Raw genomic sequence first — 72,089 nt, 5'->3', positions numbered from 1 at the left:
ATGCTCAATAGATCATTTGATGAAATTAAGTTAATGTAATTAAAATGAAGATTGAGGAATTATTGACTTTACCAGTTGGCACATGGGTATATAATGTGAATACAAAGGTTTAGAGATAATAAGATTGGAAAAATAGATCTGTTCCCTCTATAAAGGTAAGCCAAAAGCTAATAGTAGAGAAAGATCCATTAATGGCATAGATTAGACAAGACTTGGCACAAAAACATGAAAGGAGGAAGACCTTTGTAAAGAGAAAAATGAAGGTTAGTTTCATCTAATTAAAAAGATTCATAACGTGTAGGTAGGAGGAAAATGGAATTGCCAAAACACTGGGACACATGATCTTATTATCTCACTTGAAAAATATTAATTCATTTTTGGTTATTGTTACATAATAAACAGACCAGCTGAGTCATGATAACTGGAAACAAAAAGTACTCAGAGTTGAGAGAGAGTGAGAGAGAAAGAGAGAGAGAGAGAATACCCCCATGAATGGATGTCATGAAGGATAAATATTTCAAGACAGGCCTCAAAATATAAGTAAGTATTAGAGGTGGTGATATGAAGACGACTTTTCTAGTGTAAGGTATAGTAGGAGCAAAGGCAAACAGGAAGGCAAGCCCAGCATGTTTTAAGCACATAGTAAGTACTCTAGTTTCACTGGTACATTGGAAAGTGGAGTGGTGGAATAAGAAAAACCAGTTATGTAGTATGGGAATTGAAAGATTTTACAGATTATTAAGCCCAACCTTCTCATTTTATTGTACCTGAGCAAACTATTGTTCAGGTTGTTGACAAGTCCTCAATTTACCTCCTGTCTCCACACAGGGCAGTCTTTGTCATCCTTAAAAGCTGTAAGGGGCCGTGAGAGAAGTACCTTACAATCTCTACCATCCCAATTCAATTAACAACACTGCCCAAGGAGTGTCTTCCCCAGTATTTTGTGGTCAAGGTGAAGTAGTGGAGGTGAAGCAAAATGCAGCCACCAACACTGATTGATTTATATGACCAAGGACTGGGTCTGGGGGAAAGAAAACCAGGTTATTTTAGAATATTCCAAATACTCAGGCTTATATATTGGCACAAAAGCAACCCCCCTCTTTTCTTTGCTTCCCCCTTTGGATTCCATTTACATTTCCACTTATTATCTATTAGTGCTTCTCTGGATATAGGCAGAGTCACCCCCTATAAAGTCTTACAATGCCGCCTCTTCCAGGACTCACACCAGGCTTGACCATACTGGCTACCTGCTTTGTTATCAGTATTATCCCTCATTATATCATAACATGAGTCTCTTCTATGTGTGCATAAACTTTATGTTTTTGTGATCCATATTTTGAAAAAAATCAAACATTTACTTTTTATTTTAACCTTGTAATTGGTGTTAAATTGACCTATCACTTTCTTCACTATCATTGTATTTGCCATTTTAAGGGAAAACTAATCTGCACCAAAAACTGAAGCAAACAATGCTTGTTTCTAAAATGCTATTTGATTTTGAAACATACTAATATATTTTCTGGTCAGTTTTATATCATTTATTTTTTAAAATTTTGATAGATTTAGGGGGCGCAGGTGTTTTTTGTTACATGGATAAATTGTATAGTGGTGAAGTAAGGGCTTTTAGTGTACCTGTCACCTAAATAGTGTACATTATACCTGATAGGTAATTTTTGATCCCTCACCCTTCCCATTCTTAGTTTCCTATGTACATTATTCCACTTTATATGACCATATTAATACCTCTCATCTAGCTCCCACTTATAAACGAAAACATGCGGTCTTTGCTTTTCCATTCCTGAGATAGTTCACTTAGGGTAATGGTCTTTAGTTCCATCCACGTTGCAGCAAAAGACATTATGTCATTCCTTTTAATGGCTGAGTAGTACTCCATTATGTATATATACCACATTTTCTGTATCCACTCATCGGTTTATGGGCACTTAGGTTGGTTCCATATCTTTGCTACTGCAAATTGTGCTGTGATAAACATTCCAGTGCAGGTGTCTTATTAATAGAATGACTTCTTTTCTTTTGGGGAGATACTCATAGTGGGGCAGAGCCAGGTAGGGCTAGGTCAGGCAAGTCTTCATCCAGGCTCCCCAGAGGCTGGTGTGAATGCTGTCCCAATGAGGGTCAAAGGTCCCAGGCCACTGTGGGAAGCCTAGGGGGTACAGGGTGCCCCCATGCCAAAGAACATGCTTGTGGAAGTGGGACAGTCCAGAATCCACAATCTAGCAAACAGAAGTAGGGTTTAGGTTGCTCCTCTTCTCTGACTTCTTGCCAAACCATCTAGGTCAGTCAGTAGGCACTTGGAGTCAGGCAGCACAATGGGACCAGACTGCAAGCTTCTACAGCAAAGACAGAAAGGACAGTTGCCATTCCCAAGGTTGGAAGGGTTCCCCGTATACGCACCATAGCAAAAATGCACTCTGCACCCTCCTTTCAGTTCTATCCATGTAGCTTCCTCCCCACTTGAGATCAGTTCACAAATCTCCCCTCCATGATCCCAAATGATGCAATTGAGTTTTCGAAGTATGAGAAAAGGTCCACAGATCCATTCCTGGACTCCCCAAATCTAAGTGTTACTCTGACTAAGAGAAGCAGGCTGGTCCCAAGCTGCCTGGGGGAAAATTAAGCCAGCCTCTTAGAGTTTCACTGAAGTTCAGGGTGGAAGAAAAGGGAAGGAATGATGCCATTCTCCATGGAAGCATCCAGGCAGGTAGCTCCAGGAAAATGCTGCCAGGCATGGAACTCTTGTTCCAAAAAACCCTCAGTTCTACCCCAGCTCACAGCCACGGTGGGGAAACTACATCCTGGGAAACAGAAGATTACTCAATTTCCTGTCTCCCTCTGGTTTCTGGCCAAACCATCCAAGCCAATCAGAGTATCCCATATCATTTATTCCTCAACACAATAGTAAATAATTTTGTCAGTTAGGTACAGGCTTGTGATGTAATATTTTTAAAGTGGAGGCCATTGCCATTTGGGCTCTGAATCAGGCTGCCCCTACAGCACTGCTTTCATTTCTACCAGAAACCAAAAATGATGCTATTTCTCAGGATGGCTTTTCCATGTTAGCATGTCCCAGAAGCCAGAGAAAGGTGAGCTTTCACTAAACCAACAGAGAAAAGTTCTTATTTTTTATGAGCATAGTGAAAATAATGTTGTGTATAAATATATGCTTGTCAAATATTTTAAGTCAGAATATGAACAAATTAAGGGCATGTAACATCAAGAATATTTTAATTTTGGATGTTGATATCAAATAATTAAAATAAAAGAAAATGCTAAGTCTTAAAATTTAGATATCTAGTCTTATATACGTGGGATTAACCCATCAGTTAAGACTGACTTAGGTTCTTTTTGCCATTTTCCAGCACGTTCTTGGGCTATTTCATTATGTGTTGGAAACTCTTTTGATATCAGTTTGAAATTTTATAACACATTTTACAGACAAATATAAATAACAATTGGGTTATTTTATATGGCAAAATATTGACAAAAAATAAATGTCTAGCATAATGAGATAAGTAAGTTAGGGTATATACACCCACACAACTAAACTGGATACAGATATTAAAAATAAATCAGCTAGCTGAACTTCTAGCAGTGTTCTACTCTTTCATTCATTCAAGAAATAATTACTGATGACCCATTTTGTGCCAAAAACTGTGCTTCATACTAGAAATCACTGGTGAGCATAACATAGTCCCTGTTCTTATGCAGCTTCCTCTTAATTGACCAATAAATCTTATAAATATAAAAACAAAATTTATGAATAAATAAATAAATATCATGCAAGGAAACTATAGAATTATTTGGGAGAATATACCATAGGTACCTGATATCAATAGAGATAAAGAAGGGCTCCCTAAAGCAACTTTTAGCTTAGATTAATGCCAATAATAAAGCATTTTTAATTTTTTTACATTTTTAATTGCAAAATATTTCATGCTAGTCATTACTATTTTTGTTTTGTTTTGCTTTCACCATGTTATCTAAAATGCTCTGCGGAAAAGAATGATTTAATACAGTCATGTGCTGCTTAACAATGGGGAGACAATTTTGTCATTTGCAAACATCATAGAATGTACTTATATAAACCTAGATGGTAGAGCCTACTACACAACTAGGCTATCTGGTGTAGCCTGTTGCTCCTAGGCTACAAACCTGTACAGCTTGTTACTACACTAAATACTGTAGGCAGTCGTAACGCACTGGCAAGTATTTATGTATCTAAACATATCTAAATATAGAAAATGTATAGTAAAAAATCAGTATAAAAGATTAAAAGTGGTACACATATATAGGGCACATGCCATGAAGGGAACTTGCAGGACTAAAATTTGCTCTGGGTGAGTCAGTGAGTGAGTGGTGAGTAAATGTGAAGGCCTAAGAAATTACTGTACAGCACTCCAGATTTTATAAATACTGTACACTTAGATCACACTAAATTTATAATTTTTTTACTTAATAATAAATTAACCTTAGCTTAACTTTTTTACTTTATAAATTTTTAATTTTCTTTAAAATTTTTGACTCCTTTGTAATAACACTTAGCTTAAAACACATTGTTGTCTGTACACAAATATTTTCTTTATATCCTTATTTGGTAATTTTTTTCTACTTTTAATTTTTCTTTTTTACTTTTTAAACTTTCTTGTTAAAAACTAAGACACAAGCACACACATTGGCCTATGCTTACACAGGGTCAAGATCATCAATATCACTGTCTTCCACCTCCACATTTTGTCCCACTGGAAGGTCTTCAGGGGCAGTAACAAGTATGGAGCTGTCATCTCTTATGATAACAATGTCTTCTGGAATACCTCCTGAAGGAGCTGCCTGAGGCTACTTTATAGTTAGCTGTTTTATATAAGTAGGAGGAATATACTCCAAAATAACAATTAAAAATATAGTATAGTAAATACATAAACCAGCAGTATAATAGTTTATTATCATTTTCAAGTATTATGTACTATACATAATTATATGTGCTATACTTTTATGTGATTGGCAGCACAGTAGTTTTGTTTACACCAGCATCACTACAAATACATGAGTAATGTATTGTATTATGATGTTATGACAGCTATGACATCATTAGGTCATAGGAATTTTTCAATTTCATTATGTACTGACGAGACCACCTTCATATATACAGTCCATCATTGACTGAAACATCATTATGCAGTGCATGACTGAATGTAAACCAGAAAACTAGAGAAAATATATTTTTAACTTTTAGCTTAAATATTGCAAAACTGAGCCTTAAAGTTTATAAAATTGATGTTATAATCTATCCAGTTTGTATCCAAATAATTACAGAATTTCTTCTGAACACTAAAGCCCAATAAAAGGAAGTTTTCAGTATACCTTTAATGTTCAAAATTAGCACTTTAATATATGATACAGTGCTTGATCTAGAATAATCTGAATAATTTCTTCGAGATATTATGGTATTTATCAATAGTATGTATATATTTAGTATTACACACATCTGTAAAACAGTAACACTTTACTATAGAGGAAGGACATCAGCACAAGTTGAGAGCATTTAGAAAATCTACTGATTTACAACCATTGCATTTTAAAAGCAACTTGCTAAAACATAAAAACTGCAAAACTACCTTTCTTTTTAATTAAAATGAAACCTGGAGAAGTTAATTGACCATTCATTCATTCAGTGAGTATTTATGGAGTGGGTATACAAGGGCACTGTTCTAAATCTTCAATGACCAACGTCTATCTCAACTTTTTTGAAGAAGGACATTGTGTGTTTTAGGGGCATATTGGGAAGCCATTGACATAGTCTACCCTTCATACTCAGTGGTCTATTTTAGTGTTTTGTATTGTTATAGACATCAATAAACACAGGCATCTGGGATGTTCAGGGTTGGGCTGGGAACTTTCAGGTGAAGTGGGAAGTTATTACTCTGAAACATTGTGAATTTAGAGGAAGCCATTGACAAACTATTTTGCTACTTCATGTGCTTATAGATGAGGTATCATTAGGAAAAGCCACATAAAGCTGTTGCAGCTGTGTTATATAAAAAGTGGAGTTAATTTAATAGAAAATGTCATCCTTTGCAAAATGTTGATTGCCTATTTTTTTTTCCATAAAGACTTCTCATCAGAGGGGCTCCAGCAGCTGTTAGAAGGCATCCTGTCACCGATGTTCCAAGACGTCCCGACGTACAAAGCTCTCCATGTGCTGTTTGGCATCCAAAACATTCTACATCTTTTTCCTTTTTTTTCTTTCATACTTCCATATGGAATATGGAATATTTTATTTTTGTGAGGATGGAGTAAGGACTGGCTTCTTGACACTGAAATTTGAGTATAAACAAGAAAAACATCTGCTGAAGTAATGAGGTGCTATTTTTCCATATTCTGGATCAAGGAACCCTAAAGCTATAACAATTCTGTAATTCTATAATGTTAAAGATCTCTCCTTAACAGATGGCAGTCATTACAAGTTACTGCAGGGCATAACTCTTCAGAGGCTAAGATGAAAATTTGTCCCATGCAAAAAAGAAAAGAGATTTGATGGAGAAAAGGCAGGGTCAAGTGCTTTTATAATCATGTTAGAATTCTCCGACTTGAAAGTTCTATTTTCTCATAATTAGTTTTAAAAAGGTGACTTGGTCATAAATTTTACATCATAAAAATCACTGGGCTTCAAAAATGTAATAGCTACATGTCTTCACTAAGTTCAAAATAATCCCATAACTCTTGTCAAATGCTTTACATTCAACAATTTAGAGTTTATTATCACTAAGAGAATAATGGTTTATGCTATTTCTGCGTACAAAATGCTGCAAACTAAATACATTATGCAGTGCCATGGTCCAAAACAGTTGTCAGTGTCATGCACACAGTGGATGTTCATTTATTCATTAATTTATTCCTTCCACAAATATCTATTGAGCATCTCCTATTTCCGAGGTACTGTGCTAGATGCTGAAGATGTAATTATAAACAAGAGAGACAAAAATATCTTTTCTCATAGAGCATACCACCCCCCTGGAAACACATATACACAGACACAATGCTAGTGTTAAATGAAGGAATGAAATAGCTTAAGGGATGTACAGTGTGATGCATAGACTTTAAGGTAGCTCCAATGATCTCCACCTCCTGGTATTCATGCCTTTGTGTAATCTTCTCCCCTTGAGTGTGGGCGGGATCTGTGGCTTGCTTTTAAAACAATCCGGTGTAACAATGGTTATGGGATGTAGGTGATCATGTGTACTTACTAGATCTGTGTCTCTCTCTCTCTCTCTCTCTCTCAGTACCTCCTCCTGCCCCCAGCTTTGAAGAGGCAAGCTGCCATGAATTCTATAACCTCAAGGAAAAGAATCCTGTCAACAACCTTCAGGGAGGAGCTTGGAAGCAGATCCCTCCCAAGTTGGGCCTCTAATGAGAACCCAGTCCTAGTAAATGTCTTAACTGCAACTTTTGTGAGACACTAAGCAGAGGACCCAACTAATCCATGTCTGGACTCCTGATCCACCAAAACTGTGAGATAATAAATGTGTGTTGTTTTAAGTTGCTAAGGTTGTACTTTTTTATATGGCAGAGAAAAACCATACAAACAGAATTGTCATCATGCTTCTGGGACATAGAGTTAACTATCACTCTAAAATAAAATACCTTCAAGTCATTTTTGGATAATTAGGTTATGTCTTCTGTAAAGGAATGTTTCTAAGAGTATCGCATTATTTGGTCAAATAATTGTTTTGTATTAATATATTTGACACACAGACTTTATGGCCTACACTAATCTGATGGACTGAGCCAACCACATAGGACCAGCCTTATCTTTACTGAATGAACTAATTTATAAACAAACCTATGAGGGTCTCATTTATGCTCCCACCTAATGAGCCAGGAAAATGGGCTCATTTAAATGACTTCAGTATAATTGAGCTTAATGTGTGTAGACCAATTTACCAAGCACTTTTACTAACCTCATCTCTTGTAATCCTCATTCACACTAAGTCAATGAGCGAAAAGAATTTTCTTCAGGTTTGCAACAAGGAAACTGTGGCTGAGAGAAGTAGCAAACTAAAGTTATGTAGTCAGTAAGTGACAGAGGTGGGACTCAAGCCACCAAATGCCATCAGAAAGATAATGCCTTGCTCATTTCAGTCGACCACAGATACCTATATAAGAAATTGACTGCTCTGCCCTTGCAATCTGCTCTGGGCCAACAGAGTCCTTCAGAGCATACTCTGAACTGAGGCAGCTCTCCCCACTCCTTTACAGGAAAGGTAAGCCAGCATCAATGCTCTCCTTTCTATCAGAAACAGGTATAAGCAGCATGTGAACAAAAGGGAATGAACAAAAAAGCATATATTCTCCTTAGAGTAAGTGATTTAGTCAAAACCATTAGCTATATTCCAGGCACTGTGCTAGATACTGAAAATAGAAAAATCAGTAAAAACTCCCCTCCTCCACCTCCCCCACCATCACCAGGAGCTTTTAGTCTGGGAGACAAAATTTACATCATTTCAACTTGATCTGTTGAGTCCTAAGAGAGGGGTCTGACTGCAAGGGTACTGTAAGAACCACAGTGGACCAATAACTCTACCCATGGCTTTAAATAATGTCTTCTGAGAAGAGAAAGACCCTTAGTGGAGGTCTTCAAAGCCAAGTAAAGTTTTAATTATATGTTCCAGGCAAAGGAAATCAGTAGGCAACTGACGGAAGCAGGAACCAACTTGCAGTATACAGGAACTCTCAGCAGTTGAGTATTAATAATAAATGAAGCATGGGGCATGAAGTAGCCAGAGAGTCAGCAATAAAAATCATAGGTTAAATTGCATATGTGTCTGATACATGGCAGGCTGCATCATAAGAATCTTACTTAAAGACAATAATTTAATTCTAATAAAAACTGAAGTAAGCACCATTATGATCTCCATTTTCCAGATGAAAAAACTGAGGCTCAGAAAGGCTAAGTAATTTGTACAAGTTCTCACAGACAATATTTGGCTGAGTTGAAATTTGAACTGTGGGTCTCAGAAAATAATTCCCCAAAATGAAGGCCTCAGAAGTAGCTCTCTCTGACCTTCTCTGGCCTTTATTTTGCCTTCATTCTCCCCCTAGGCTAGCCACAGACATTAGAACCCCTCTTCCTTAAGACAGATCAGAGAAACCAGAACTCATTTTCCCCAAAGACAGCCATAAAAACTAAAAATATTCCTCTAACTTTCCCCCCTACCTTTCTGTGTAAAAACTGGCCAGAAAGAAATTATCTGACCTACCTAGTTTGATTGTAAGTCATACGAGTCCCATTCCAGAGAGGGTCCTGCCCCACACTCAGAAGAAAGGAATACATGCTCAGAAAGGCCAAGAACAGACAGCCCCTTCTGGGTTTCCCCATTAAGTCTATTGGCATTAGATCATACCCTTTTTGTTCAACCACATTTCTACACAGCTGTCTCTACTTTGTTGAGCCTAAGCATAAAAATGGACAGTTTCCTCTGTATCTTTGGGTCTTCACTCTGAAGTTTCCCATGTCATGTAAAACTCTGATAAATAAAATTCCATACTTTTTCTCCTATTGATCTTCCTTTTGTCATTGATTTTCCGTAATCCTTCAGAGGGTGATGGGGAAGTTTTCTCTAGGCCCCTACATAACGTATGCAATTCCAAACTCTTAGCTAAATCCCACATTGCTCTTCTAGGTAGGAGACAGGTCTGAAGAACCTTGTACTTAATTTGCCAATAGTAGGGGTTAGAAAACTTTTCTATGAAGAGCAGGATCAGAAATATTTTAGGCTTTGTGGGCCATATGGTCTGTGTTGCAACTACTCAATTGTGTTGTGGTAGCAAAAAAGCAACCATAGATGATACATAAATGAATGAGCATGGCTGGGATCCAATAAAACTTTATTTACAAAAATAGGCATAAGAATAGATTTAGCCCATAGGCCATAGTTTACTAACTCCTGATCAATAGGAAACTATTAAAAAGTTTTAAGCAAGGAAATGGCATGATCAATTTTGGATAGAAGTGTTCTAAACAGTCTGATTCATGCCAGAAACATCCACAGGGCATTGAAGTCTGGATGAGATGACTTCTTCTAGCAAGTGTCTACTATGTCTCCTCATACTTTCATTTGTCATTCATTTTATCCCTTTGTTCATCAAATATTTATTAATGTCCCACCATGCTTTAGGCAGTGTTAGACACTAAGAGATATAACAGCAAACAAAAATAAAGTCACTTCTCTAATGATGCTTACATTCTACTGGGAGGAAGACAGACACATACATACAAATATCTATTTAATATAATACGTTAGGCTGTAATAAATGCTATAGAGAAAACCAAAGTAGGGATAAATGGTACTTGAAAGGTTAATTCTATATGAAGTAATTAGGAAAATTACTCTGATAATGTGACATTTGAACAGAGACTTACACGTAATGAGGAAATGAATCATGTGGATGCCTGGAGGGACTGGCAACTTTAAAACCCAGTGTAGGAGTATGCCTGGAGCATTTCAAAAGCAATAGGGGGTGTTGGTCTGGCTGGAGTCCACTTAGCAAGTAGGGTGTAATAAGAGATGAGGTCAGACAAGTAGCCAGGGGTCAGATCAGAATCAGAAGATCAAAAGAGGATATTTAAAGGGCCTGGGGTCTGGTTTAAGGTGTGGCTTTCAATGTTGTGGCCTCACTGGGATTGGGCAAAGTTTGTATCATAATGGATTAGGATTGGTAGACACAAGATATTGAAGCAAATTTTGGTAGGTAAACTATTTAATAAATGAATTATTTCTCAGGAGAGCAGACTGTTAGATAAATTGACTTACAGGAATTTTCTGAAACAAAGACTGAAGCTATTTATTGGTTTACAGTCTTATCTTTCCTGGGCACAGTTTTCTTGGAACAAATAACTAAGTCATGTTGACGCAGGTGATCTCAGTTCTTAGTCCTAATTGCTGTGTCATGTTGATGTAGGTGGACACATTTCTCCCATGCTTAAAAACATATTGCATCATGAGAAGTATGTCACTGTCTTAGTTGGTTTGTGTTGTTATAACAGAATACCACAGATTGAGTGATTTATAATGAATGGAAATTTATTGGCTCATAGTTCTAGAGGCTAGGGAGTCTAATATCAAAGTGCCAGCATTTGGTGAGGGTCTTCTTGCTGCATCATCACATGGCAGAAGGGTAAAGAGAGAGAGGGGGGAACCAAACTTGCCCTTTTATAAAAGGCATTAATCCCATCCATGAGGGAAAGAGCTCTCATAGCCTAATCACCTCTTTAAAATTCCACCTGTTAACACTGTTACAATGGCAATTAAATTTCAACATGAGTTTTGGAGGCTGTGCAATGAGTGTTTTCGTGTCCTCTGCTTCACCTTTTGACATCAGAGAGCCAAAAACTCCACCCTCAGATCACGCTAATGCTGCCATTTTCTGGACATGGATCCCATGAAGTAGCATGAAGCTCAATTGCACATGCTCATGTTTCTCCTTTCATAAATATTCATGGCTCCTCCTATAGCTTGTTAGATATGTCACCTTGCTCAGCATAAATTTCTGTTCCCCTTGCCTTTCCCTCAAAGCACATGCTCTTGGCTTCTGGCTGGAGGCTATGCTTCCTAGCCTGTCAGAATGGCTGCCCTGCATGCTGCAGCCCTTTATGAAAAATAAACCTCTCCTTTCCAAATTTATGAACCTCGTCATTTTTCAGTTGACACTTGGTTTTCTCTGCATGGCCCAATTTAACAAGAATCCTGATAAACTGATTTAGCCAAAACCCCCTCACCCTTGATATCTGATAACGCTCAATATCTGATAAAGTTCTTCATCCCTCACCAGTGCCCAGGTGATGTCTGGTCACCCTGGCCTTCCTTCAGCAAGAATCCTGTTGGATTGGTTTAACCAGAATCTCCCTTAATCCTGATATGTTCTCTCAGTAATTTTCCATCCACTGACCCTCACCCTGCTCCTTGGCTATAAATCCCCAATTTTCTTTGTGGTATGTGAAGTTGAGCCCAATCTCTCTCCCCCCACTGCAAAACTCCATTGCCATGGTCCCTACACCTCTTGCAATAGTCCTGACTATAGTCTGCCTTACTGCTCTTTAACAAGTGTCATGAATAATTTTTTCTTTAACAATAATAAAATAATCCAACATAAATAATATACTGTATCTTTACAATGTACTAAAAATTTCATATATATATCTTGTTTAATCTTCACCTTCACCCAGTGGGGTAGGCATTATTGTTATCCCCACTTCTCAGATAAGGAAGCTGAGGCACTGAGCTTTTAAGTACATCACCCAGGTCACATGGATACCATATAAAACCTTTAAATGGAAGCCTACCTAGGCTCAATGCTATGCCTTCCAAACATTAAGCCAGGTGTGTCCTGACTCTAGACATGAGATCTGAGTAAAATCATCAGAAATGGGGGCTTCTTGCCACAGACAGTCAGCAAATGAAAACATGCGGCTGCACCAATGCATTTTAACCTCTAAAAGCATGGACCACAGGGCCAGTCTGAACCCTGCATGTCAAGTACAATTTGAAAGTGATTTCATGGAACATTTTTTATTCTGAATAAAGGAAGACAAAGAAGCCAGGATGAGCCACAAAACTTAAATTTAGTAAAAGGGCCACAAAAGGAGTCTTTTGCATCCCCCTGGGGTTTCTTTGTGTGTGTCTGAAAATAGGAAAGAGAGAGAAGGTAGGAGAGAGCTCTGTATGTGATGTACATGACCACAGCTTAATGCTTAGGAAGGCATCCTAAAGGGAGAAATTTCCTCCTAAGGGAGTAGAGCATAACAATAATACCAAATATTAATTGAGTGTTTACTGCATGCCAAGCACCAGGCATGACGCTGTTATTTTTTTAAATGATTATGTGATTTGATCCCCACAATAACCCTATGAGGCATGTGTTTAGAAATTAGCCTTGTCTTGTATGGAGAAATATAATGTAACTTCAAAGGGAAATCATACTGGAAGGATAACTGTTGTATTTAGATGAAATAAAATTAGGAAAATAAAGATAAATATCTCTTGCCTATAGATTTCTGTATGTTTGTTTAATTGCTGGAGAAAGGGATTTTGAAATTTACCCAAATAGAACTGTACCTATTATTTTTCAGTTATTTATTGAAAATGAAAGGCAATTGTGTCATACCCTCTCCCTACCCCTCAAATTGGGTAGCATTTATATCAGATAAATATTTAGGAACTTCTAAAAAAATAAAATAAGAGGAACAAGGAAAAAAAAACACCTCAAAGTATCTGAATTGTTTCTGGATAAATGAGTGTTCTTTAAAATATCCAAGCAAATATCGAATATAATTTAAGCAGCAAGAGAAAGAGAGAGACTATATATTTTCTTATTTATTATAACTATAGATATGTTACATATGTACAGTGTAGGAGACCAGAATATGCCACTCCAAAATATCCCTCTTTGGCATAAGAGTTATTTTGAGCTGATTATTCTGAGAAACTGCAGACACAGAAGAAGCTCTAAAAACAGAAAAGTTACCCTTTCATAAGGGAAATTTACATCTATAAAGGAAATCTCCATTTGTAAGGGTATCTCCCTCTCTGTACCAGAAAGAGAAGGCTGACTCTAAATCACTAGAAACTCTTATCAATGGAGAAGGCAACTGCTTAAATCTGTATAACAAACATTACCCTAGTTTACCGTGTTTTTTCCTGGTCACATCCCCATAACTGCCCCCACACACATACCTGTCTTTCTTTGTTTCAATTTAAGATGATATTTAAGCCTGAATTCAAAGCCACCTTGAGAGATTTACTCATTACTCTGAGTATCTCCCATGTATACATGGGGTGTACATGTTAATAAGATTCCGTTTGTTTTTCTGTTGTTAATATGTCTTTTGTTACAGGGGTCTGTCCTAAGAACTCTGAAGGGTAGAGGAAAATTTGTTTTTTCCTCCCCTGCAATAAAATGATCTCTTTAGTTCACATTGAAAAATGGAAGTAAAGAGATATTTCTTCCCATGTGAAATTAATCCCTAGCCACACCCAAAAGAAACAAACTGTAAAATGAAAGAAACTTCCATTTTTAATGAAATGAAGAAAAAGCCACACCAACAAACTGTAACCTAAAACAATATCCACCAAATGCAGTGTAACTTGAACCTAAAGAAGGATAGATACCAAGATAGGCCCAAAATTCTTCACATAGTCAAGAATATATTATATGCCAAGAAATATTCTAAGTATTAACTAATTTAATCCTGATAACCCTCTGAGGGAGATACTATTATTATCACCATTTATAAGCAATGAAACAGAAGCACTTCTAGCTATCAGAACCAGAGTTTGAACTCCAGAATTTGAGCAGAGCACAAAGCTCTCCAAAAATAAGTGGCACAAGAGTCCCTTGCTAACAAAGCAAGCTCTGGTATATGGCTGGGCTGGGCAAAGGGAGCCTCCTTGAAGCTATTTGATGACAGAGTGGTAGGGGAGGCAGTCCTGAACAAAGAAATCTCTCAGAAAGAAACAGGTGATCAGCCAGCATGGCAGCAAGAGGGGGATGGTGGTGGGGAAGATAACCAATTTGTAGCTGTTAATCTTTGTCAGAAGAAGAAGAACAAGTGTCAAGTCATCACTCAAGAAGCCTATGGCACATGGGGCTTTACTGCAAGACTGTCGGGCCAATCTTGTCAGACTGCGCTATGAAATCCATGTAAACCTGTTCTGAGACTTTTGATTTAAATCCAAGCAAGCTGAAGCCTTATGTGCCCTTCACCACACAATTCTTCAGCAAGCAAATGGTCTATAACAAATGTCTCACAGAATATTTCGAAGATAGCTTTTATATCATTAGACCAAGGATGGATTACTGACAATGCATGGCATTGGTATGTCCTTAGAAAATAAGGTGGTGGGAAGGAAGGAGGGGGGAGGCAACAGTAGAGGGAGCCCTCCTTCACTCCTGTAGCCAAAATAAATTCCAAGGATATGATATGTTTAAATATAACAAAACGGAACTTTTAAAATCCTAGAAGAAACTATGAGATATTTTAAGCAATAAATTTAGGATGCTTGATCAAAAAAATTGGGAGACCATTACTATGTCAGTTAAAAAAAAAAGCATATATCCCTCTCCCCAATATATCTGTTTCTTTAGTGTATATATTATACACTATATATACACATATATGTTATATATAAAACATAAATTTATGCCTAAAATTATAAATAGTCATTCACTATGCCCTAACTTTATATATATATATATATATATATATCTACATACATCTATATAGATACAGAGATCTAGATAGATATAAATTTAATCCTAACAACTCTAAGAGGCATATGTCTAGAAATCAGCTCCTCTATATTTAGAGTCAATGTATAATAATGCTAAGCTATAAATAATGCTTCACCCTATGTAACATATATACAGTCATGCATTACTTAACAATGGAGATGCATTTTGAGAAATGTATTGTTAAGCAATTTCATTGTCATATATCATAGAGTGTACTTACACCAACCTAGATGGTATGATATGCTGTGCACCTATAGCCTGTTACCTCTAGGCTACAAACCTGTATAGCACATTACCACATTATAGGCAATTATAGCACAGTGGTAAGTATGTGTGTATATAAACATAGAAAAGGTACAGTAAAAATATAATATTATAATCTTATGGGATGACCATCATATATGTGGGTCTGTGGTGGACCAAAATGTTGTTATGTGGTGCATAACTGTATATAAGTATATGTATAGTCCTCCTCAGTATCCATGGGGGATTAATTTCAGGACCTCCCTTGAATACCAAAATCCAAGGATGCTCAAGTCCCTGATATAAAATGGCATAGTATTTGAATGTAACCTACACACATCCTCCTCAAATTATCTCTAGATTACTTATAATACCTAATACAATGTACGTGCTATGTAAATAGTTATTATACTGTATTGTTTAGGGAACAATGACAAAGAAAAAAGTCTGTACATGTTTAATACAGATACAGTTTTTTTCAAACATTTTCAATCTGTGGTTGGTTGAATCCATGAATTCAAAACCCACAGATATGGAGGGCCAACTATATATACAAAATGAATATATAATATATAATCTTAGGGAGAGGTGAACCACCGTTTACGATTGTAGGCATAAATCCATGTTTCAAATAGTCTTGATAAGCACCACATGTACTCACCAGCAAATTGGTTTCCCTGAGCATCACCTAAGTGCACATTTGGGAATAACACCAATTGGGTATTGGACTGAGATGGGGGGTGGGGGGAGGGGATGGGTGTATACCTACATGATAAGTGCATTACGCACTCTCTGGGGGATGGTCACACTTGAATGTTCTGACTCGGGGAATGGGGGGTGGGGGGAGGGGATAGGGGTATTAACTACATGATGAGTGCAATGCACACTGTCTGGGGAATGGACACGCTTGAAGCTCTGACTCAGGGGGATAGGCGGGACATGGGCAATATATATAACCTGAACTTTTGTACCCCATAATAAGCTGAAATAAAAAAAATAGTCTTGATAATTTTAAATATTTTGGGCCAACTTCTTATCACATCTTATGAGACTGTCAGTATTTTTCACCCCACAATACAGCTAATGAAGAACAGAAACAAAGAGAGCATCAGAGGGCCAAGAACAGGAGGGCAAGTCATCTGCTTATAAGACACTCCGGCCAGCATGCTGCTTGCTACCCATGTAGTGGATGGCACTGATGCTTTACACCGTTGCTGACATGGCCTCAGTGATTGTGAGGATGCCCTAACATTTCTTGCATTGCCGAGTCACTCTCTCCAGTTTCAAAGTACACACCCACATGATGGAATCTGGGTTACTGGTCTATGGCTGGCTACCCTGGGGCTGAGAGAGGGAGAAAATTTTCAACTTCCAGAGTGCAAGACAGGCCTCTACATGAAATGGGAGTTCCCCAACAATAGGAAGGGATTGGGTGCTGAATAGCTGTGACAATGAAAACTGTCCGCTACTGCATGCTTTAGCAATCCATAGTGGCTGAGAGCATGGGCACAGAGTCAATAGATTGGGATCAAAACTGGATTAGGATTTGTCGGTCCTATGACCTGCCTGCTCTTCTAATGGAGTTCTACCAGAGAATTAAGCACTGATGTCCTGAAGCAATTGTTCTATACATATACAATCCATTAATTTCTCTCCTATGTCCCTAGAATGGCACTGGCTATGTGTCCTCCTTGGAAGAACAGAGAAAATAGTCACTCAAATCTTTTTCTCTAGAGCTTTTTTTTTTTTCACTAAACTCCTTATGAGAGAAGCTGCCGGCTTAAATAAATCATTTATCTTTTCTATGCCTCTTTTTAGATAAAAATTGTGCCTTGTTTATAATTTTTAAAGAGAAATTAATGAGCTAAAACATGTAAAGCACTTAGAACAATGCAAGGCACAATAATAAATGTCATTGCTATCAATATTATATTCATATCTGTATTTCCCACTTCTATCTATAGCATAGGTGTTCAGTAAATAGTTGAGAAATAAATGGATATATGCATGGGTGACAATGAACAGCAGTGGTGTCCAGAATAAATTAGGAGAGACAGGAGGCAGAAAGACTGTTTGGAACCAGCTAGAATAACAACACAAAGAGGTAAGTAAAGAGATTTTGAAACAGGGAGACAGTAGTGAAAATGGAGAGATTAAAGAGACAGGACTTAGAATCTGATAGGGTGTGGGGAGTGGAAATTAACTCAGACATGTGAGCTTGAATAACTGAGTGAATAGATGGTGGAGTCATTCATAAAAAGGAAAAAATTTCCAGAGACAAATGATGAGCTAAGTTTGGGACATTCAGGTAATTCATCTTATAAGTAATATTAAAAAGGGGATATTTATCCAAAAAGATTTTATTATCTTTTTACTTTTTTTTTTTTTTTACTTTTTTACTTTGTTTAAATCCAAAGTATCTTCCAACCAGGATTGCATCCAAACCATTCCAAAAAGAGTGCCATGTTTGATGGCTTGGTCATATGATTGTAAGTCACAGAGACAATTATTATTACCTTTGGGAGAAGAAGTAGGAGGAGGGTACAGTAATTTATTATTAATATAGAGGAATACTGTGGAATTAATGGGAAAAATATAGCAAAGTTTCAGAAAGAGAATTGTTGGGGAAGAAAGCCATCAGGTACCCAGAAAGGACTCTGTATCAAGGTCTTCTTTCTTGGGTTGGCTTCCTTATTCTCTCTCTGTAGATCAGCCATTCTGCTACTCAGTCCACATGCCAGGAGGTGGCCATCTACCTGTAGCAGATATCAGTGTTCTGTCTAGATCCCCTCCAATCCCTTTTTGCCCTTTTTGTGGATTCCCTAGCTTCGCTATGCTTTCCTTCCAATTAGTTTACACCTATGACTCTGTTTAGGCAGGATTGCCAAGAGGTCCTGGAGTCTTATTTGCCTGAATGTAGCAAATATGAAATTTACATTGCCTCCACCCTTAAGGTGGTCCTTAGCCAATGATAATGGCTGAAGGTACATGAATGTCCTGCTTCCTTGTTTCTGATCAGGAAAACTCCAAGGCTTACCATATACTCCAGAATACCACTTTGAGGTAAGATTGAGTTCCCCTACCCTCTGCAGAACTTTTGCTTCCTCCTTTATCCTGCCTTGTTTCTTTCAATGCCTTAATAATTTTTCCTGTGAGCATTTACTTAATGATTCAGTTACAGTTGTATCCTCATCTCAGGGTCTGCTTCAGGGGAACCCAACTGTTATGGGTTGAATTTTGTCCCCCAAAAAAGATATATTGGAAATAAGATCATTGCAGAGGTAATTTGTTAAATGAGGCAATTAGGGTAAACCCTAATCCAATATGACTGGTGTCCTTATAAAAAGGAGAAATTTGAATATAGAGGCAGATAGATACAAACAAGGAGAAAATGGCCCTGTAACTAGAGTGATGCATCTAAAAGTCAAAAAATGCTAAAGATTGTGGGCAAACACCAGAAGCTAAGAGAAGCAAGGAAAGATGAGAGACAAAGCTCAGATACAGCAGGGCCTTGATTTTGGACTTTTGGCCTCCAAAACTGAGAGAATAAATTTCTGTTTTTTAGGCCACCAAGTTTGGGTGCTTTATTATGGCAGCCCTAGGAAGCTAATGCACTAATCAACAACAGCCGTGCTCCAAAGTTTTTAGATCTCTTCTCTTTGAAAGATGGTAGATTGACACTAGATTCTCTTAGCTCCTGTTCCAAATTCTCACGGTACAGATTTTGATTGGATCACCCTGGTCCTTCAACTACATCTAGGAGGTAGAGTAACATTGTATAAACACCCATGTTGTGATTAAGAGAAAACAGTTTGTATAAAAAAGAGAGGGCACTGTTTGTCCTAAGGGCTGGAGAGATATCCACAAAATGGCCAGTACAAAAAGATTTCTCAGAATGGAATTTTCTGAGAAAACTGTACAGTCCTAATGCCAAACTAGCATGTATCCAGCAAGAACTGATAAGGGAGTTTGGTTACTTTTTCAAATTCAGAAGAGGTTCCAAATTTATAGGGTTTCCAAAACATGTGATTTGAGAAAGCTTCAAAGTTGATTAGTGTTGCCATTTTTACTTCCTGATTTGGCTTCTCAATAGCAACAATGCATGCTACAGAATAACGTTAATTCAGAATGAACAACAAATCTTGCTGTGCACTGAAACATGAAGTCAATTTATGTCAAATGTTGTTGCACAGGAATTGAAACTTAATGAACAGAAATCTTAACCAGTATATCTATGAATTTACTTAGCAGAACAGTATTTTATCTTTTAAGCCAACTCTAAAAGGGAGAAGAAAAAGATGAAGTTAGGGTAAGGTTCCTTTGGTTTTTTTCTTATGGTTCAAACTGGAAGCAGAACATTTTGTACACTGGCTCGAAGGATGAATTTCATTTCCACTATCTCAGCAGCAGCCAATTTGAACCTCATTCAAAGTTGATTGTTTTCAAGCAGTTACTAGTATACATGCATTTATTAATGGACAGGCACTGAATCTCATTTTTCTTCTACTTCCTTTACTAATCTAGTTATGAAATGTGATTTTCAGCAACTCTGAACATATGTGCAATGAGATGAAATGTAATTTGTTTATTGCAATATCCATCCAACTTTTCTTTTTAAATAATATTTATTTTTTCCTTTAGTGCATAGGAATTTCAAAGAAGGGAACCTGGGTACTTGAAGTTTCTTCTTGAGTAGAGAGAGAGTGTTACCAGCCTCTGAGTGGAGGCTTTTCCAAGTTCTTGGTGATCACTGGGAAATAAATTTCAGGATGCACCACATAAGCTAAGCAAGTGACAGCTTTTAATTAAAAGTGAAAGTACACTCTCAGGAGAGAGAGTGAGCAGGCTCAAAAAAAGCAGCTGCACTGGCAGGAAGTGGTTTCAGAGTTTTTGTAGTTTTACTAATTGAGGGGAGGAATATTCAGGACCAAGGGGTTGGTTTTTATTAAGAATTTAGGTAGTAATTTCTAGAATTGGTTTCCCTCCCATTTTCATACTTTATATGGTTGTCTCAAAACTCTCATGGTGATTTCAAAGGCAGAGAAATTTTTAAACCATATGTAAATAATATTGTAATCAGCCAGAATTCATGTAAGGTGACAGAAATAGCTTACAAGCCAGGTGAAGCCAGTTCTTGCCTATGGTTATCAGCCCCTCTAGTTAGTTCTGCTTGAGGGTTGTTTATTTTAATACCTGCACCCAATCTGCAAGTCCTTACATCCAGTCTCCGCCCTGTCTCCTACTCTAACAGTAGTGGCTTTGTAATTACATTGTCTAAATACTTGACTAACACTGTGAAATATTTTTAAAAAAAAACAGAAGCAGACCCTCTGATGAGGATTCAAATGCAAGTGATTTATGAAGGAAGTTCTCCCAGAAGAACCTGGCAAAAGAGTGAGGAAAACAGGAAAGGGAAGGGGAAGAAAGGGTATGATTTTAGGCCATGTCTGTACCTTGGCCTGATACTGAATAAATCACAGCTCGGAATTTATGCTATTTCAGGGCAAATAGCTGGGATTTCTCACTCATACACCAGCCAGTCATTGAATAAATGTGACTAGAGCAAAGGTTGGAGGAGAGGGGAATGTCAACTCCCAGGCACTTCAAACTTTTGCTGTGGTGGCAAAGCAAACCCAGTAGCCCAAAGGCAATCTTCCAAAGAGAATCACAGATATGTGCTGTAAGAAGCAAAACACACAAAAACTGGAAGAACAGTGCTCAGAATTGGTAAAAGAGATCCAGTAGTATACCTTTTTTTTTATTTCAGCATGGCATGGGGGTATAAATGTTTAGATTACATATATTGCCTTTGTCCCACCCAAATCAGAGCTTCAAGCAGTATGCTTGATGACTTCTTTATGCCAGGTATCTTCCAACTGACTTCATTAGGATAGAAAATACAGCCTTTTAGATCAGCTTCTCCCTAAGCTTAGATGGTCTGCTTTAGCCTTCTGCACTGTAGCCCCCATGGCTAGCCCAGACTCCTGGATCACCATATCTCAGCCTGAACGTCAATGTCCTGGCTCCCCACTAATCTGACACAGTGGATTCAACATAGTCTAATTCTTTTTTGTTCTTTAATTTGAAATCTGATTGACTTGTGACATGAGCTTAATTGAAGGCAAAACTAAATCTTTAATAATACTGTAAAATTGAAGTTGCCAACATCATTATTTTAGACAATATAATGTTTAAACATCATGAAAATCTTAAAAGTCTATTTATTAAATCTATCACTATCTATTCAAAAATTTCAATTAGTAATACAATATTTCTGCATGTCTCTCTGCCATGACCCTCATATATTTATTCATTCATGATAAAATCTGAAAAGCAAATATAGAATTCTTCTTCCACAGCATACTTCCCTATGGGCTGCTGCAATCAGGAATAATAATCCAGATGGGCTGCAAATACCGTAAATGGTCATAGCAGTGTCCAAGTAGAATTGCTATAACTTGGCGAGATGAGCCCAAGCTTTGTCTTAAGCTTCTCCTTTCTTTGTAGGATTTATACATGTGTGGGTATGTCTAGAATTCTGAGGATGCAGTCAAAGGAATATCTACTTATTGAGAGGTTGATTTGCCTCCTGGGAAAGACTTTCCATGAGGAAGAGTCATATGGGCAGAGTATAGTCAAGGGCAGTATACGGTATCTGAGGGAAAAGGGCAATGGTAAAAACCAAAAAAACAGTTATTCCAGCCCTGATTCAGTCCTCCAGTCCAGCTCCAAAGAACTCATGCCTAAGTCCCAGTGTGAGGAGCCATTGTTAACAGGAGAAGAGTTCACATGTAAAGACATTATTATAATAAGACATCAAACATAGTAGTTCCTACATCTTTGTTGGTGATGGCAGACAGCATGGCATTACTGGCTCATTCCTTCCGGGCATTTTAGGTGCTCTTTCTGTCTCAATTTATACTCTGATTATCTAAAGCCATCCTTTCAATGTAGGAGATAAAATATATTGTGTTCAGAAAATATCCTCCAAATTGCAATCCAAGATAGAGGGCCCTGAGACAGCATGACCTCAGAAGGATACTATTACAGGTGGCCTCAGTGGTTTTGCAGAAGAGGGCTGGGCATAGCCACCTCTGCTCAGACTCTGTGGGTACACAAGCAGTAGGCCTGTTGGTGGGTATGCACTGCTAGTTACCACCTTAGGAATAGGCAGTGAAGGGAGTAATCATTGCTTCATTTAACTGTTTGAAAGAAAAAGGAAAGAGATAGAATTAAGGGTACATAAGAGAAATACACAGAGTTTAAAGAATAATTATATATGAAACACTTGTGTAAAACTAATAGCCCATCTGAGTTCTATTATTATTACCACCTGTGTTAAATATAATCGACAGTTGCCTGAATCTGAGAGTCCTACTATAGCCCCCCTTGCCATCACATTCTTCTCCCTTTCCCCCAAGGGAGTAACCATAGTTCTGCCATTTGAGATAATTATTTCCTTCATTTTCTTCATAATTTTTCAACTTAAGTATGGATTCCTATAAAATATAATTTTTTACCTTGTTTTTGAACTTTTACATGAATAAACTCATATTGTTAGTATTTTTTGTGACTGTTTTCTTTAGCTCAACATTGTTTCTGATAGTTGGATATAGCCATTTCCCCCTCATTTTTATTTTTGGATATAAATTTATTTTCTGGATACTGCACAATTTGCATATTCATTCTACTGTTGAGGTACATGTAGATTGTTTCCAGCTGTTCGTTTCATAAACAATACTGCTCAAATACTCTTGTTTTCAGAAACACACATGAAGGAATTCCTCTTGAGTATATCACCAGTTGTAGGATACAGCTTCAATTTTACTAGAGAATGCTAAATTGCTTCAAAGGCAGTTAGACCAATTTAACCTCCCACTAGTAATACTTGGGAATTCCTGTTGCTCCATGTCATCACCAGTCTGAATTATCGGATATTCGGTGTTTGTTAATCTGCTGAATATTGTGATATTTAAATTTCATTTCCCTGATTACTAATTAGGCCATCAAATATATTTCTGACTGCTTTGATTTTTATGCTATTGTAAGTGGTATCTTTATTTGGCTTCCATTTTCCATTTTTTAAAAATAAACTTTTTGAGATAAAATTTACACAAATAAGGTGCAAACATTTTAAATGTACAATTCAATGAGTTTTGACAAATGTATGCGCCCATGTAACCACCACCCCATCAAGATGTAGAAAATTGGTCTCACCCCAAGGAACTTCCCTTATGCCCCATTTGCAAATATTTACCCCTAATTCCCATCACTGAGCAACCACTGATCTTTCTTTCACTAGATTCAGATTAGTTTTGCTTGTTTTGTAATTTCATATAAATATAATCATATGATAAACACTTGTGATAGCCAGTATCCAAGATGATCCACAGTGATCGCTGCTTTCTGGTATTCATACCGTGTGTAGCCCCTTCCCACATTGTACCAGCATTGGTCTGTGTGACCAACAGCATATAGCAGAAGTAACTGTATGCCATTTCTGAAGTTAGGTTATGAAAAACACAGAAGCTTCCATCTTGGTCTCTTTCACTCTCACTCTTTTGGATCACTTGTTCTAGGTAAAGCTATGTCCTGAGCAGCCCAATGGAGAGACATATGTGGCATGCCATGTATGTGATTGAACCTGAAAGCAGATCCTCCACCCCTAGTCATATCTCAGATGACTACAGCTGTAGCTGAATTTTAACTGCAACTTCTGAGAGACACTGAGCCAGAACAATCTAGCTAAGCCACTGCTGAACTCCTGACCCAGAGAAATTAGGATAATAAATTTTATTTTAAATCACTGAGTTTTGGGGAAATATTATGCAATAGATAACTAATATGGCACTCTTTTATGTTTAGCTTCTTTTACTCAGTATAACATTTTCAAGATTCATCAATGTTATTGCATGTATTAGTTTTTCCTTTTTATTCCTGAGTGATATTCCATTATATGACTATAATAATATTTATTTAAATATCATTGCTGATGAATGTGGTTCAGGGCATGTTACTCCAACATATGGCAAATTAAGAATTTGAGAAATGGCACATACAGAAAGGACTTTCTGATCATCCCCTGAAGCAGGTCATAAAATCCTCATGGAAGAGGAACCCTCTGTGGGAGAAGAGAATATGCTGTCCCAGATTATGAAGGATCGTTGAACTGAAGACAACTTAGAAGGAGCAGATTCAGGATAGCTCTCTGCCCTCCATTTGCTTAAAAGAACATAGATTTACAAAGACTAAAGGTATCCTGTTCTGTCTTCTACCAGGGATATCAAATGTTAACCACTGAAGATAGTTTTAGACCCTCATTAGTCTGGAAATGGTAACAGAGACATCTGCATGAACAAGCTTTTCTAACTAGCCTTTTTCCACCATTTATTTACCTTCCCCCAAGTTGCTGACCCTGAATACTCCAAGTACTTTTCCTTTGCCTTGTCACTTCTCTAAAAATTTGCTGTTCTTTGTTGAAGATGCTATCTATATAAACTGGAATTCAAAGCCACCTCTTTGAAAACTAGTCAATTCCTGGGTGCTCCCATGTATATATGAATATACAGGTTAATAAACATCTGTTTGTTTTTCTCTTGTTAATCTGTCTTTTATAACAAGGTTCTATTCCAATAAGAACCTATGGGGTTATTTTTTCCCCTTCACCTCCCTATATTTCTAGGAAAGGAGTATCTTAACTTATGAAGACAGAGGGACATAGAGAAAAATCTGAACAAAGGGCCTTGCTAAGTGTTCCCCAGTTTGGTACCCTTAGCTCACACCCTTCTGTCCTATCATGTTTTTCCACGACTCTCCACTCTTCGACAAACCTAGTATAAAAACACTAAGGTTTCGGCCGGGCGCGGTGGCTCACGCCTGTAATCCTAGCACTCTGGGAGGCCGAGGCGGGTGGATCGCTCGAGGTCAGGAGTTCGAGACCAGCCTGAGCAAGAGTGAGACCCCGTCTCTACTAAAAATAGAAAGAAATTATATGGACAACTAAAATATATATATATATACAAAAAATTAGCCGGGCATGGTGGCGCATGCCTGTAGTCCCAGCTACTCGGGAGGCTGAGGCAGTAGGATCGCTTAAGTCCAGGAGTTTGAGGTTGCTGTGAGCTAGGCTGACGCCATGGCACTCACTCTAGCCCGGGCAACAAAGCGAGACTCTGTCTCAAAAAAAAAAAAAAAAAAAAAAAAAAAAAAAAAAAAAAACCACTAAGGTTTAATTGCTTTTTTTGGACTTCATTTCCTTATTAAAGCTCCCGTGTCACATAACACTTAAATAAATGTGTATGTTTTTCTCTTGTCAATCTGTCTTTTGTTACAGGGACCCCAGCCAAGAACTCAAAAAGGTAGAGGGAAAAGTTACTTTTCTTCCTCTACACTGATATATAGAAATGTAATTCTTTTTGTATGACATTGTATCCTACAAAATTTATAAACTCTCACTTGATTCTAATAATTTAGCTGTAGCTTCTTCTTGATTTTCTGAATGTACATTGTGTCATCTGTGAAAAACGATAGTATGTGTCTTCCTTTCCTAGACTAATAACCTTTATTTCTTTTTCTTGCTCTACTTCACTGACCAGGGCATCTGCTACAATAAAGAATGGATGTAATGATAACAGATATCCGTGTCTTATTGCTGATCCCAAGGAGAAGATTGGAACTGAATTCACCATTAAGTATGATTGCTTTAGATTTGCTCTTGCTCAATATAAGTGTTTTTAAAAATAATAAATGGATGTTGAATTTCACTGTTTTTTTCCTCAATCTATTAAGGTGATTATATATATAATGTATATATGTGTGTGTCATTCATATATATATATCTTCTTTAATCTGCTAATGTGTTGGATTATATAAATTGATTTTCTAATGTTTTGCCATACTTGGATTCCTGGGATACTGACAATATAGCATGATATATCATCTTTTTCAAATATTGCTAAATTAGGTTTAATATTTTGTCTAGCATGGTTGTTCTATACTCATGAATGAGATTTACTTTTAATTATTATTTCTTGTATTGCTTTTGAATGATTTTGGACATCACGTTTATACTAGCCCCATAAAATAGTTTGAAGTGTGTTCTCCCATTTGTTTTATTGAGAAGAATTTGTATCAAATTAAAATTATTTCTTCCTTATTTTCTAGAACTCCCCATCAAAGACTCCTGGACCTGAATTTTTTAAATTTTTGATCACTGATATTACTTTAATAATTTCAGGTTTTCTAGCTTTTCTGAAATGTTTTGGAAAGTGTGGTAGTAATTAGGTCTGCTAACAAGTAGTCCAGTTCTCCTACTTCCAGGCATCTGATAGAATTGCATTGTCCCATTGTCTTTGAAATTAGATGTGGTCCTCTACCTGCCTAGACCAATGAAATGGGAACAGAAGCAACAAGTGTCATTCAATCAGCAGCATTTAATAGCCAATGCAAGACTCTGTAGTGCTGTTCTTCCCTTTGCTGAGCACCTGGCAAAATGGAATCTTGGTCAGCCTGAGTCTCTGAGTAAATATGATGAACAGAGGACACTGGCAACTGCATAGTCATGTATTATGGATGAGAAAAAAACTTCTGTTATGTGAAGCCTCTGAGATCACAGCGTTGTTTATAACTTCAACATATAACAATCATAACCTATCCAAACCAGCTGATTTTATATTTTCCTAGGAATTTGTATATTTATTTAGATTTCCTAATTTTGCTTGTAAAATTATTCATGAGGTCGTCTTACATTTTAGTGCCCATATGCTAAGTAGTAATACTTTTTCATTCTTGATGTTATTTATGCCTTTTCCTATTTTTCCCATTTTTTCTTGTCTAATTCAAAGTTTCTAAAATTTATTAGTCTTTTCAAAGAACCAACTTCTTTCATTGATCATCTTTATTTCATGGTTGTTTTCGATATTATTTAATTTTTATTCTTTATCACTTCACTCCTACTTTCTTTAGGTTTATTTTGCTCCTCCTTTATTAACTTCCTGAGATTATCATTTACGTCTTTAATTTTCTGCTTTGCTTCTTTTCTATTGTAAGACTACAATTTTTTCCTAAGTGCTGCTTTAGGTGCATCACAGAAGGTTTTATATGTCAGGGTTTCATCATCATTTAGTTCAAAATATTTTCTTATTTCCATGATAATTGCTGCTTTATTTCAAATGTGCCTCCAATAAATTGTATGTGTTTGCATTATTTTTATCTTGTTTTATAATCTTTTAATTGGAGCATTAATTCATTTACATTTATTGTAATTACTGATATACTTGAATTTTCCTATTTTGTGCTGTTTATTCCACCATTCTAGCTTTCTTTAAATTGATTAATTTTTATGAATTCATTTTTAAAATCTTGATTAGTTTATAATCAACATGCAGTATGTTGGTGGTTCGAGATGTTCTGTTCTGGTGTTTTTAATCTTGAAAATGAGCCACATGGGTAACCTGAGACCAAGATGGATAACGATGAGCTGTAAGCTGTAGTGAAAGAAAATCCATCTCAACCTATACGTGAATTAGCAGTAAGGTTTGACGTTCCAACAATATTAGAATAATAAGAGACTTCTATCTTATAAACTGATGGCCTCAAAAAGTGACATTATCACACAATAAATAACAGCTAAAACAGAAGTAAATCTGCCCTAGTACCTTTCCCCAGGGAACTGACACTGAAAAAATAAATGTGAAAAGCATCCTTAAAATGTTGTAACCACAAGTCAGATCTTCTGTGACTTGCAACCTAAATCATCAGAGTAGTCAAAAAAGCTTTATGCCATGAATATAGATTAAAGTGTTTGAGGACTGATAATATCCCCCAATATATTTTCCCCGTTTCTTGCTTGCAAGTGTCTGCTCTTAAAAAATCACTAACAGACCAATTATCATTCCTTTGAAGATAGTCTAGCTCATTCCCATCAACTTCCCTTCCCACTCCGGCTGCTTTTAAGATTCTTGTCTTTGGTATTTTGCAGATTCACAATGCTCTAAGTGGTATTTCTTTTTACATATCTTATTTGTAAATTGCTTGGGTCCCTGTCATCTGTGGATTATTGAACTTAAATCATCCTGTAAAATTAACAGCCATTATCTCTTCAAATATAAATTCTGCTTTACTAACTCTCCTCCACTTTTTGAAACTTGATTAAACATTTTAAAAAAATTATTTGTGTCTCTCTTTTATTTTCCATTTCTTTTCTTTTTGGGCTTCATCCTGAAATATTTCTTTGGAGCTATCCACCATTTCAGTAGTTCTATCTTCACCTGTGTTTAATTGGCTAATAAATTCATCCTTTTAGTTTTTAATTTCATTTATTATATTCTCATTTTTATAAGTCCTATTAGGTTCTTTCACTGATAAAATATTCTTTGGCATTTTTCATAAGTTTCTGTATAGCATGAAGAGTTTTCAAACTTATCTCTTATTAAGTATCTTCTATGCAATATTTTATAATTTGTTTCCAATAATTCCAACAACTGAAGTCCTGGGATGGGGCATAAATTCCTATGGTCTATTTTTTCTATTCATTGTGCCTTACTGTTTGTGTGTACTTGATATTTATTTATTTATTTATATACTACAAGCCACTTACTTTTTAGAAAAGTATTTACATGAGCTCTTTGATGTCCAGCATGAATATGACTTTATACCATAAGTATATGCATCACTTCCACTCAATACTTGGGGGACATTATCAGTCCTCAAACACTTTAATCTATATTCATGGCTTAAAGCTTTTTTAACTACTCTGATGATTTAGGTTGCAAATAACAAAAGGTCTGACTTGTGTTTACAACATTTTAAGGATGCTTTTCACGTTTATTTTTTCAGTGCCAATTCTCTGGGGCAAGGTACTGGGGCAGATTTACTTCTGGTTCATCCATTATCGATTGTGTGGAAATACAGCTTTTTGAGACCATCAGCTTATGAGACAGAACGCTCTTATCATACTTTTACACTTGGGAAGATCCTGGGCTTTATTTTCTCTATCCAAGCCCTACCAGGATATAGTCTGTCAAATTTGGCTAATGTCCTCAGGGTAACAGTGACTTCAGCGCTCTCCTTTCCCTTTGGTTTTCTGTCTCACTTAGATTTTGGCTTGATCATTTTCTACTTGTCAGTTCTTTAATACTTTTAAGGATTTGTACCTTTGTTTAGATTTATAAATTATTTTAGTGGAAGAGTGAGCCTAAATTTCTGACCTGCTATGTTACCCTGATCCTCTGATTATGGTTTGGCCTGGGAACCTGATTTCATTATGATTATTACTTCTGACAATATTTCTAGATTAGTTTAATTTTGAAGATATTTTTCTTCTTCCTACTACTTGGGAGTTGGGGTGGTGGTTAGGTATTTGGCTAATGATCTACTTGTTGATAATAGTGCCCAGACTCAGAACATGATACCGCAAAGTGCAGTGCCTTGGCCTGCTGAGTTCTTTGAGCTGAAGGAGATTGGGAGGGCCTCAGAAAGAGGAAGGTCTCTTTGACCTTCCCTTGACTCTTTTTTCTCCCCTGAATCAGATCATAGAAACTAGAATTCTTCTTCCCTGCCTGAAACAATCCATAAAACCTAGGAAGGTCACTCTCTGACCTCCTCCCTTCTTTCCTAAAGACCCTCATATGACAGGTATACTGTCCCATACCTCAGGGGAAGACATGTCATGCAGAGACACAAAAAAGAATCTGAACAGACAGGACTTGGTGAGTTCCCCTCAGTCTATTACCATTAGATAATACCCATTTTGCCTAATCATAGTTTTATATGACTGTCCATGCTTCATCAAAACTAAGCATAAAAATACATAGTTTTTCCTGGGACTTTGGATCATTTGTGAAGGCTCTGTGTCATGTAAAACTTTTATTAAATAAATGTGTTATGTTTTTCCCTTCTTAATCTGTCTTTAAAAGAGTTTGTCAACTGAAGAATGATGAGGTTCATAAATTTGGAAAGGAGAGCTTTATTTCTCATAAAGGGTTGCAGCCTACATGGTGACAATTCTGACAGTGTAGGAAGCTTAGCCTCTGTTCAGAAGCCAGACACAAATACTCAAGGGAAAGGCAATGGGAATAGGAATTTATGCTGAGCAGGGTGGCAGAATATATATACCTAACAAGCTACAAGGAGAAATCACAAGTATTTATGAAAGGAGAAAAATGTGCATATGCAACTGAGCTTCATGCTACTTTGTGGGATCCATCTCTACTAAAAATAGAAAGAAATTATATGCACAGCTAAAAATATATATAGAAAAATTAGCCAGGCATGGTGGCACATGCCTGTAGTCCCAGCTACTCAGGAGGCTGAGGCAGGAGGATCTCTTGAGCCCAAGAGTGAGGTTTCTGTGAGCTAGACTGACACCATGGCACTCTAGCCTGGGCAACAGAGTGAGACTCTATCTCAAAAAAATATATATATAAAAAAAATAAAATAAAATAATACATTAATGTGTTCATTAAGTAGGGCAGTATCTATAACACTCTCATTAATCCCAAAAGTATGCAAGAGGGATCCTGAAGTCAGGGGTTATATGGGCAGAAGTCCAAAATCAAAGTAAATTTCAGAATGAAGAGCAAACCAGCCTCTGTGACAGAAGCTAGCAAGTAACAAGAGAATATGGCTAGTACTGTCTGTCCTCAGAAGGTATCTGGGTAGTGGGTCAATATGACTCAATTCTCCAAGGCTCATTGTCTCTGTACACTGAGAAAAAATTTATTTTGAGGCCCTATAAAGCTGTGGGTCAGATACTGCCACCCTTTCAGGAAGCAGGGGCTTATGAGGCTCCAGAATGGCCAAAAGGTGGCAAGGCCAGCAGGCAAATAGGATGTGGTAATCTCCCTGCTATATTCCATGGAAACAGGACTCATGGCACCGAGAAGCCTATACCACTCTGAAAGCTTTATTTGAATAAATGCCCGATTTATAGTAGCCTTTAACATGGCTGAACCGGGGTCCTAACCTGGACTTTATGCTTCTGCTACTAGGCTGACAGAAGGCCAGTTCTCTCTGGGGCTGACTCAGCAGTTTAAAAAGCCAAACAATTATCAGAATGGCCCGCTCAGCAGAAAGGATGACAACTATGGGCTCTGAATAATAGGATTGAAAATCCATGCCAGAGTTTGTCAGCCCTATGTGCCTAGACACAGTTGTGGGGAAAAAACGTCTTTGGAGGAAAAGAGAAATAATAGACTGAGGAAAATAAATTAAAAAATTATACATAGATATATGTATGTATGTATTTGTGTGTGTGTTAAAATGATAGCATTATTTTAACTAAGAATAAGATATTTTGTGTTCAAAAGACTGTGGAGGAAGAGAGTGAACAAAAGAATATGACAAGGGAAGACTATCCAAGCTGGACCTAAGCAAAGACTCTAAATCTGCTGGTAATGGAGCAAGCCATTGACTGGATATCATAATACCCATGTTGCACTCGAAAGGGTTTGGACTTGGGCGGGTTTGAGTTTATACCACAACTCTACCACTTACCAGCCAAGTGCCAGGCAGTTACTTAACCTTTCTAATAATACTGCCTTGCAGGACTGTGAGCATTAAATGAAAAAAATGTATAAACGGCACCAAGCTTAATTCCTTTTTTTTAAATTAATACATTTTATTTAACCCAATGCCATATTATCAACATGCAACCAGTAGGAAATAATTGAGATATTTTACATTCTTTTTTCCATAGTCTTCAAAATCCAGTGTGAATTTTCCACTTACAGCAGATCTCAATCTACACTGGCCACATTTCAAGATTTCAATAGCCACTGGTGGCTAAAGGCTACTGTATTGGACAGCACATGTCTAAAGTCTAACCCTATCTCCAACGTAATCATCACCTTAAAATATACAAAGTACATAAAAGGTTATCCTAAACTAAGTAATGCTCTGTTAAAACGGCAAGTGAAAGATTAAATGTTAAAGTATTTGGACCTTTTCTAATTACTAAATGAGAAACTTTGCTGTTACATAGAAATGGTTTTGCAATCTTTTTGACATTTTTACAAATGCCTTGAAAACCATTTTCTTCTTTCTATTATCTCATTAAGATAATGAAATATCTTAATGAGCACCAGATTATTTTTTCCCATCTGACTTGTTCATTCTGTCATTCAATAAATATTTATCTGCTAACTATGAACAAAACTGTGCTACGCAACACTATGTGATGCAGTGAGGGATGTAAAGTACACTCCATCTCCACTTTCACTAAGTTTCCAAACTAGTTAAGAGAGGGAGTGAAAATGTGAAGAATATGTGAAAATATACCTCTGTATTTTATTTTACTGTATCACTCTGTGTCAATTATTTGTTTGCATACCAGTCCTTCCCCAATTCTTTAACAATGAAGAGAGTGGACTTTATCATCTTCCCAAGGCCTAACAGAACACCTTAATAAACATTTATGGCATTGACTATAATGAAAAATTATGTATCATTTTCTAGAACAGAGGTCCCTACAAAGTACACAAAGAAACATCTTATCTTCCCTACGCTAGACTATACAGCAGAGGAATTACCAAGGGCAAGCCTTGCAAGATTTGACAGAGGGTGATGAGAAGTTTGCAGAAAAGAATGACAAATTTTATAGATGAAAAAGTATGGGAACAGAAGAGTACATCACATATGATAGGTATTCCCTGCATGTTTGCTTATTAAATGCACAAGTGACTAAAGGGAAGAGACTAAATGACTAAGAATATCACTTATAGAGATAGAAAAGGAGGATTTGAGGACGTGAAGGGGCGGTGATGCTACATAAGCTACGTGGGAAAAAGTGACATCTGAAGTAGGCAGCTGCAATTCTTAACATTGTAAAGCAAAATAACAGCAGTAACCACCTTCCCTACCTTGGAAGGTACAGTTCTGTATCCTATTTTCTTACCTTTGGGATAATGCCTATTGTGTCCATTTAACAACATTAATGATTCCATAACCTGTCATTAACTTGAACAATTTCATTCAAGCACATTTATGGGCAGGATGAGACATAAGAAATCTAGCAAAATTGCCATCATGCATATAAATGAAGACAAATATGCCAATGGTACACTTCCAGTATGTCAGAGAAAATTCTTGGTATTTATGCAATTTAGGAACAAAGACACATCAGTTAGTAAGTTGTTATATTACGAGGGCAAATTACCAAGTAAGACAATCCAACCACACACTTTTTTGTTGCTTATTTTTCCACAATGACAAAATTTAACAAGCCTAACCAAGACGGAGTTATTCAAAATGTTTCTAAGAATATAGTTTAACAGAAAGAACAAGTTGAAAACTGGTATGAATATATATCTATATTCACATCTCTATATAGTAAAGACTGTTATTCTTCTAAATGTTACCAACTGAAAGCAAGCTTGTACTGCTCAGGTTTTCCAATAAGCAGAAACGAAAACAACAAGAGTTTACTACATACTAGTAAAATAAGAGCACAGTATCAATCTTCCACATAAATTCGTTTACAGGTGTTCTCGAAGTCTGTCGCGATGGTCAGAGGAGGCAAGGGGTGAGTCTGGGCACCCTGAGCCGTGAGCCGTCAGTAGGGGCGGGAAGAATGTCCCGTGATGTCCGAGCCTGTGAAGCCTGAGACAGCACCCTGCTGCCTGCCCTCCCCAGCCTGTGCGCACAGGATTCCTGCCCAGCCTCAGTAGAGCCCCCATCCCTTCCCCTGCAGGCACAGGAGGCTGGAGGATTCAGAGGCCAGAAGTACAACCACTCAGGCTCCAACTGATATCTGCCATGTCACCACGGTCAGGCCAGCTCAGGAGGCTGAGCTGGGTCATCCCCACAGTTACTTCCTTTACTGAACCACGAGCTTGTGATTCCAGGCAACACACACTAGACAATGCACCAAGGCTGACTCAGTCGCTCTGTGGTTGTGATGTCAACAATCGTAGTGACCATTTACTCAGCACCTACTAAACTCCCGGTGCTCTGCACGTGTTATCTGCAGTCTGCATAACAAGAATTCTTACTTAGCCACATTTTATAGATGACAATACTGAGGCTCAGGGTAAATGACAGCCCCCTTCCAAAAAAAAAAAAAGAGAGAGAGAGAGAGAAAACACTCAAAGTTGCATTGTTTGCATTTCTTTTAAAGAACCCTTGTCTAGGTAATGGTTTTAATATTCAAACCCCCTTCAATTCTACAGCAATCCTGAGAAGTATTTCTTCTCCCATCACCATTGATGAGTAAGTATCCCTTTCTTGAAGGTTCTCAGCTCAGTCTTCACTCTAGACCCAATGTTTACCTGGCTTATTTCTGCATCTAGCCTTTAGTTTTCTGCCTCTTTAGGGTACCCATCATAATCTCTTTAGTTCTTCCATCCATTATAAACTAGATCTCACCTTTTATTCCATCTAGATCTCTATCCCTTTAAACCATCTAGGAGTTGGTAAATAGGCTGTGGAGTTGGAAAGAGAGCAGAGGGGGACAAAAAGAGCTTTGAACAGTGTTCTTTACAGGATAACCTGTCTGTCTCTGGAAATGATAGAGTCAAAATAAACCAAAAAGCTTGCTTTTGCAGAGGTTTCTAAGCTGTCAATTTTTTATAATGAGATAGGAGTAAACAGGACAGACAAGAGGGAGAGAGGGACCTTGGCAGTAGCCAAGGAGGGTGGGCATAGCCAGCGGCAGATAGCAAAAGGTGACCAGAGGTACAGGAACAGCAATGGAGTAACATACATCACGTAGAACAAGTGGCCCACTGCTGCTCTCCCTTGATGTCATTAATGCCTAGTAATGTCCACAGGCCATGTGCCTGTACTGCCAGAAGCCAGCAGAATGGATAGAATGGGCTCCTAGATAAAAGCCAGGCATCCAGGTGATAATAACCAGACCAGAGGCGCTGGGAACTAACAGAGTCCAAGCAGTGCAGATAAAGGCAGTACAATATACAGCATTATTTGCTTGGCTTAGAAGGGTTGTGGACCACGGCCACACAGAATGTGACAGTAATGCAGAACAGCACAAAGACCCTGTGAAGCGGAGAAGAATGTCCATGACTATAAATCTTGAGGTTGAGAGAACTGAAGATCCAGGAGAGAGGTTGCAGAAAGGTCAGCCAAAAAAAAAAAAAAATCAAAAAGTAGAAGGCATACCCATTGCTGTTGCCCAAGCACAAGTCCAGCAGGTGGTGACAGGGGACCTTGTGCAGGAGTATTCTCAAGGGCAGATGTTAACCAGACTGGAACCCAAAGGGCCGGGGGATCTCCACTGGCTCCCTTATTAAGGGCAATGTCTGGGTCTAGGGATTCCTTCACCTAACAGGTAGTATTGCAGTGGCATTTGCCACAGGTCCTCTTTGATAATCTCAGCAACTCTATCAAACTCGGGAAGGCTGTGGTCTGAAAACCAGGTGAAGAAGCTGTGGACGAGGTCTTGGTTTCTGCCAATGAAGAACTCGGGTTCATGTCCCCTGCGCCATATGATTGGGGTGGAAACACACACCACTCGGCCGGGGAATGTGACCTTGTATTTCTTGACAATCAGGTAGTTTCTGATGTAGGGGTTTCTTTGAAAGAAAAACTTGAACTTGCAGCCAGTCCTAGGGCGTCTGAGTTCCTTCACCTCCAAAATGATTAGGTACCTTAACATCTCTGCATCTTCACCCGTAATCATGGGGAACAACTCGGGATGGTTCCGAAAGGCAGTCATCCAGAAGCCGGGGATATTCTGAATGATGCGGTTCCTCTGCTGCAGGTAGTGTCGACGCCTCCGCCCAAACCTGTCCTGCAGCTGTTGGAGGGCCCTTTCCCCTTCAGCATTCACAATGTCCATTTCCCATTGGAGGGTCTGCAGAGACTGGATGCAGCAAGCCACATCCAGGCGCCCGGGCCCTGCCTCCTCCTGCACCTCTTCCACAACTCTATTCTCCTCCGCCACCTCTATTTCTTCACCGACTGCTTTCTCCTCCGCCACTTCTATTTCTTCACTGACTGCTTTCTTCTCCACCTCCACTGGATCCTCCACCACCTCATTCTCCTTCACTCCTATCTCCACCACCTCGGCCCTCTCCTCGTCATCCATTGCTACCGAGAGGGTGGCGCACTTTTCAGACCTCACATCCTCCTCCTTCACGCCCACCATAACCTCAGACCACAGCCTCTCTGCGCCACAGGTTTTTGGGGCCTTTCCTCCATCTTGAAAGCCATTTTTCATGCCGCTTTCAGCAGCCACCAACACAGAGGCTGCTTTCGGGCCCTTTGTGGGAGGCGGAGCCTGTTCCCGCCCAGCTCCTAGGGCTACACGACCGCGACCGCCACCGACTGGGATCTGAGGAGTATGGCCACTGTCTGCGGGATCCCGGGGTACGCCCTCCTCCCCTAAAAGCTGGGGCGGTGGGAGCGCGACGGTCTCCAAGCTTCCCTCACCCGCCTCCGCCATCACCTGTGTTGCCTCGGTTTCGTCACGGAGGCTCAGGCACTGGTGTGGGTCCGGGTCTCACGGGGCATGGTCGGAAACGGTGAGGCTGCGGCTTTGGGAGAGAGGGGGCTTCTCCTCCCCACCGAGGCCGCGCATGCTGGTACCAGGCCAAAGGTAATACCCGCCCTGAGGTAACCGCCACGCCCTGAGGTAACCACCGTCCTGCCGCTGGCGCCGCTGGCACCGCCCACTTCCTCCCCTCGGGCTGCCTGCCCTCGTGCCTCTTGCTTTGCCCACTTCCGCCACTGGCTCCGCCCACTCCCTGCTTCATTCTTAGCCCCTAGTAGCTATTCAACGAATGATGTATATTATAGTATCATCATAAGAAAACCATTTTAGTAGACTGTAAGTTAGTACACACAGGACGCATCTTGGACTTTGTAGAAGCAATCCTACTTCCTGAAGTACCTAATCATACAGCAGTCACTGGGCATGGACCAGAAGGACAGAATTAGAGAAAACCTTGGGTGTATATAATTGAATGTATGCATTTATGTGTATACTTATAATGTTTTATATAGATATATATACCTGTGTTTATATTTTTTTTATTTTTAAAATTCCTTCTTGTAAATCTCTGTTCCTGTTTGTCCTATTCTTTTTTTCATGGTTATACTATATTTTCAGCTCTGTGAGGTCTTGATAGATTATGTGGGAAGAAGAAAGGTTAAACAAAGTACTTGTTTCCTCTAATTGCTTTTTTTTCTGCTTACCTGGTGATCCTTGGCTGTCTGTTTACAAGAGGGACACTAGAAAGCTGATTGGAAGCTTTTAGCATGAGCGGGATTTGTCAACTGTGAATGTCACCATAGGGTTAGCTACCTGGCCATTTGGGGGGGGGTGTTGATTAGGACTTTCCTCTTGGGTTGGTCATATTCCTTAGAGAAGACTCTTCTTGTACCTTGCCTTGAGGGTGAAGGCATGGTGACTGGAATTCTGAGAGCAGTGTGAGAAGGAGGTGTGGAGACAACTCTGTCCAGTATCTTAACTGACCTGGAGCTCAGCAAGCATAAAGAACCTACTTTTGAACTTTCCAGAAAATAAATCTTCAATAATGTTCTGGGGTGAATGGAAAAAGTCTTAAGGAATGAAGGAGTGTATCTGGGGACCTAATTGCTTCCTGCATAGATTTTAAACTCATCTTCCTTATTTTGGATCTTTCCTTTCCCCTATTCTCCCTCACTTCTAGAGGTACATAATGCTGCCATTGAGGATTTTGTTATGTGAGTTGAGGCACATTGTGTTCTTTCCTTATTGCTCTCTTCAGATTCAGTGTTCTCCTATCTCCTAACATCTTTTACACCTGCTTGTCCATCAGCTTTCCAGTTCCCCAAATTTTGTTACTGTTGTGTCCTCTCTTATAATTTTATGCTTTGTATGGAACCAGAGAAGACCCTGTTTAGCAAAAGCAATTTTAGGCAATAAGAACAAAATGGGAGGTATTAATTTACCAGACTTCAAACTATACTACAAGGCTGTGGTTATTAAAACAGCTTGGTATTGGCACAAGTACAGGGACACAGACCAGTGGAAAGAATCGAGAATCCAGATATAAAACCATCCTCATATAGCCATCTAATCTTTGACAAAGCAGACAAAGACATACTCTGGGGAAAGAATCCTTATTCAATAAATGGTGCTGGGAAAACTGGATAGCCACATGTAGAAGACAGAAATAGGACCCACACCTTTCACCTCTCACAAAACTCAAATCACAGTGGATAATAGACTTAAACCTTAGGTGTGAAACTATTAGAATTCTAGAAGACAATGTGGGAAAGACTCTTCTAGACATTGCCTAGGCAAAGAATTTATGAAGAAGACCCCAAAGGCAATCACAGCAACAACAAAAATAAATAAATGGGACCTGATTAAATTAAAAAGATTCTACACAGCCAAAGAAACTGTTAAGAGAGTAAACAGACAATCAAATATATTTTTAATATAATAGATTTGCATATCAGAGATCAGTTTCTCCTAATTTAATTCTCTCACTCTTATTTCCAAGTTCTTTCGGGGTATAGAACCCCAAATTAAGGTTCTAGTCATTGAAATGCATCCAAATAAGATAATTAAACAATCATACTATTTTCAGTATATACAAAACCAAGCAATGCTAAGGGGAAGTATTTCTCAGGTTTTCCTATCCTCCACCTCCAACATCATGTACTGATTCCAAACACAGGAAAAAAAATGTTATATGTGGCTTCATACAAAGAACAAGCTGGGTAATTTTTGCATCTTTTCCAGGTTTATAAATCTGTGGTCTTGTTCAGAATAGTATGTTATGGACTGATTTATCATGCATGACAAGGAAATGTTTGCAGAAAGATAAGTCACTGGTTTGCCTTTGCTGTAGCCATCATCTACATCAGCAAGCTTAACCCTCCCTCTCATATGAATATTTGCCTCCTTCACCCCTTACACCATCTCAGATAAAAATCCATTTTGAATAAGCTGTAATTTTTAGAGACCAAGATGCACATTAGAGGGATTATTCTGGAAAAAAAAAGCTAATTTGAATTCTTCCTGCATTAGTCAGGGCCCCAACAGAAAACAAATGATGCTCTTGAATTAGGATAATTCAAGGGGGCATTCATAAAGGCACTATTTTATAAAGATGTGAGTGGGATATAGGGGAACCCTAAAAGATATTGCAGGAACTTCAAAGCTTAGTGCTGGTAACTTCAAAGATGTTACTACTGCTCAGCCTGAAGGGAGATGAGAAAGCACTTGCTGAAATGCAAAAGGCAAGAGTCTCATAGAGAAGGTTGTCTTTGGTTGAAGAACCCATCCAGCTCAAGACAAACTGGCAGGGAGGGAGATATGGCAATAAATACCCTGACCTCACTTTATTTTCTTCCTGGTCTCCTACCCATAGCCTTCATAAGCCTAACTGAAAACTAAAGGTCAAGGAGGACATTGATATGGTTTATACAGATTAGGCTTTTATGGCAGAGAGTAGGATGGAGAAAGATGAAGCACAGGTCTAGAGGGGCAAATGGATGATATCCTGGTACACCTTCCCTATTAGTTAGAAACCCCTTAACCTTAAGCTGGAGGGCAAGCAGATTACAAAATCATCCTTTTGCTTGGGTCGTGTCTCCAACTTTGTGCTTTTATGTATGCCTCTATTTAGCCCCTATTTCGCCTTAGACTCTGTTTGGTACAAATAAAACTGACTAAAATCCCTGCCCTCTCTGAGCCTACATTCTATTGGTGGCCATTTAGCTTAGTCAGGAGTCATTTAGTTGCAAGAGAAAATCACTCAAGTTAGGAATTAAAAACCTATTTGTTCCTTTTTTTTTTTTAAGACAGAGTCTTGCTCTGTTGCCCAAGCTAGAGTGCTGTGGCATCAGCCTAGCTCACAGCAGCCTCAAACTCCTGGGCTCAAGCAATCCTTCTGCTCAGCCTGCCGAGTCGCTGGGACTACAGGCATGTGCCACCATGCCCGGCTAATTTTATATGTTTTTTTTTTAGTTGTCCTGCTAATTTCTTTCTGTATTTTTTTTAGTAGAGATGGGGTCTCGTTCTTGCTCAGACTGGTCTTGAACTCCTGAGCTCAAACAATCCGCCCTCCTCGGCCTCGGTTGAGTGCTAGGATTACAGGCATGAGCCACCGCACCCAGCCAAAAACCTATTGCTTGTAAGAAATCCTTCTCAATTGTTGTAAATCTGTCAAGCAACTACTCTGTGGGCTCTCTCTTACACCTCTCTCTTCTTTGTCTACTCTCTCTGTCCCTCAATGCCTCTCCCCACACCTCCGCCCCACCAAAAAGAAAAAAAAAAAAGGAATTTTGCTTTTCTACATATCCCTCCAAATCTGTTCCCCTCTCCTCTTGTAGGCAGGCTCTTGTTTTCTGCTTCCCCATATTTTCAGTTTGTGTGTGCTTTGGTATTTACTTTGTTTCCAGTACTGTATATGAAATTGCTTTGAAAACCCTCAAGCCGTGGTCTTCTTCTAGTCTACATTACCCCCACTCTAAAAATGATGGTTCACATGACAGGTGCTCTCCTATGCCATATCCATTCACCCATTTGTTCATTCTTTGAAAGTTCATTTGAATATTTACTGAGTGCCTTCTCACACCAGAGATCAAGGGAAAATTGCCAAGAAATGGTAGATACTTCATTCACTGCAGTTGGCATTGGTGCTGGGCTAGGCTGGCATATCAGGAACTACAGACTGTTGGAAGTAGTCACTAGCAGGTGACTGCTTCCAAAGTCAAAGCTGAAAGTCACATCCTTTCAAGTTATATCTCAGCTCTAAGCATAGCACCCGAGAGATGGGAGCATACACCAATCAATGTGCAGAGTGATTGAAAAATAATAGAGGAATCACTAGCCTGGTGCAAGAATCTGGGTCCACTAAGAGCAGGAACTCTGTGTCTCAGAAATTGTTCAGTGTTTCTGTACTCAGCACTTACCATGTGTCTACTCTTAGAGAGGGGTAGAGACCTGATTCCTGCTCTTAAGTGGTTTCACTCTTTGCAAAGGTGGCATAGGCAGTTTTTGATGGTTTCAATGGCTTCCTTTTTAGTGTTCCCGACTGTATCTTCTTTCCTCTGTATTTTCTTTAACATTGACGTGTACTGAAAACTTCTATTCCATTTTGAAATAACAGGTTAATAATGTGCTACCTTTTCCAAGCCTGGTTTTCATTTTGTTCCTATTTGTTTCACAATAAGGCATCACATATGCATGTACATATCCAGATTTTGATAGGGGTTGAGAAAGTACAGGGGCATTGTCTCTCTACATTTATCCACTCTGTTCTGTACAGATGTTTTGAGGTGGGGGTGAAGTTGTAGCCTGTTCCTCTACCACTTTTCCAGCTTCTGATTTTAAGTAGCAACCATAATCTGAAGTGTGCTACATGAGTTGACTTTCAGAAAGAGAATTCCTTCCCTACATGTAAGGTGTTGTTCTGCATCCAATGTGTTGCTTTGGATTTTCAGAAGAGTATTTGGACAAAAGCAAGCCTTTCTGGAGTCACTCTCCCTGGGGCTCAGATACGACAATATTTATTTCACTCTAGACCAGGTTTCTTAAACTTGGAGGGCACATAGAACTGCCTGCACACAATTCACAATAGCAAAGATGTGGAAACAACCCAAATGCCCATCAATACATGATTGGATTAGTAAACTGTGGTATATGTATACCATGGAATATTACTCAGCTATAAGGAATGATGAAGATCCGACATCTCTATGGTTCTCCTGGAGAAAGTTGGAACCCATTATATTAAGTGAAGTATCCCAAGAATGGAAAAACATGCATCACATGTACTCACCAGAAAATTGGTTTCCCTGATCATCACCTAAATACAAATCTGGGAACGACACCAATTCGACATCAGACTGAGGTGGGGGGTGGGGGAGGGGATGGGGGTATGCCTACACAATGAGTGCATTGCGCACCGTTTGGGGAGTGGTAACACTTGAAGGTGCTGACTCGGGAAAGGGGGGGTGGGGAAAAAATATGAAACTATTGTTTTTAACTTGCACTGTTCACTTAATAATTTATCATGAATAAAAAAATAAAAAAAAAAAAAAGAAAATAAACAAAATACATGAAGAGACATTTTGCCTAAGAGGATATGTGTGTGTGTGTGTGTGTGTGTGTGTGTGTGTGTATACTGTATATGGCAAAGAAACACATAAGAAAATATTCAATATAATTAGCATAAAAAAAAATCAATTGTAACATAAAAAAAAAAAAAAAAAAAAGAACTGCCTGCAAACTTTGTTAGGAGTGTGGAAGTATAGACCATACCCCCAGGGACTGGGATCCAATAGATCACGGGTGTATTACTTTCCCACGGTTGCTCTAACAAATCACCATAAACTAGGCAGCTTAAACAACAGAAATTATTGTTTCACAGTTGTGGAGGCTGGAAGCCTAAGATCAAGGTGTTGGCAGGGTCACTCTCCCTCTGAAAGTGCTAGAGAAAGATTTGTTCCAGATCTCCTTCCTTATTTGCGGTAGTTCCTTGGCTTGTGGCAGTGTAACTCCAGCATTCATGTGGTATTCTCCCTGTGTGCGTGCGTGTCCAAATTTCCCCTTTTTATAAGGATACTAGTCATATTGGATGAGGAGCCCACCCTACTCCAATTTAAGTAAGTTAAGAATTACTTAACTAATTCTATCTGCAATGACCCTATTTCTAAATAGCATCACATTCTGAGGTACTGGGTGTTTAGGACTTCAACATATGAACTTTAAGGGGACACAATTCCACCCATAACAATGGATAATAACCAGGAACTGGCATTTTCAAATGCTGTATCAAAATCCCTGAAGCTTCTGCCTGTAATTTTGGACCCATCTTGGGCTCCAGTAGCCTTGATGTGAAACAGTTCTAAGTAGATTTTGGTCTGTTTCACATAGGTGCACCTGGATAGCACCTCACCCCAAGTCAGCACCTCATATTTCTTGCTTCTTACCCCAGGTTTCTCTGACACAATAGCCTGGAGTGGCTGCTGGAGCCCACTCAGCAGTGACAAATGAGTAATTCAGAAGATGGAAAAGTTAACGCTCCCTAAGTGACCCTGGACCAATAAAAGATGAGATCCAATGAGTTAAAGCTTCTTTCTCTCATCTTCAGGTGAACAGGTCTGAGACCCCATTCCATTAAGGTCTTTAGAGATCTCTTCAAATTTAAACACCAGTCATCAGTAGAAGGGGCCAACTTGAGAATGCATCTTTGTGTGTTTTTATCTGCCTTCTATTTTTTAAGTGCTCACACCTGCTCCCTGAGTTCACTTCCCTAAGAAACTACCTGTATCAAAACCTTTGTCTTGGCCGAGCACAGTGGCTCATGCCTGTAATCCTAGCCCTCTGGGTGGCTGAGGCAGGAGGACCACTTGAACCCAGGAGTTTGAGGCTATCATGACACCACTGCATTCTAGCCAGGGTGACAGAGCAAACCTGTCTCAAAAACAAACAAACAAACCAACAAGAATATCTTTTGTATTAGGCTGTGCTTACATGGAACCCTGACTTAAGATCCAAGTTTCCCACATTATCCTGATACAAGTGTCTCATGGACCAATCTTTGAGAAATTCTCCAAATTTTGGTGCTAAACAGAGTAGGTTAAAATCATACTTTAGCCTGGGCACGGTGGCTCCCGCCTGTAATCCTAGCACTATGGGAGGCCGCAGAGGGCAGATTGTTTGAGCTCAGGAGTCCGAGACCAGCCCGAGCAAGATGGAGAAGATGGCAACATTAGCATGATCCAAAGGTGGAGTTTTTGGGTCTCTGATGTCAAAAGGTGAAGCAGAGGACACAAAAACCCTCTGTATGCAGCCTGCATAGACTGGTCAGAACTACTCCGTGGTCAATGGGCTCTTATCAGGAAGGAATGCTTGTCATTTGTGCTAAAACCACAAAGGGGAGAAGTAACATTAGGTAGTTGATTGAAATCAGTGGTGGGGCAAATCTTTCCAAAAAGCTGGTTTTGTTAAACCCTTGGGGAAGAAAGTGTAATGGTGGTTAACAAGGGAGGGGATATAATGAGGCATGTCTGGCCTCCCATCCTGTTATGGCTGGGAGCTCAGTTTTAAGGTTTTGCTGGGGTTACCTTGGCCAAGAGGGGTCCATTCAGTCAGTTGGAAGTCTTAGGATTTTATTTTTATTTCTCAGGTGTCAGTCATGAACCTAGTGATGGGTAAAGAAAAGATATTACTTTTTCTCCCTTACAATAGTGATGTGTTTGCACAATAGAGAAACAGTTCTGTTGGTGATTTTTATGCTGATAAAATTTATTGAAATGAAACATTTCACATTAATATTATATGTGCTTTTCAATTTAAGATTGTGGAAATGGGTCAGATGTATTTTAAGAGTAGGGACCAGGACTATTTTGTTACTTGATTCCTCACAGAGTACTACTACAGAGTAGTATAGACAGTCCCTGATTTATGATGGGTTCAACTTACAATTTTCAACTTTACCATGGTGTGAAAGCCATATACACTACTCAACTTATGATGGGGTTTACTGGACATAATCTGATCATAAGTCAAGGAGCATCTGTGCTCAACAGATATTTGTTGAATGAGTAAATTAATGAAATTGTTGAAGTATTGCATTATGAATTTTCTGCTACCTCTACTGGCTACCATTAAAGTTTTCCTTTTTTTTTTTCTTTTTCTTTTGTGGAGGTAAAATTTTTAAAAATCTATCTAAAAAATTCTACTGTCCTCTAATATAATCTAAGAGTTATTTGTGTGGTAGAGGAAGAGGGCAAGCAGTTAAAACACAGGAGAGCAAAGAGTAGAGAAATTGTAGGTGTTTAAAATTCTGATTAGCTAGGGAACTCCTGTGACGAGATTGGGCTGCTGAAAGCAGGGCTTCCTCTCCCCCCTCCCTTTGAATAGAAGAATGTACATGAAAAGCATGTATGAAAAAGGGGAAGTATAATCTTAGAAAATGTGCTATTTCATTGTTTCTTCTGTGATGAGCCTTGCAACATATACTATTAATATCTACACCATTTGTGCAAAATGCATTCGTTCAGCAAATGAACAACAGGCATTCTTTCAGCAAATGGATGCCTATTGGCATTCTCTGGGGACATGCACATGAATTAATTTGCTTTCCAGGGGGCCCATGAACTCACAGGAGGAATGATCTCTATCCAAGAAAAAATTAAAAGAGATAAAAAAAGATTTTCTGCTTGGGAGTGAGTACATGGGAGCAGTGGGGAAGTAGTAGATATACTGACATGTTGATATATTAGGTCTTGTACTTTTTGAACATATTCTCTCTTCCTTGACTGCCCCTTTTACACATTTCCAGTGCTTGAAAAATTATTTAATTTATAAGCATATGTAAAAATTCTATATCATGCTTCCTCTAAGATTCTCTGCAAGCCAATTCAAAGATTTCTCTCTTTAAATATCTCTTAAAGATATTTTTAGGAGAAAAAGTCAGGGTTAGGTGATCTCTGTTCAATAGAATACAATGAAAGTGCAAGCAAACAAATAGTAGAGAACCTCTGGTTAAAGAGCTTTACTGTCCTGACTGATGGACTGATGTGAAGAACTTCCTGGAAGTTGTCAATTTCATTTAGGTTTATCAGAAAAGTGCCCAAGCATTTTATCAGAGATGCGAATTCTCTTTCAGAATATTTTGAAATATATTTTGTAAAAATATTTTTCTTACACCAAGCCTGGTTTAATTTTTCTTTCTCAGATCCTATTTTTGCCCCAAACAATCATAAAAGATTTGGTTTTGTTAGAAAAATGGTCTGATTATATTTTTGTGCTAAATTCATTAATTGAATTTCTCACTTAGTCAAGCATATTTTATATTTGATACAGTAGGAATGGAAGATAGGCTGAATTAATAGAGTATAGCCCTCTCAGTGGACAGAGCTAGAAAATATGTATGTATACTAACATGTGTACACACATATATATCTTTCTGTATATATCTATATGTATATTAAAGTAAACATGAGTTCATACTGATGTCTCTGACTCTAATCCAGCACCACAAAGCTTATTCTAGCCCTCCCCTTTCACTTCTCTATAACTTCTTTTTCTCTGATAGTGAGAAACCTGGCTCTCATTATCTACTATAAGGGTCAACAAACTTTTCCTGTAAAGGGATAATTTTTCCTATACAAGATAGTAAATATTTTAGGCTTTGGGGGCTATATAGTCTCTATCACAACTCTTCAGCTTTAATTTTTTATAATCTTTATGTGTTATAACGTATTATTTTTTTCTTTTGGTTTCTTCAGCCATTTAAGAATTTTAAGAAAATGTTCTTCGTGGGTCACACAAAAATGAGCTAGATTTGGTCTACAGGTCATAGTATGCTGATGCTTGTTCTATGGTATATTCATTTGTTCACTGTAGTATTCATTTAAAGTAGTTTCAGAATTGCTAATCCATATCTCCATGATAAACAAGTTTACCAATTAAAGTACAGTGTTTGTATACAGTACTTTTTGCCTTTATCCTTACAGTCAAAACACTATTTTCCAAAGTTGCTAGGTAACCTCCTTTCTTCCCTATCCCCATCAGTGTGATAATATTGACAGGGTTCAAGACCCACTACCCCAATGTTTGGAAGGTTGGCATTTGAGAAAACAGCAGAACCAGGAAGTTCTCTCTCAAACCTTCTACTGCCCTTCTCCCCTGTGGAAAGTCATAAAACCTAGGAAGGATTTTTCTGAGCTTCCCCTGAAGCAGATCATAAGACCCACATTTGAGAGGTGCTCTATGTATACCCAGAGGAAAGGAACAACCTTATTTCTGAAGATGCAGGGACACAGAGAAGAAGCTGGCATGACTGGAAGTTTATGCTTACTCAGCCATTTCTGGCAGGGCTGGAGGTGGGGCCACAATTTTTTTTTCTGTAGTATTTGGTAGAGCAGCTATTTCTAAATATTTTCTATCTTTATAGGTTGCCCCTTTCCTGGCCCTTAGGCCAGAGAAAGTAGGCCTTTCTTGGGGCTTTTTTGTCTTTGCCCATTAGTGTTTCTGGGCTGCTGGCTTCTCCAGGACACAGTCTGGGAAATGCGAATCAAACACACACCAAAAAACTCACCACTGTATCACTCCTTTGATTCTGAAGTTCTTAGCTGGTCTGACTTCTCTTCACCTTTTAGAGCATTCTTATGATTACTTTTTATAAGATGTTCAGGGTTTTTAGTTGTACATAGTAGGAGGAATAGAGAAAAGAATATCTTCTCAGAAGTGAAAGCCTAAATGAATAATTTTTGCAATTCATTTTTTTTCCTTTGTTAGCTCATTAGTTCTAACTCTATTTTTGCTATTTTAGTGGTTGCTTTAGAGTTTTCAGTATACAACTTTAGCTTTGTTCAGGCTACCTTCAACTGATATCATACCAAATTATTTATAGTATAAGAACCTTATAGTAGTGCACAAACATTTCTCCCCTCCTGACCTTTTTACTATTGTTTTCATACATTTGCTTTTATTTATGCTGTAAATATCAGACTATGTTTTTTATTATTTTTGTTTAACATTAAACCTTTACTGGTGGTTCATGTAGTCACCAAGAGCAAGCAGGCCCTCCTGGGTCTGTACAGTTAACTCTCTTGTTGGTGCCAAGAACTCCAGGTTTAACATTTAAAGAGTAAATTGTCTTTTAAAGAGATGAGAAAAAGATGTTACATATTTACCCATGTACTTGCCATTTCTGATGTTCTTTCATCTTTTGTGGAGATATATATATTTTTATCCAGGATCATTTTCCTTCTGCCTAAAGAATTTCTTTTAACTTTCTTCTTTTGTGGATCTGCTGATAATGAATTTTTTCCATTTTTGTATGCCTGGGAAAGTTTTTATTATGCCTTTATTTAAAGAGATTTGTTGATATATAATTCACAAACCATACAATTCACTCACTTAAAGTGCAAATGCAATGGTTTTAAGTATATTTACACAGTTGTACAAACGTCATCACAATCAATTTTTGAACATTTTCATCACTCACTCCAAAACAAAAAAAAAAAAATCCTTGTGTCCATTACCAGTCACTTCCTATTTCCTCCTAATTCCCTCAGGCCTAGGCAAGCACTAACCTACCTTCTTTCACTATGATTTGCCTATTCTGGATGTTTCATATAAATGGAATCATTCAATATGTGGCCCTTCGTGTCTAGCATCTTTCAGTTAGTATAATTCTTTCAAGGTTCATCCATATATCATATATCAGTACTTCATTAAAATATTATTAGGCAGGTGTAGTTTAGTAGTTGTTAAGTCATGATTTTTAAACTACAGTTGAAACAATGATAGCCTATTAAATTGAAAATTAGAGATGGAGGAAAAAATGGAAGAGAAGGGTTTGGTTATATGCCTGTTAATAAATAGATTACTATGAACACTGCCATAATATTCCAAGAAATAATCACTACTAGATTTTTGTGAATGATTTTATTCATTTCTACATAATTAAACCTTCTCCCACTGGTATTTGTCAACAGTAGAGTTTTATAAAGTCATCTGCTTCTGGAAAAAACTAGTCCTGGAAATTCTGTCTTAAATTCCCTTTAGGTTGAGTCTCCTGAGTGTCAGACTATAGAGGTGGCATCAGCATATATCCATGAGTCTATTTCCTCAAACTAACTATATTAAAATAGTTAAAAGGATCTTCACAGGGTCTTCCTACCAAATCTCTTAGGTTATCTTTGATAATTCTTTCAAAAATATTTGTCAACCTGCAACTTAAATCTTTGGTTTCAGATAGATATGAAGTGAGAGCAGAAATTCTCTATTGATGAGAAGACTATCACTTTATTCTAGGAACTATATCAGAACAGAGAAGATTGAAAGCTCTTATTGGTATATAATTCTGAAGCATGTGGACCTCCCTGTAGCATTCATAATGACTTGGTTGATTATTGCAAATGTGAAAATACATTATGGTCAGTTGAGGAATTGGTGAATCTTGAGCACCTTAGTATTAGTCCTGTAAAATGTATGCCATGATTGTGAACATCTGATAAAATTTTTCAAGAATTCACTCAGTTAACATGTCACACCTTGCATAAAAGTGGGAATCTACACATATTAAAAAGATTACCCACTATTAAAAATATCTTTATATAATAGCACTTGTCTTGTGCAAAGTTAATGTAGGATAAGCTGAGCTTCTTTGATTTGACAGTTTTCTCCAAATTTTGCACTCTAGTAAAGGGCAACACTTATCATTCTGTTGAACCAGTTAAGAACAAAATGAACATACCAAACAAACTAAATTTCTAACATTCCTTCTTGTTCATGAGTGCCACTTTATGGGTTACAAGATGAAGACAAGTCCTTTAGCGCTATCTAGCAGTTGCCTCAGGAGCAATAAACACAGGGTGCAAAAGACACCTTTTCAGTTGTTTTATTTTAAATTTGAGGTCTGAACTCAGAGGAAAGCAACATCACAATAGTTTTCAGATGAGAGTACAATTGTCTGAAAATAAGAAAGGTCCAGAGAGTAGCAATAGCATATAGAAATAACAGAATGGTTTCATAATGAACATTAGGAATTTAGTTCTTTATGTCAGTTTGCTTACAGTTGTCTCCAGTCATGGAATTACCAAAAGCAGATAAAAACATAAAAATTAATAGATTCTTTTGAGAATGCACAGTCAGGGTGAGTGAGGCAAAAATTATTTGCCATCTGGGTAGAATATGCTGAAAGCAAATAGCATCTTTTTATTGCCTCACATTCAGAACAGACAGCACTCTAAAGATCTTTTTATTTTGTCTTCTGAGCTACCAGTATCTCCTCTCACTTAAACATAAAATTTCTTAATAAATAAAATAAATATGTGCATTTAATCATAGTAAAAAATGACAGATTATAAAGTAATTTGAAAATTTAGGCTGTAGCTTTTAACCTTTGTAAACATATAAGAAAGTATTTTTCTATATTCCCAAATGTGTTTAAATATAAATGAAAATGCATAAATGAAAACTATTGTTTAGTGACCAATTATTTTTGCTCTTTTTATCTCTATTCACTTTGATTTCTTTAAAATTTTTCCAGATAACTTAAGAGTATTTATTAATTACACCAATATAATATATATAGAAGATCTAAAATTATAATTTCAAGACCCTTAATTGGCTAACTAATTACTAATTGATTAGTAAATTAATTAACAGTGCAGTCATTGCTGATATCAAAAAAAACTTCTCAGTAAACTTTAACACCCTGAAATTTTACTCAGACAGTGCAAATGGTGTATTTCTGTGGTTCACATAATTTGGAACATTGCTTGAAGTTCACAAGAACAACAAAAAAAAATCAGAAGGATATTAGTTATTATAATTCAATTTAATTGAACATTCATGTTTAAATTTACATGTTCCTAAAATTTTCGTATCAGTAATGATAACTTATCTGACCCCATTAAAAAATTATAGGAAAGTCTCAGTTAATCAGACTACTTTGTAAGAAAATAAAATCAAGTACTGTATATATCAAATACTGAACTGTGATAGAAGCAAAAAGAAAACAAATCTAACAAAACAGTTTAATTTGTACATGACTTACTGTTAGAGTAATAAAAGAACTTTCATAATCCTTTCATTTATTTATTAGATAGTACTACAACTATTTCAATTTTGCTTAAAAGCCTTCATTTAGAATAGTTTCTTAAAACTGGCCTGATACCAATGTTCATTTCTTTGTTTCTTATCTTAATAACCTTAAGTTCACCCATATACCTAAAACGTAATTGTTCCCTTTTGAGCATACTTTTTTTCTTTTTTATTTCCCCCTTTTTGTCTATGAGTTCTTGAGACCATTTATTCTAAAAGTATATAAACTTAGTTCCTAGATCAATTAAAATATAAGCTCCATTAAATAGGATAAATTTAACAACCTTGTTAATTTCCCTCCAGATTAGGCAATTTAGTTTCACAAAAATGTGCAACTAAGGAGGGCGATCCCTTTATGCTCTACCTAGATCCAGCCTCAGGAAAGGACTTCCCTCAGCTTCTGGGAGCTGTGTCAGGGATATCTCAGCCACGAAGAGCCCACAAAGTTTCCTCTACTTTTCTGATCCATGTGGAGATATAAATGTCTGACCATCTCCATTCAACAGGGAACAATACTGAAGGGCCATTCTAACTCCAGAGTGCCCCATAAGATTGCCCCAAACTATTGTTTGGTTTGCATTATAGCTGGGACTTCTCCCTCTTCCCATGCCTGCTTGAGCCCTGTACCTCCCACAGGTGTCAATCAATTCATAAATATCCTGCATGCCAAACTCTATCTTAGGGTCGATGTCCAAGAGAGCTCAACCTGCAACATTAAGTAAATAGTTTTCTTCTGATATTATTATCTGTATCTCCAGAGGTGTTTCCATCTCTTAGCCTATTCTGGCCAATGCCTAAGTCACTGTGCCCAGCCCAGAATTGTCTTTCTCTTTAACATCACAGAAAAGATAGCATATTTTTGTGATATTAGCTGAACAGATCTTCCGTTCCTTCTTCATCTTAAGATGAATCTGTCTGTTTCTGTTTGAATTTGATATTCTCATGGCGCATACAAATGATCAATTCCTCCAATCAATTACCTGTAATTTTTCAGAGATACTTTAAGCAAACAGGCAGCTGTATATCTACAATCTCTCTGGTCACAAACAGAAGGAATTATAAATGACCGTTTACAGACACAGGCAGACATGAAAAATTGCTAGGCAAATTATGACAATATTGGCTAAATGAAAAATAAAACAAGACACAAAGTCTCTGTGGAGGGAACACAAAAGAACTTCCTGAAACCAAAAGAAATAAATGATTATTTGCCTACTGTATCTTTGCTAAGGGTTTTGGTCATCCCTTAGTAACATAATTTAATATATTGACCAAAAGTCTATGGAAACATACCCAACTCTCCTTTCCTCCAGTTCTATGACATCCTTCAGACATCAAGTGACCTTTTCAGGTACTCATGAAGAGGAGCAGGGTTGGGGACGTTTACCATAACTGCCCAAATCATGAAGACACCCAGTACTCACTCTAGCTCCAAACTTCTCCAAGTTTCTCCAAGTTTTCATTATCAGATTTTAACAAGCAAAAGCTCGAAAGATGAGCTCAAATGCCACATCTTATAAAAAAAAAAAAACCACCAATCAACAGCAGCAGCTGCAGAACAGTAAGGCCAAGGAGTTACAAAGATCTCAATGTCATTCTTGGTGCAGTGTTACTTGATTTAGAGCCATTCTTGCTTCAATCTGGTAGGTACCAAAATGGAGAATTTCCAAATTCTTAAAAAAAGAATATATGACAAATTTATTATGCAAAAGTTTTATTTTAAGTTTGCTGCAAGAGACTAGGCCTCTAACTCAGACAAGTAAATGATTTTATCCTTGGTAGAGACATAGGAAAAAAAACTGATTAGGAAATTATTGTTAGACTAGGTTACAAGATGAAAACAAATATTTGCTTAAAGATATTTAGACTATTGACATATATATAGGTGGGTAGGTTGGTAAATAACATCATCAATTTTTTAAAATTTTCATTTAGGTTTATCAGAACAACACCCAAGCATATTATCAGCAGTAGTAACTACTTCTCTGAAGGAGATTGGGAATTACATCACATTGGGTTTGAGTCATATTTTTTCCCTTTGCTCATCTCTAATCCAAATTCTCTTATCCACAAGGTCCAGCTCAATACTTCCTTTGAACAGAAATGGCATTCCAAGGTGGAAGTGGTGGAACAGGAGCAAAGAGGCATGGTTGAGAGGGTAGATAAAGATGTAGAAGAAAAAGTGGCATGGTAATGCAGAAGTCAGGATGAGCTCTGCCTAACTCAGGTGGGCACTGCTTACTAGGGACATATGGGAACAGGATTTCAGAGTTAAAGTTACTTGGAGCCCTCACATTTGGTCAATTGTGAGAACTAAGGTTCTATTTTTTTTCATTTATATTTACTTGGTTACCGACTATGCAGGAACCCTTTGTTCATGTACCTTCTAGACTAAGGTAAGCGAGGAAGCCTATGACCTGCTGTCTTTCTGGTCTCTAATATTTTTGTATCAGAAAGGGGCAACTGTTTGGGTAACCACAGGTCTCTGGTGTATCTGTGATTACAGTAAAGATTTTTGATGTACTGAAATTCCATTGAAATGGAGAGTAAGTGGAGCTCTTTTATCCTCTGCAGTTCAGCAGGGTGCACTTTTTACACGATCTCTTGTTCCAAAGGGAAAGATGAATGACAGAGTACTTTTAAAGGCTCTAACTAGTCATAGAAAAAATTATTAATGACATTGAGAAAAAAATTCAGACTAATGAACCCACTATTAAATTTTATCCATCTTGTAGCTCTAAACTTGCACTGTTTGGAGTATGATAAGGTAGACACTAGACATATATGGGTACTTGAATTTGAATTGGTTAAAATAAAAACTAAGGATTCAATTCCTCAGTCACACTAGCTGCATTTCAATTGCTCAACAGACACATGTGGCTAGTGTCTATCATACTGGACAGCACAAATATATAGAACATTTCCATCATTGCAGTATGTTCCTTGGAAAGTGTTGCTCTAAATAAGACAATGTCTTAAAAAAACAGACTAGTGTGCCCACTACTAAAAGTCTTATGTTTAAATATACATATACACATATAGAAGGTGTATATATATGCCCATAGAAAGTCTATATAAAGTATATTTTAATTAAAAACAATGGTCCCCTCCCAATTACCATAATACCCTATTGTAATTCATTTCCTTCAACTTGCGTATGTAATTTTATGCACTCATATTTGTATATACCATTTTATATTCTGCTGGTTTTACTTAACATTATATGAAACATATTGTTTATGTTTCTACATAACCTTAATTATCATTTTAATTCCTGCATAATATTCCATCATGTTGCTGAAACATAATTTATTAAACATTTCTCCAATGTTATACATTTTCTCAGTGTTTATTTCTTTCTTTATCCTGATTAAGGTTACAAGGTATTTTCTGTGTGTAAATGCTTCTGCTGTTCTCTTGTATTTCATAACCACCTCCTCTACTCACATATGCTTTACAACGGCTATCCCATTTAGAGCCTCTGTAGTACCTAGAATATAAAGCTGTCTCTGACTAATTTTATCTGCACTCAAAACAAATAGTTTATGGAAGGCAGTGGATTTAGCAGTTATTTTGACCGTGTGCCTTCAGTGGATGACCTTGATTTAGTTACGTGATTTTCATTATGCTGCAGCTTTCATTCCTTTATATTCTGTAATGCTTTTGGCCCCAGAGAAAGTCTTTAGAAGAATAGAAGTCATGTGAACCAGTAGAAATAACTGTCGGACCGTATATTAATTTCACCTGTAAGCTCAGTCCTCCCCGACCCCTGAGTTATATTCCTAACAGAAGTGGTGAGACTGGGATCTGGTGGTCCAGTTGTGTCTATGCTGTACCTAAGTTACTCACCAACTTCCCTCTATTTACACCCAGAACTAAGATCTTGGATTCCACAGGCATCTTTATGGCCTCCTATCCAGGCCTAAAGCAAAGATTGGGCTCCTACTGCTTTGCCATTCTTTCCAATTTATAGTCTCCAAGACTACTGGTTGCTTCACCTTTTAAGGTAAATTTTAGGAGGGGGCCCAAGGTTTCAGGTTTGAATCTAGGGTTCAAGGGTATAGCAATCACACAGGATCAGACAATTGAAAGTACTTACACTTCACATGTATGGCTTTAATAAAGGCAAAAGGGGGGGGTGGGGAAGGGAGGGATATATACCTACATGATGGGTGCAACGCGCACTATCTGGGGAACAGACACGCCTGGAGCTCTGACTTGGGGAGAAAGGCGGTACATGGGCGACATATGTAACCTGCAATTCTGTATCCCCCATAACAATAAGATGAAAAAAAAAATAACCTAATGTAATTCATAAATAAAAAAAAAAGAGAGAAAGAAAATACAGTCAATCATTGATGTGTTGGATATGTCCAGGAACAGCTCTCAGAGTCCTTTCTCAGTTGCAAAGGACAAGCTTAGCATTCAAATTATGAACCACTAAGATAAGTTCAAGATATCTTAGTTAGGCAAGCCAAGATACAAGTTTATTGAAGGATCTTTTTTACTCCACTGGTCACAACTAAAACCAGACTGTGTAAATGGTTAAACCAGGTACAAACCATCAATCTATAAATCCCTAAACAATGTAGACAAGCCAGCACAGGATACCTCCAAGGGAATTTTGAACTTTAAATAGCACATTATAAATCATTAACAAGAGCATTTCATCCCTATATAAAACAAGGGTCAGTATCAGATTTTCGAACATCCCTGGAGACAAGCACTGAACTATCCCAGTCCAGCTGCAAGTTAACTCTGTCCTCACATAGAGGGATTAGCTACACACACACACACACACACACACACACACACACACACAGCTTACAGCATATATACACACATATATATTTCCTCAATACATTGGTTTCGTCTATCACCATTGCTTAGTGCAACAAGTATTCCTCTATAACATGAAGTTTGCTGAAGGACATATGTCAAGTCTTACAAAAGTTGTTTGAGTCTATTGCCTTTCTTCAGGTTGAGGGTCTTTAACTTAAAAAATCCTTTGAACTTTAACTGATTAATTTATTGAATAGCCAGAAGAGGTTGGGATAAGAAAAAAGATCTGGGAGCAATATTATCAAAGAGACTCTCAGTTGCCATTAGAAAAATGCTGCAGGGCATCTTATAGCAGATGGGTAAGTAGCCATTCAGTTCACAATCTTATCCAACTCTGAAAGAGAAAAACCATAGGGAAATCTTTCTAGCAGCTTCTCTGTGTACTTTTCTCAAGAAACTCCAGTTATCCACAGGAAAATGAAATGTGCTGAATTACACTTCCATCGTGGCATTTGGCTGGAAACCTACTGCTGTAGCTTTTGTGCTCTTTGGTACTATATTAATTTGCTAGGGCTATCATAATAAAGTACCACAAACTGGGTGACTTAAACAATATAAATTTATTGTCTCACAATTCTAAAGGCCATAAGTCTAAAATCAAGGTGTTTGCAGAGTTGATTCATTCTGAAGGCTATGAGGAAAGGATCTGTTCCAGGCCTCTCTCCTTGGCTAGTAAATGGCCGTCTTCATGTTCACATAGTGTTCTCCCTGTATGTGTGTGTCTGCCTCCAAATTTCCCCTTTCTATAAATATGTAGGGTCCTATTGGACTAGGGTCCACCTTAATGACCTTATTTTAACTTGATTACCTCTGTAAAAACCCTATCTCCAAATAAGATCATATCTGAGTTAGTAGGGGTTAGGACTAGAATTTTGAGGGGACACAGCTCACCCCATAACTGGCACATATTAAAAGTTAGGCTGCTTGTCAAAGCCTCGACAGCAGCCTTTTCATTAAAATTCTCACATTAGCTGTCATCAGGATAGGCTGTGGTTGATGGTGCCTTCTGTCATGGAGGAATTCTTTCATCATGACCAATATAACAAAATGTATATAAGGAGGTGGACATAACGGATAGCCTTCTGGCTAGGAATCAATTGTGAAATAATTGGGGACCCATGTGTGTTTTCAAAACATAGCAATCAAAGCAACTTGGTTGCTATGACAGATAATTCAACGCCAAAATGGTACATAAAGCCCTTTAACTCCTAAAATGAACAGGAAGGCTGCTTATCTGCACTTTGAGGAAAGCAGTTAAACAATGTTTTACTATTATAATTACCTATAACTTGCTATTATAATTACCAATAATAACATAATAACAATTTCTCTTGCAATTATATAAATTATAACATAACAATAATTTCTCTTGCAAATATACAATTTTATGACATGTATACTGGAGTGTATAAATTTTTTTAATATCCTCTGTAAATGTACAACAAAAATGTATTATAGGAAATTAAATTCCTTTCAGAAAGGGACATTCAAAAAGGGTAAAAAGGTGATGTTCATAATCACGTTAACTTCTAACTTTGCAATCTTAAATAGTATTGGTGCCCAGGTGATAGTTATATGCTATGGTCAGGGGGCCTGGTTGGAAGCAAAGACTACAGGCATGTTCTGTGGAAATAGTGAAACTTACCTTCTTGGTTTTTATCATTTAATTAGAAATGTTCTTTTCCTTGGTTTCTAAGCATAATTTCTTTAAAGTAGCCATACAAATATAAAATCATTACCATTGGAAAATATTTTAAAATAAATTTTATTAGTATATATCTGGAGTATGACTTGGTTACTTTCTCACATATCCTTAACTATTTATTTTTCTTTAAGAATTCCTGTGGGAGAAGTACAGATAAAATATTCACCAAGATAGACCATATCCTGAGTCCTAAAACAAACCTTAACAAGCTTAAAAGAATTTATATGTTCTTAGACTATAATAGAAGTAAACTAGAAATAAATGACAGGAAAATAATTAAATATATTCAAATTAAAGTAAAAAATTCTAAATAATCCATAGATCAAAGAAGAAGCTTCAGGGAAAAATATAACATATTTTTAAGTAAATGAAAATACAACAGATTCAAAGCTGTAGGATTCAGCTAAAGCAGTGCTTAAAGGTAATTTTATAGTAATATATGCTTACATTAGCAATTAGGAAATGTCTCACATCAATAATCTAAGTTTCTACATCAAGAAACTAGGAAAAGAAGAGTAAAATAAATCCAAAGCAAGAAGAAGGAAAGAAATAATAAAGATTAGAGCAAAATACTACAAACAACTGTATTCGTAAAAATTTGACAATTTAGACCAATGTCTTAAAAACCACAAACTATTAAAACTAACCCAAGATGAATTATAGAGCCTAAATAGTCATATAACTATTAAGGAGGTTTAATCCCTAAGCAAAAACTTTCAAAAATAAAAACTTCATTAGAGTGAGTAGAAAACCTACAGAATGGGAGAAAAATATTTGCTTTCTACACATCTGATAAAGGCCTGATAACAAAAATATATATAGAACATAAGAAAATCAATAAGAAAAAAATCAAACAACCCCATCAATAAATGGGCAAAGGACTTGAACAGAAACTTTTCAAAAGAAGACAGACATATAAAAAAGTGCTCAACATCTCTAATCATTAGGGAAATGCAAATCAAAACTACAATGAGATATCACCTAACTCCATTGAGAATGGCCTCCATCAAAAAGTCCCAAAATAACAAATGCAGGAGTAGATGTGGAGAGATTAGAACACTCTTACACTGCTGGTGTGACTGCAAATTAGTACAACCCCTGTGGAAAATAATTTGGAGATATCTCAAAGAGCTAAAGATAGAAATACCATTTGATCCAGCAATCCCACTACCAGGCATCTATCCAAAGGAAAAAAAGACATTCTATAATAAAGACATCTGCACTCGAATGTTTATAGCAGCACAATTCACAATTGCAAAGATGTGGAAACAATCCAAATGCCCATCAATACATGAGTGCATTAATAAAATGTGATATATGTATACCATGGAATACTACTCCACTACAAAAAACAATGGTTATCTAGCACCTGTTTTATTATCCTGGGTAGAGATTGAGCCCATCCTTCAAAGTGAGGTATCACAAGGATGGAAAAACAAGCACCACATGTACTTGCCATCAGATTGGTACTAACTGATCAACACTAAGGTGCTCACATGGTAGTAATACTCATTGGGTGCCAGTCAATTGGGGATGGCGGTAGTGGGGGTGGAGGGGGTGGGGGGTAAACTTGCAGCTAATGGAAATGGGGCACACTGTATGGGGGAAGGACACGCTTGTAGCCCTGGCTTGGGCAAGGCAAATGCATTTCATGTAACCAAAATATTTTTACCCCCATAATATCCTGAATTAAAATAAATAAATAATCCAAATACAATAGATGCTGGCATGAATATAGAGAGAAAGGAATGCTTATACACTGTTGGTAGGACTGCAAATTAGTAAAACCTCTATGGAAAACAGTATGGAGATTTCTCAAAGATTTAAAAGTAGACCTACCATTTGATCCAGCAATCTTACTACTGGGTATCTACCCAAAGGAAAAGAAGTCATTTTATCAAAAAGATACCTGCACTTGACTGTTTATTGCAGCACAATTCACAACTGCAAAGATGTGGAATCAACCCAAGTGCCCATCAATTCATGAGTGGATTAACAAAACATGGCATGTATGAATGTGTGTATGTGCATGCGTGTGTGTGTGTGTGTGTGTGTGTGTGTGTGTATGGAGTACTACTCAGCCATAGAAAGAAATGAATTAATGTCTTTTGCAGCAATTTGGATGGAACTGGAATCCATTATCCTAAGTGAAGTATCTCAAGAATGGAAAAACAAACACCACATGTATTCTCTAATAATTTGGAACTAGTTGATTGCCACACATGGGCACAGAAAGAAGTAAAAATCATTGGAAATCAGGAAAGGGAAGGGGGAAAAAGGGGAAGGGTAAAAAGCTACCTAACAGGTACAATGAACACTGTTGAGGTGATGGGCACACTTACAGCCCTGACTAAAGCATTATACAAACTATCCACATAACAAAAACATTTGTATTCCTTTAACATTTTGAAATTTAACAAAATCATATTTATATACAGTAGCAATGTACAACTGGAAATAGAAAATTTTACAGCAATGTGGTTTACAATAGTTGCAAAAATGAAATATTTATGTATAAATCTAACAAAACAAATATAAAATTTGTGTGCCGAAAACTATAAATGTTGATGAAAGAAATTAAAGGAAGGCCGGGTGTGGTGGCTCATGCCTGTAATCCTAGCACTCTGAGAGCCCGAAGTGGGAGGATTACTCAAGGTCACGAGTTCAAGACCAGCCTGAGCAAGAGCAAAACCCCCATCTCTACTAAAAATAGAAAGAAATGATCTTGACAGCTAAAAATATAGAAAAAATTAGCCGGGCATGGTGGCACATGCCTGTAGTCCCAGCTACTCAGGAGGCTGAGGCAGAAGGATTGTTTGAGCCCAGGAGTTTGAGGTTACTGTGAGCTAGGCTGATGCCATGGTACTCTAGCCCAGGCAACAGAGTTAGACTCTGTCTAAAAAAAAAAAAGAAAAGAAAGAAAGAAAGAAAGAAAAGAAATTAAAGGAGACCCAAATAAATGAAATAATAGGCTATATTCATGACTTGAAAGACTCGACATAGTAAAGATATCAATTCTTCCTGAATTATTTTATTAATTTAATGCAATTCCAATCAAAATTCCAGCAGAATATTTATATAGATATATACGCTATTTCTAAAATTCATATGAAAGGGCAAAGAAACTAGAATAACAACTTTTAAAATGAAAAATAAAGTGAAATAAATCACACTTCCTGATTTTAAGGTTTACTATGTAATTACACTAATTAAGAAAGTTGGCAGAAGGATAGAGACATAGAATAATGGAAGAGGACAGAGTGTCCAAACATAGACCCACATTCAGGAATATGGAGTAGACATACTTTATTCTTTCCACAAAGTAGAACTAAAGACACCAGATATTATGTAATCAACAAGCATAAGACTCTGAAAGAAAAATGCAGATCAAGCGGGGATGTTAAGACCCAAAGACAAACATGGTAGTGTGTTCCCTGGTTTTTCTTTTTGCCTTTTATGTCTCAAACTAGTGCTAGAGAAGCTGGCTATTAGGAAATGCTAGTTAGCACAGACAAAAAAAAAAAAAAACAACAAACAAAAGCGGAAAGAAAAAAAATCCTACTCTCTCGAGCCTGAGGACTAGGAGAGAGGCAGGCTATCAAGAGAGAAAACTTTTAGAAAATAACTGTTCTACTACAGCAAACATCACAGGAAAAATATGTGACTCAATCCCCACTCACACCAGCAATGCTTAAGTGGGAGCGTAGACTTCCAACCTCACCAGGATGTAATGAGGCACTTCAACTTCCCTGGAAGTGTGGTGACAAACAAGGTCAAAAAAGGAGTTTGAATTTTCAACCACTCCAAGCAGTAACAAGCCCCGCTCCCCCCCTCCCCCACTGCATCATAGAATTAGTGAAAAACATGTGGAGAGCCTGGACTTCCTCTACCACCTGATGCCAATGAAGCCTCCTCTCCACTAAGGTGGTATCAGAGGAGCCCTCATAGAGTCAGAACTTACAATACCACCCAGTGATAACAAGGCTACCCATCCCTCAGTGTCAGTAGCGGTCATGTAGGGAGCAGTAATGAAGCACTCCTACCAATTCCAGCCAGGGAGATATCAGTGGAGACCTAGTGGGAAGTTAAAAGTCCCACCCCTTCCCAGCAGTTATTAGGAGCTCCTTCCTTCTCAAGTATCAACCAAGAGTGAGTGGAAAAGCTACACTTCTATCTACAACTGGTGGTAGCGAGGCAGTGCTCTCTCTTACCCTCTGAAGTTTCACAGGAAGCCAGCTAAAACAGAAGGTTTAAATAAGATCCAGAGTCTCATATGATAATATACAAAATGTCCAGGTTATAACAGAAAAAAAAAGATCACTTGTCATACCAAGAACCAGGAAGCTTTCAAATGGAATGAAAAAGACAACCAATAGATTTCAATGCCCAGATGACAGAGATGTTAGAATTATCTGACAAAGATATTAAAGCAGCCATCCTAAAATTGCTTCAGCAAGGAATTATAAACACATTTGAAACAAATGAAAAAACAGAAAGCCACAGCAAAGGAATAGAAAACCTCAGTAAAGAAATAGAATATGTGAAGAAGAACCAAATGGAAATTTTAGAACTAAGAAATACAAAAATTCAGTGGATGTACTCAAGAGAAGAACGGAGGGCAAGGAGGAAAGAATCAATGAACTTGAAGATAGAACAATAGAAATTGTGCAATCTACACAACAGAAATAGACTGAGAAAATGAACAGATTCTCAGGTACCTATTGGACTATTAAAAAAGATCTAACATTTACGTAATTGAAGTCCCAGAAAAAGAGAAGAAATAGGGTGGGGCTAAAAAATTATTTGATGAAATGATGGCATAAAACTTTTCAAATTTGGCAAGAGTCATAAAGACTCAAGAAGCTGAGTGAACCACAAAGAAATCCACATAAAAGCACATTATAGTTAAGCTTCTCAAAACTAAAGACAAAATTCTTGAAGTCAGTGAGAGAGAGACAATATTTTCCCTAAAGGGGTAAAATAATTCAAATGACAATAGATTTCTCACCAGAAAACAAGGAGACCAGAAGTAAGTGGCACAACATTTTTCCAGTAACAAAAGAAAAGAATTGTGAACCCTCAATCCTATATCCAGCAAAAGCATCCTTCAGGAATAAGGGGAAATCAAGACACTCTCAGATGAAGGAAAACTAACACAGTTTGTCACCAGCAGAACTACTATAAAAGAATGACTAAAGAAGTTGTATTCAGAGAAAGGAAATAATAAAAGAATAAATCTTGGATCACCAAGAAGGAGGAAAAAACACAGGAAGCAAACATATGGGTAAATGCATTGATTTTCTTCCTCCTCTTGAGTTGTTTGATGATTGAAGGAAAATTTATTCCAATATCTAATATGGTTTTAAATGCTTGTGGAGGAAATATTTAAGATAATCACATTACAAAATGGGGGAAGATATAACTCATGTATATACTCTTTACAGAGAACTCTTCAAACATAATGATATAGGCAAATTTATATTATGCTAACATAAATAAAAAGAGCAAAAATGGCTATACTAATTTCAGATAAAGTGGACTTCAAATGAAAGAAAATTACCAGAGACAGAGAAAGACATTATATAACTATAAAAGGTTCAATCCACCAAGAAGACATAGTAAAATGTGTATGCACCAAACAATACAGCCACAAAATATGTGAAGACAAAAACTGATAGAACTGTAAGGAGTAATAGTCACATCTACAATTATAGTTGGAAATTTCAACACCCTTCTCTCAACAACTGATAAAACAGCTACACAGAAAATTGGCAACGATAACTCTAAAGCACTACCAGCTAAAAATATCTAATTGACATTGAATATTCCACCCAACAACAACAGAATTCACGTTCTTTTCAAGTGCCAATAGAACATAAACCAAGATAGATCATTAAGCCTGATCATTAAAATTTGTGGGACATAGCAAAAGTAGCACTCAGAGGGAAATTTATTGTGCTAAATGCACATATTAGAAAATAGGAAAAGTCACCAATCAAAAATATAAGTTTCTACCTCAAGAATGTAGAAAATGAAGAGAGAAATAAGCCCAAAATAAGCAGAAGGAAGAAAAGAAGAGAAATAAAAACAGAAAAATAATGAAATTGAAAACAGAATAACAATAGAAAAAAATAATGAAACACAGACCTGCTTCTTTGAAAAGATTAATAAATTGACAAACTTCTAACAAGACTGGTATAGGAAAAAAGAGACAAGACACAAATAACTAATGTCAAGAGTTAAAGACTATATATTATATAGATCCTGCAGATATCAAAATGATAATAAGGAAATACTTGAAACAATTCTACACTCATAAATTTGACAACTTAAATGAAATAGATCAATTTTTAGAAAAACACAAACTTCCTTAGCTTATCCAATATTAAATAAGGTAATTTAAATTTCCCTATAACTATTAAATAAATTAAATTAATAATTTTAAAAACTCTCCAAATGGAATCTCTAGGCCAAGATGGTTTCACTGGAAGATTCTATAAAATGTTTAAAAAGAATTAACAGCAATTATACTCAATCTCTTGTAGAAAAGAGAAGAGGGAATACTTCCCAATACATTTTATGAAGCTACTATTACTTGGACACCAAAATAGACAAAGACAGTGCCAAAAAAAAGAAAGCAATAGATCAATATCTTTCATAAGCTTTGATGCAAAATTCCTTAACAAAATATTAGCAAACAGAATCCAACAATAAATAAAAAGAATTATACATCATGACCAACTGGGGTTAATTCCAGGGATGCAAGCTTGGTGAAATAATTAAAAATAAATAATTGTATTCCACCATATCAATAGGCTAAAGAAGAAAAATCACATGATTTTATCAATTGATACATAAAAAGCACCAAATAAATTTCAACACTCATTCATTATAAAAAGTTTCAGGAAAATAGAAATAGAACAACATCCTTAACTTGATAAGGAGCATCTATAAAAATTCTACAGTTAACATTATGCTTAATGGTGAAACAATGGATGTTTTCCTCCTATGATCAGAAACAAAGAAAGAATTTCTGTTCTCAATGCTACTATTCAACACAGTGATGGAAGTTTTAGCCAATGCAATAAGGCAAGATAAAGAAATAAAAGGCATACGGATCAGAAAAGAAGAAAGAAAATAATCTATAAAAAATAATATTTCTAGGACTAAAAACTCCTCAAGGTCACAGGATATAAGATCAGAACAATAAACAACAAAAATCAATTGCATATTTATATATTAAAAAGAAACATGCAAAAAATAAAATTTAAAACACCATATTACTAAAATTGCTCAAAAGAATTAAAAGAGTTGAATATACAGTTAATAAAACACATACAGGATCTATATACTGAAAATAACAAATGCTGATGAATATAATCAAAGAAGATCTAAATACACAAAGGACATACCACATTCATTAATTGGAAGACTTGACATAGTAAAGATGTCAATGCTTTCTTAATTGATATAGAGTTAATATTCCTATCAAAATTCAAGTAAGGACTTTTATAGTGAGATTTTTCTAAAATCTATAGGGAAAGGCACAGGACCTAGAATAGCTAAAATAATCTTGATAAAAAAGAATAAAGGGGGAGGACTCACTCTACTCAATATTAAGATTTACTATATAGGTCTAGTAATCAAGACAGTATGGTTACTGGTGGACAGATAGATGCATAGATCAATGAAATAGAATAAATAACAGAGAAACAGCTCCCACACAAGTACAACCAACTTATCTTTTGACAAGGTGCAAATACAATTCATTAGAGGAAGAATTGCCTTTTCAAGAAATGTTGTGGGAGCAATTGGCCCTTGATAAGCAAAAAAATGAACCTTGCCCTAAACCTCACACCTTATGCAACTATTAATCTAAAATGGATAATGGACTTAAGTGAAAAATGTAAAACTATAAAACTTTTATATAAAAAGCAATGGGAGGAAATCTTTGGGGTCTAATACTAGAAAAGATCTTTTAGACTTGACACCAGAAGCATGATCCATAAAAGGAAAAACTGATAAATTGCACCTCATCAAAATGAAAACCTTCACTCTGTGGAAGCTCATATGAAGAGGATGAAAAAACAGTCTACAGACTGGAAAAAATATTTGCAAATCACATATCTGACAAAGGGCTATCATATAGAATATAAAGGACTCTCAAAACCCAACAGCAAAACCACAAACAATCCAATTAGAAAATGGGCAAAAGACTTGAAGGGACATTTCAACAAAGAGAATATAGAGATGGCAAATAAGCATATGAAAAAACATTCAACACTGTTAGCCAGAAAAATGCAAATTAATACCAAACTGAGATATCATTACACACCTATCAGAATGGCTGAAATAAACAACAAGGAGATATAGCACCAAATACTTGGGAGGATGTAGACACTGAATCACCTGCATTGCTGGTGGGAATGTAAAATGGTACAGGCACTCTGGAAAATAGATTTTCAGGTTCTTATACAACTAAATATGCAACTACCATATGACTCAGCAATTGTATTGTTGGGAACAACCAAAGTTGTGAAAATATGGCCACGCAAAAACTTGTACATAAATGATTGTAGCAGCCTAATTTGTAATAGTTGGAAATTGGAATCAGCCCAGATGCCCTTCAAGGAGTGAGTGATTAAACTGTGTTATGTACACACTCAGCAATAAAAAGGAACAAACTACTGATACATATAACAACTTGGAGAAATCGTGCAGAGTATAAAAAGCCAATCACAAAAAGTTATATATATTGCATATTATATATTATACTATATTATTACAATATAGTAGAATACATTATATATATTATACTATATTAACATGCTGTATTGTACTAAAACTTTTTTATTTTGTTTTTAATTAACAAATAATAATTGTATATATTTATGGGGTATCCATGCCAATATCCTGATGGTGATATTATACTATATGTTTGAAAATTGCTATCATTGTTAGAAACTGGGTAAAGAATACAAGAGATCTCTCCATACTATATTTTACAATTGCATGTGAATTTACAATTATCTCAAAAATTTCAAAAAAATTTGCAAAATCCTGGAACATATACTTCACCAAAGAGCATATAAAGATGACAAATAAGCACATGAGAAGGCATTTACTATCTTTAGCTATTAGAGAAATGTAAATTAAAATGATACTACTACATACCTATTAAAATGACTAAAAAAAATTCTGACAATATCAACTGCTTGCAAAGTTGTGAAGCAACTGGAATTCTCATACATTACTAGTGGGAATGCAAAATGGTAAACCACCCTGGAAAACAACTTGGCAGTTTCTTATAAAGTTAAACATACATTTACCTTATTATCTAGAAATCTTATTCCTTGATATTTACCCCAAAGATATACTAAGTTATGTTCATACAAAAACCAATATATGCATGTATATTGCAGTTCTATTATTAATTGCACCAAACTGTAAACAACCCATACATCCTTCAAATGGTGAATAGACAAACAAACTGTGGTATATGCATATAATGGAATACTACTCAGCAATGAAAAGGAATAAACTAGTGGCACATGGAGCAACATCAATGAGATGTCAAAGGCATTAGGTTGAGTGAATGACACAAGTCTGTAAAGGTTATATACTGTGTGACTCTATGTAGAACACTTTCTGGAAAGGCAAAACAGATCAGTGGTAGCCAGATGTTGGGAGGGGGGAAGAGGCTGTGACTATAAAGGAATAGCATGAGGTCATTTTGGGGGAGGTGATGGAACTCTTTGTATCATGATTGTGGTGGTAGATACATGAACCTGTAGACTTGTTAAATCTCATAAAAGTATATGTCAAAAGGCAAGAAGGAGTAAAAAAGAAAATTACATAGAACCTTCAGTAACCAATAGTCCTTTTCAGCAATTTGTACTCAATCCTTCCAATGTCTCAGAGTAGCTACTCAGAGACTTGAAGGCTCAGTGCCTAGTTGCCTGTATGTTTTGTCTTGATCTCAAGTGCCTATTCTGCCTGCCAAGGCTGTTTGAGAACAGAGAAATTGGAGATGAGGTTTCAGTTGCCTTTCCAAAATTCTGCTTCTTTTCTCCACATGTAACATAGAAAAAAAAATTATATGATACTCCTTTTAAGTAGTGCAAGCCCCATTTTTCATGACTTTCTCTTCTTATCTAAAAATTGTACATTTCCATTGACTGCTTCTTAGTTTCTTTCTCATGTAAGCAATTTGCCTTCTTAAATGTAATTTTATGCCCCTTAAATTTCACAGAATGATTGTAAGTAGAGAACTTTTACAATTAGAAAAATCTTATTGTTACAAGTAGTGACTAAAAGTCATATTTTTAGGTAACCAAAATAATTCTTAAAATTGGTCTTTTTCCTAAAGAGTTTGAATCCATAAACACAATGAATTTTTTTTGTCTACAATTTAGACTAATTTTATTAAAACACTAGTGTGATTATTTCTTTCCTATTTTCAAACCATTGGCTTGTTTAAGGTAGTTTGATGTTGAATACATTCATTTTGAAACAAATTTGCAAAGTAGGAATTGTTGAGGATTTAGAAGTATTACCAAAAAGCAAACCAATTTTTTGAAAACAACATTAGAATTAAAGGATTCTCTTCCCCCTCAGTCTTCTATCTACTTCAACCGTGAAATGGGACTATCATTGGAATAGTTTGCACCCTCATAATTGTAAAGTGCTGTTATGTGTGTACCTGCCATTCATTGGATGCTAAGGAACATTTTATTGAGCCAAAGAAGTACAGAGGTCACTGAGATTCTCAGTTAAAAGTGCCATTTTACCTCCTCACATCACTGTCAAATGTCATCACTGCCTTTTAAAACTCCATGTACTTAACAAAACCTTCATGGACTAATTGCCTGAAAAAACAAGTTTTCCCATGTCTAAACATGAAATGTACCTCGACTTTCCACTCACCAATTCTTATATAAATTCAGTAACTCCTTACTTCCACATAATGCAAAAACCTGAATATTATGCTTATTCATTCAGGTGAACGTTTATTATTCAATTATCTGTGTATCATGAACACATTCAGTCTATCATAGTGGTGCATTGAAATAAATTAACCATATTCCAGAGGAAGTTATGACCTGCTTCTTTCTGCCAAGCTTGGATCTATTTATAAATTGATACTTAATAAATGCTTTCAATGACTGATGATAAGTATGACTTTATATAACTTAAGAGGCAAATAGATTTTATCTACATTTTATGGCTGAGACAAGGGATACAGAGAAATTAAGAAATTCTATTTCCAATAATAGTGGGTCATTATCAGAGTTGAATATAACACCACTATCCATATTTGTAATCTTTAATACATTTTTTATTCTGATAGAATAAAGCCCTTAGCATTGCTTTGATTATCTCAATGCCACAGTAGTTTCAGGACAGTAGTTGGTTTTAGGGAAGGTCTGGCATCAGGAAATGATAAAGGTCTTTGAAATAAGGTTTACATGATTTCTGAATGCAATCTTCCCTTTCCAGAAATAAAAATAAACAGCTGTAGGAAACCAACTGCAATTGATTCTGATCAAACTTGGCATTTACTTCAAAATAGATATTCTGTCCACAAACACCAACACCTAACTTGTGTGTTGAATGGAGCATATTGGAAAGCTTTCTATGTGAAAGATATTTCCAAAACAAAAAGCAAATGAGGGAATGAAAACAAATCTGTCATAATTTGCAACCTTGTGGCCATATGTGAACTGAAGTATTTCTTTTTTTTTTAGACAGAGTCTCACTCTGTTGCCCAGGCTAGAGTGAGTGCCGTGGCATCAGCCTAGCTCACAGCAACCTCAGACTCCTGGGCTCAAGCGATCCTCCTGCCTCAGCCTCCCGAGTAGCTGGGACTACAGGCATGCGCCACCATGCCCGGCTAATTTTTTCTATATATATATTTTAGTTGGCCAGATAATTTCTTTCTATGTTTAGTAGAGACGGGGTCTCGCTCTTGCTCAGGCTGGTCCCAAACTCCTGACCTCGAGCGATCCACCCGCCTCGGCCTCCCAGAGTGCTAGGATTACAGGCATGAGCCACCATGCCCGGCACAAACTGAAGTATTTCTGACCCTTGGGGATAAATTTTTCATTTAGAAGCAAGTGTCCAACTCTGCATATTGGAGATGCATAGAACAAGAAGCAGGCAGATTCAATAATTTTATCACATTTACTATGAAACATTTGCAATATTGGCCATTATCTTTTCATTTGATTTTCTTCTCTGAACCTCTCTTACCTCAGTAAGCACAGGTTTTATAATAATGGAGCATGTTTTTCTCAGCTGTCTTTCAAGCCTAGGAGAGTAGGCATGCACCCACATATTAATCATTGTTTCAAGATCTTATAATTCAGGACAGCAAATTTCTCTTGATTCTCTAGAACTAATTGCAGGCTTAGAGCACAGGAAACCCTCTGGGCTGCTACCATTTCTGAAAAGACAACTAAAGCAATGATCACCTAGTAAGCAAGTTTAAATCACTTTGCTTTGCTTTTTGCTTTTGAAAGATTATCATATCTTCAAGAAGGAAGGTTGATTGAAGGAAATGATGGAGACAGGCTCTTTATTCATTAAATACAAGGGTCTCCAAAGAGTTCGATCTTTAACTTGGATTTGAGAGTGTTAACAGGGAAAACATCTTTCATATTCAGGCTACAAAAGTGGTTACTATAATATAAATGTGATTTTCGTGTTTTCTCTATAATGCCAGATATTGATTCCTAAGCTTTTAAAGAAATCTTAAAAAGAATTTCTCATCCCTTATAGGGCTCATAGTTTCAGCCTAATAATTTGACATGTTTCTTTTATCCTATTCTAATTTATTTCAAATACGATTATAAAAATAAACAGATGCCTTAAATGTGCTTTCTCTTACTTCTCCCCCCCCCCAAAAAAAAGGCAGACTCTGAAGTGAGGACATAGGTGCAAATTCTTTATTTGCACATAGAAAACAGAAAACAGGTGCACATAGAAAACAGAGTGAGGAAGGGAATCAATGATAAAAGAAAAAAACAAAGCTAATGAAGTGGGTGATCATGAGCAGGTTACCACTGTGGGCAAGTGGACCTTAATCTTGCTAGGGAACCTCTGATATACCACATGGAGCAGACCTCCCAAGGATGGAGGTGGAAGTTGGTGGGTGAATTATTTGTTCACAGATTCCATCCCTCACTGGTTGGGTTTGTCTCAGGTGGCATGAATTCCCTGGACTTCTGCGTTGTGCCTGTATGTAATGGCCAAAATTCCATGCTGGAGAAAGTCCTCAGACAGAGAAGAAGACAGACATGTAAACTGAAAATAAAACCCTAAGCCACCCTGTAATTGAATGTACCATCTTTTGGCCAATAGGACCCCAGAAAAACCTTAAAACTGAGTTTCTGACCATAAAGGAAAGGGGGCTTGGACAAACATCCTTATACCCCTTCCCTTTTAGAGTTTAGACACTACAACTAACCAGCATTAACTTTAAAATAGAGACCATAAGACTGACAAAACAGAATCTTTGTGGCAATGAGATACTAAATTACAAACAGGATCTAAAGTGATGCAAGGCAAAGGTTAAGTCATGCTTCCAGGCCATCTAGTTTGCTTAACAGATTGCTTTGGGTTGGTATATTATGGCTTATCTATGATTAGCAGACTATCTTATCTTAAAACATTCCTTTCTACTGATTTCAAGCCTTTAGACAAAGCTTTATTTCTTTAACCAATTACAAGTGAAAGAACCTCTGAATCTATCTGTAATCCCCCACTTTGAGATGTACCACCTTTTTGGGCCAAGCCAATATATATCTTCCATGTATTGATTTATGAGTTTTGCCTACAATTCCATGAAATGTATAAAACCAAACTATAGCCCAGCCAACTTGGGCACATTTTCTCAGGATCTCTTGAGCCTATGTTCCCTGGGCCATGGTTAGTCATATTGGCTCAGAATAAACCTCTTTAAATTATTTTACAGAGTCTAGGTACTTTTTTATTAATAGTTGAGTTGAGTTTTATAATGCTTGAGTTGAGAAACTAATAGGTGCTGATAATTACAGGTGAACTCATGTTGGCCAAAGAAATATGGGACAAGGCAACAAAGAGTGTCTGCTCCTTGCTTTATTCTTCATCTGGAGGGGGCTTAGTAGAGTTATTGACAATGAGAGGGGGTAACATAAATATATATGTCAAGTCATTAAACATGAGCTATAAATAAGCTGGCTTTTCATAAATAAACCCTGGTCTTATTACAAAGCATTAAAGTTTACAGAAGTTGCCATTTGATCAGTGTTTTATCTTCACTGATGGAGTTCCATTTGAGTCAGGATTCATGGTTAGCACTATATCTGGGTTGACAGTAGGTACAACTGTGACTATCCTTCCTCCAAGTGCCTCTCCTTTCCCTGTTTGCCAATACTTAGCCGTATTGCTAATATTTACTATTAAGTAAGAGGAAGGTACTTACCAGAG

At 37.1% G+C, this 72,089-nt stretch overlaps 1 protein-coding gene across 1 annotated transcript; it reads right to left on the bottom strand.

Annotated features, from left to right (window-relative positions):
- Window positions 1-35,155: 35,155 nt before the first annotated feature.
- LOC138379016 (testis-specific Y-encoded-like protein 1) lies at window positions 35,156-36,949 on the bottom strand. Its single transcript, XM_069464296.1, is given in 2 exon segments — window positions 35,156-35,792; window positions 35,795-36,949. Coding segments are annotated over 2 exon segments (1,206 nt in total). The 3' UTR covers window positions 35,156-35,741.
- Between the last annotated feature and the right edge of the window lie 35,140 nt (window positions 36,950-72,089).

This window comes from Eulemur rufifrons, chromosome 30, assembly GCF_041146395.1.
Source record: "Eulemur rufifrons isolate Redbay chromosome 30, OSU_ERuf_1, whole genome shotgun sequence".
Classification (NCBI taxonomy): Eukaryota; Metazoa; Chordata; class Mammalia; order Primates; family Lemuridae; genus Eulemur; species Eulemur rufifrons.
This window is presented reverse-complemented; position numbering and strand designations above follow the sequence as displayed.